This window comes from Brachionichthys hirsutus, unplaced genomic scaffold (assembly GCF_040956055.1).
Source record: "Brachionichthys hirsutus isolate HB-005 unplaced genomic scaffold, CSIRO-AGI_Bhir_v1 contig_353, whole genome shotgun sequence".
Taxonomy (NCBI): Eukaryota; Metazoa; Chordata; class Actinopteri; order Lophiiformes; family Brachionichthyidae; genus Brachionichthys; species Brachionichthys hirsutus.
Window position 1 is genome coordinate 1 of NW_027180644.1, and position 57057 is coordinate 57057.

The window sequence follows — 57057 nt, forward strand, 5'->3', positions numbered from 1 at the left end:
ACAAGTAGCAGCTCTTATATGTGCTGTGGAGCTCTCCTGATTAATGGCTGCTGTGTCACCCTGCGCTGACTCCTGCTCCAGGCGCCTATCCTGAGATCTCAGCATGGGTGTGTTTCTAAACCCCAGTTAGGATCTGCTCGATAGATTCCTGTTTTGAGGAGAGGCAATTTAGGACCCTGCAAAGTTTAGAGATTTTGGCAAGATCTGATATCCCACCGTTGCTGGAATAAAAAAAGAAAAGAAAAGGGATTTCAAACCCGGCTGGTCTTAAAACCGTGTCGCGTAATGACGGAATCTTGAATCACATTCTTTAAGGAGATTTCTGATGAGCGGTGCCATGACTCCGGTTGGAGGTAGTCTCTTCACGGTTACCTCAACCCCCTGTAACATCAAAGTGTTCCTACTAACATTCTCCATGTCTTTGTCGTAGAACTTCTGCAGAACATGGTGCACCCTGATGGGTTGGACATGTCCTTACAAATCAGGCCTCCGCCTCAGTCTAAAAGGAATTTGTCTCGTCTCTTTTGTCTGCCTATAACAATCTAATGACAACAATAAAGAATTAAACTCACCTTGCTGCTGAATTGCAGTGACTGTTTTCTATGCTCACTTTGGATAGAGTGGGATAAACAAATAGATCTGCTGCCCACTTTAACCGACATTTAACCCGGTCCGATCCCAGGACTTCCAGCAGCCATTTGGACGTCCAGCTGTTTCCGCTCATCAGAGGAGTCCAGATCACCCCGAACAGAACTATGGTTCCTCGCACACTCACACTCACACAGACCTCCACGCTGCCAATTGCTCTGCTGGCGTTTCACCAACACTGTGCAAGTAACAATCATTGCAAATGATGTAAGGATCACAGTAAAAGTACGGTAACAACACATCTGGTGCTCATTATAATGAAAAGATGGTACAGAACTGAAACTGGCCTCGACAAAAGCGACTCAGAGGGTACGACGAGAGAAGACGCATCTCAATACATCCAGCAGCAAACTATCAGCCAATTAATTAGAAGATCAGCAGAAAATCTATTTGTAAGAAGAACATCAACAGTCGCTTCTTCCTCAACTGCAAATATTTACTTGATATCTGGAGACATCTTGACGAGCTCTAGAAAATCCTTTTGGATATTTTCCACATCAAATAATTAATTCAAAATAAGTATTTAAAAAATAAATTCTGCATGAAGTATTTAATAAAATAAGAAATATTAATGAAAATCATGAACGCTTCACGAGGGACAATCTTCAATGCAACAGCTGCAAGTTTGGAAACAACGTGACTTCTCTAAAATGATGACTCATGTAGACACAAACATGTGAAGAGTGTGAACATAGGTGTGCTCAAATCTAAACTCATACATGACCCGAGGATGGGGGGAGGGGGGGGGGCTGCTGGAGCTGTTTGGTAATTGGGCTAATTGATGAAAACATCGGCCCCAGCAATCAGTCATCTGTGGCTGCATAATCTAATACAATATGCAGCTGGAAAGGGTAGGCCTCCATTGAGTTACGTTTTCTATATTCTTGTCGCACGCGCACACACGTGCACCCAAACACTCACACACTGTCGTGACATTTAAATATCAGTTTAAGGTTAATGCGTCTCCCTCACAGATGGATAAAAAGCCTTTAATGTCATTTTCGGATGGAGTTCTCACCACATTTAAGCTAATAATATAATAATGAACACACTAAGAGGTGTGTGCAAAAGATTAATATTTTATATTTAATGCCCTTATTTATGCAGTTTGCTGCCTTCCTCACCTCCGGACTCAGCCCGGAAGGAGACGGATGGATGGGCGGAATCACAACGCAAAGGAAACATCAGTAAACAATATTAGTCTTCAATTGAAGAAAACTTTATTAGTAATAATAATAATAATAATAATAAATGTTATTTAAAGGCGCTTTTCTTGGCACTCAAGGACACCGTACAATACATATCAAAAATAACATATCGAAAATAAGAATTTAACAGAATAGAAAATAGTAAAACCAAAACAAATTTAACGGATATAAATTAATAATTAATTAAATAAATATGTTAATAAAAAATGAAAATAAAATAAAAACAGTTGGCATCATATGGAGTGGTAGTGAAGACTTTATGGCAATTTAATGAAGTCAAATAAAATAAAAATAAAGGCATAAAAAGCAATCCTGATTGATTCAACTACACAAACGGTGAATGTGGATCTAATGGTCAACATATTGATTTTTGTCTTTGTGAAAATTAGGAATTTAAAATCTCATAGCAACTCCAGCAGTTTCTGCTGCGTTGGACCAGAACCGGATGGCTGGCGTGGATGTGTGTGTGTGGGTGTGCGTGGGTGTGCGTGGGTGTGCGTGGGTGTGTGTGGGTGTGCGTGTATGTGTGAGGGTGTGCGTGTGCGTGTATGTGCGTGGGTGTGCGTGGATGTGCGTTGGTGTGTTCCTGGCAATGGACTAAATGTTTTGTTTTTTGATCGGCCCTCATGGTTTGAGGTTTATTGTTCGGAACTTAAAACTCACTGGCGGGATAATTTGGCCTGATTCAGTCAAGCAACGCATTTTTTTTCAGCAAGAAAATATTGGGAAATATTTCGGATGTTGTTTTTGATCACATGCATTAAAAAGAAAACAGTCGTTTGCTGGAATTTAATTGGCGAATCAGGCTGTATTTGAACATTTCAAACATGTTCTGGGATCATGTGGAATGTTGGGTTGTGTGCATTCCTCAGGAGTACACGTCCAGATGATACCAGATACTACGCTCGTGTACAGTTAATATGATGGGGTGAGTGTTGAGATGAAAAGTCAATAATAGGCTTGCAATAAATGACAACAAAGGTGCAAAATACAGCCTCTGTGGTCTCCACACTCTGACATCCATTATCCCATCCATTAAAGGGATTCCCGTCTCATTCCCAGTGTTATTAATACCATTTTATCCCGTCCCTCCCGTTCTTCGTGGCCTCCACTAACTCCTGGGGGAAATATCTGTCTCCCTTATGTTCAGCGGCTAGCTGCAACCTACTGTCTGATTGCCCCTTTGTGCCGGGCAGGCAGGCGACAGTGGGTTAGTCGGACCTCGTCTGCAGAACCAGCTGCAGTAAACGAAGGCTGACTAAAAGTGATTAAAGTGAACCAAAGAGATAAGTTGGAGACCACAAAGGCAATGCAAGGAAAGACGCTGAATCAAATCGCTGTGAGAAGCTGCAGAGTTCATCGCTACGGGCAACCGCATTTACATTCCAATCTTTCTGGGAATATCAGTCCTGCTTCCTGTGTGCAGTAAAACCATGCAGCGGTTTCAAGACAGTTTCATCCTGGTAGTTATTTCCTCTCTGTTGGCATTTAGGCTTCTAACCGATGGAAGCCGACAGACAAGTGAGCGATGAATAAAAGAGCAGAGGAGAGTCGTTTAAGTATCACTGCTGAATTTTCACTAAGCCTCTTATCTCTCTAAAACAAGGATGCACAAACGTTTTCCCTCGGGGTGGGGGGGCTTGGAAACTTATGGTGGGCCGTGGGCCCGAAAAGCAAATGTATTGTTGAATTGGCATCAGGAGGCAGCTTGTCGCTCCGCATGCCATGATCTGCTTAGGAAAGACGATCATTAGAGTTCCTGCAAATTTAGAAAGCGCTTTAAGTCGCAAAAGAAGAACTGCCTGAATATTAATAATAAAAAAAAGTTGCAATTAATTCAAATGTTTATGTCAGAAAATAATAAAACAAATTAAACACTGGATCGTCAATGCATTGCAATAAGTTGTCAGGTGATCATTATGTCTTGTAAGAAGCCTCATTATAATGTAGATGGAGGTACGGAATGTCAATTTCTCAATCGCTGTTGCATAAATGATTGAAATTACTGAGGTCCAAAACCTTTAAGACTTCACCCAGTGGGATCATTGAAAGTGACTGCTGCCACTGCACATTCAGAGCTCCCACCCAAACTTGCAAATAACAGAGAGGAGAGCCTGCCAAGGATACATCTGTTCCCTTTCCCAGTCTTAAATCATTTGACGGCACTGGTGGAAGAGGTTTTTGATTACTGTTTGATGGCAAAGGCAACTTTTATTAGATGAGTTTTAAGCTCACTTTGCCTAGATGTTGTGCTGAATGGAGGCTGTTTGGGTACAGCGGTAGAATAGTTGTGCAAAACACTCTGCTTGTAGCACTTTTCCTTCAGAATATTTAATAGTTGTGCATCTTTATTTCTAGAAAGAAGTGTTTGCATCACATATAAGTGTATTTGCCAGTACATGTAAAGCATTTGAGTGACAGGCACCGTCTCAGTTCCACAGTAATGACTTAACAGCAGCTGATGTCTTTTTAAAATAGAGTTGCTGAAGGTTGCGCATCCCCTCAGGTTACTTTTGCATCATTTTCCATTTTCCTTGTCCTTCCGACCTGTCCGGCTCACTATTTCTGTCACCAGTGCATCTCTCTCGGGTCACAAATGCATGGTCGGTAACAGCGTTTTGCACCGGCCGCCCCCACAAATATCTGATTTGTTGTGTATCTGGTGAAAAATGAGCTGAACAGATTCATTGCACCACCCTGCTGTTGTTCCAGCATTCCAGTATTATCTTGGCTGTCTTGTTTATTTCCCTCTGCCATTGGCTGAGTCACTTCTTAGATTAGGTGTTGATTGATGCCACTGTCCCCTTCAGCATGTTTCCCCTCCACAGGCCACAGAAACCAATGTTGTCCATGCATTGCTAGAGGACAATGCCGTTCAGATAGAGGAAATTGGAACCAGACGTGATGGATCGGAAGTATTTCCGTTTGTTCTGAATATCATCTGACTCAGTGGAGGGAGATTATGGAAATACTCTTTGTCAACATCCTCAAAATCACATAACTGCCACGACAGTGGACTCAAGACAATATAAATCAGCATTTAAATGCAAAATAAATGTATTAGGCTCATCTTTTTAGTGGGTGCCTTTAGATGGATGCAAAGGGTCTGATCACACACGTAGAAACATGTCAGCAGAAGGGGTGCAATACCGTTTTACTGCTGGATTTATGTATTTATTCAATTATTGGGAAGTGAAATGCTCAACGCATTCCCATTATTCCCATCCCATTAACTCTTGTGTACTTTTGGTTTTCAAGTTTGCCAATTGGAACGTTGTGAAATAAATTTTGCATCATGTGAGAAAATGTTTGGCCACTAAAATTCAAATGTAAAAATGTAATATCATTATCTATCAACACTGTGGCTAAAACTAAAAACTAATTAAAAAAAACTTAAACTAAACAAATATTCAGTTTCATTTCATGTACAAAATACTAAATCAAAGGGAATGGAAACATAAAAACACTAAAACACTAGATAAAAATTCTGAGCAGAATGGGAAGTGTGCAGAATAATTAGCAATGGAACAAGATGAATACAAATAACAAAATGATGCACTACACCCCAAATATGCATGACCTTAAAGGCCACGCACTCACACACACACACACGCACACACACCTACACACACACACACACACACTCTGTTTAATGCCATGTAATTAAACTCTGGGGGCAGAGAGGGAAGCATCAGGGAAGAGGGACTGAAGAGGGAATGGATAGTTTCATCAAGGAGCAAACATTCAAGGCACCAAAAGGAAGCAAAGTATGCTTGTAAATACAGATTAAGATGGGGTGACCTGGGATTTTAAATGGTGCAATTACATAAAATGCTGCCTTGGAATAGAAGCTATCCCATAACATTCTCTCCAGAAAATAAATAAATACATAATAATAAGATGATTTGTTTGGAGGAAAGTGTTTGAGTAAAGGAAACACGAAAAACCTAAAAAGATATGACAACGTTTCATCTTATCTCCTGAGCAGGCAAGTCCTAGTTGTTGAACTCCCATAAAGGTCTGTGTGACAAAGAAATAAAGAATATATTATCTTCAAACACTTTGAAAAAGCGCAGGAGAAATACCTCCCCATCCTCTGAAGCTGAAATTAAACCATAAAAAAGTACATGAATGAAAGCTGGTAGAAGTAAGATTCTTTTTTTTTCCAAGTGCTTTTAAAGAAGAAAGTCCTACATTGAGGACTGCGTGTGGGCAGCGCCGACGGTAAATATAAAAATAGATGTCTCTACGCAGCTTGATTGATGTGTGATCCTTTGTAGATTGTAGTTTAGAATGGAAGAAGTAGACAGAATACAAAACTCTGTGGATTTATATCAGCTGAAATTTGGAGAAATATGATTCCGGCATTAACGGTGGAGCAGAAGTTGAGGGCATTATCTTGTGTGGCGTCTGCTTATATGTCACAGGTGAGTTTCCATTCCGCTGTGTGTGTGAGAGTTGTGACAGATTTAGCATATTAAGATCGGCTTGCAGGAAGGTGTCAAGTCTCTGTGAGGTGGTTCCCTCTGTGGTTATCCGTTTTTTCCTTCAGCTTTAACTGCACAGTCTCTTTGATGGATTGTCTCTATTCTCTCATTTAGTACCTCTGTGTACTCCTGACTGCGTACTTCAGAGAATAATTGAAAATGTCCATTTTTATTTCTTTTTTTTAAATTCTTTCAGGAATTTTTCTTCTGTTTCCACTTCCTTGCATCTAAGTTTCTAGATACTAAAACGTTTCACCTGATTTCTTTTTTATATATATATACAGCTTCTGCCTGCAACTTAGAAGAACATTACATGTCTTGAAATAAATATACAGTTTGTTCATTTACAGAGATTATACTGGTCACAAATCTATCAGTAAAACAACTGAATTTACATGATGTTAAAAACCTTTTAGTTTACAAGGATAATTAAATTAATGTTGGTGCAGATAAAGTTTAAACCATTCTACGAATCATTTTTGGTAATATTTTATGTTTTTCTGATAGTAATATATATATAAAATATATATAAACTTGTAATGTTAAAAACATCATCTTCAATTGGCGGTAAAAGGTCTAGTGGCCACACAATAAAATCGTGTTCAAAAGACGAGGGTGCTCCTTTTGATAAAGACGCTGCTTTCATTTTCGCAAAGCGAACAGGAAGCTCAAAGGCGTCTCATTCACAGGATTGTTGAAATTGTCTGTGAAGAGCAAAGACGTCCTCGGAAAGAGACTTGTCGTTTGTCTTCATTCGTCTTGCTCTGACTCATGTTAGCGCTCAATTATCCCTCCACAGTTTGTCTTCATTGTAGCGACGCTGATTAAAGTTAGGAGAGGAAGAGAGAGGGCGAGAGAGAGAGAGAGAGAGAGATGGCGATGTTAATGACGGGACATAGTCAAATGGGAAACAAAGAGTCGTGAAACAAATTGGTTGTCCTGTGAGGATGGGGGAAGAGAGAGACATCAGGTTTTCAAAAAGCATCTAAGACGTAAAGTTTGGGGTGAAATAATAAATAAATAATAATAATAAAAAATGACAACAGGTTTGAGATTAGAGACCGCCGATCATTCTGGTATGATCTTAGTTGCATTTAAGGCAAAAAAAACCTAATCTAAATTCCGTTTCCTGATGTGTTCTTGACCCATCCATTCACCCCGACCACCTCCTCGTGATTTTCCAAGGTCACCTGACTGAGTGAATAAATAATGTGCCACTAAAATGGACACGCATCAGAGGGCAGTCTCCATTTCTAATAACAACAACAACAACAAGAGGCCTCTGCAACATTCATGCTTAACCAAAATCAAATCAATTAAACAAATGTTTCTGCTTCTAATGGCAGCAGGGGGGGGGGGGGGGGGGGTCAGTTGTTGCGGCATACTTGAGTTACCCGTCTGCAGTGTATAACAAAAAGAATGCAAAAAGATGGCATCTCCCTGAGGCACGCCTGCCTTCGACAGGCACTGTTTCAGTCAGATCAGCAGATCGGGACCTGATCACTTTACATAGGGCTGTGTTCTAACTACTGTAAATACACACACACACACACATGCATACGCTCTCACACACACACACCTATATCTCGATTCGAGTCAGAAGCAGATATGCTGGCGTCTGTTGCCCATCATAGCTGCATCGATTTCCTTTCTCCTGCATCAGGCTGCCTTGTCAACAGACTCCTCCAAGCATGCAAGATGAATTATTCACAGGACAGCTTTGCAGGCACCTGTAAATAAATACTTAACTAATATTGGTGGCCACAACCCGCAGGTCTCAGCTTTCTGCAAGGAAGGAAATAGGAGAGAACCAAAGGAAATCTCTGCTAAATACATTCTGTTACTTACACATTTTGGAGTTTGTTATTTGTTTGCATTTACATTTTTTCTCCGATTAAGCGCCAGCCAATCTTGATTTGTGTTCACGCCATTCAAGACTGACTTGCATAGTATATCAATGCCATGTATTTTAATGTTTATTTTTAGTATTAGAAATGTGCACCTTATCTGTCTCACCGTGCGAGAGCGGGAAACGTCCTCTCAATTCTTCGTATGTCTTGACACGTGAAGGAATTGACAGTAAAGCTACTTTGACTTTGACACATTTTCCATGCAATCAACTTATCAGCTAAGTAAAGCAATCAGTTTTGTTCAGCGATCAAGGGCGAGTTGTTCAGGGCCATCATTTGGACGTCACACACCATTTGCCTTTGTCTTTGTGTTGCTTTCACTGCCTGTCTGGACTAAAAGGAGTAAATGTGCCGCATGTCAATATATAATTACACATTAAATCTCACTTGCGCAGGAAGTATTACAATTATGCCCCGCGTAGAGCCGAGGAAATTACGGACCCACTGCAGTGATTTCATGAAGCTCGGTCCAACCAGGAAGCAGAACCAAAACTGGTGTTCAACCTTTAATGGAGCTGTCCAACAGGGGGGAGCCTGAACACGGGGTCTTTGTGGACAAAAGACTCAGTATTTTTTGTTGGAAGATTGACACATACCTATTGACTAAAACTCAAGTTACAGGTCCCTAAAAACTACACTCGGTTTGAAGTCTGAAGTAAAACTACATTATATTTCATCTGCAAACAAAACAGAGATTTACATAAAAAAAAAATTAGAAACTAATTCAGTGACGGATTCATATCAGGCCTCAAGCAAAAAAGAGGAAACCTGATTTCCATATAAATGCCACTGCTATCCGCTGCGTAGATTTATTCCTTTTCAAGTCCGTCTTTGATGTCGGTCAAACTGTCCATTTCTTCGCTGAACAATAACAGCAAACGAGGAGACTCAGAGGGCGAGAGGGTTGGAGTGCAGTAATTGCTCCTGGGGATTGGATCCACGTTCGGTCACCGCCCGGGGAGATTGGTGACATCCACCATATTGATCAGCGCTGTTAACATCCACACACACACACAACCTGATCTCACAGCTACACACATCGTCTCGAACCTGGTTCACCTCTAATGTTACCTCCTCCAAAGACTGGAACATTCACAGACGCCCCCCCCCCCCCGATTAAACCAAAACTGAAGAGGAATTCAATCATCCAACCTCATCCTGCTGGAATAAAGTCAGCAGTTGTCGTCAGATGTTTGACTCATCGATTGATTGACGGGTCATTTAAGCTGTGTCCGGATTATTGGACAGACATGTTGACATAAGAGGTCAGGCCTAGTCGCTAATGTCATCCTGGTTCCCTCTCTACACACGGATGTCGTCACACCTGCAGGATTCCGGCTGGGTGAAAATGATGAGTCACCAAAGCGCCGAGCATCTCTCGAAAACCACATAATTATTATTGTAATCATCACACCTGATATTCACCGATGTGGTCGTGGGTTTATACGAACGGCGAGAATCTGTAATGCGAGTAAGTAAGGACGGGGGCGATGCCGCGTGAATCGTATTGACTGAGCTGTCAGAGTCATCCAAAGCTCTCACACATTTAAGATGCAGATGTCGGAGTCCACGCCGGCTGCACGCCGCTCTGTTCCCTCTCTGGTCCGGCGGAGCCTTCTCGTGTATTAATGGCTCGTCCGTGAGGATCTCTCCTGTTACACCCACACCCATCTTTAACCTTGGATGCTGATCTCTGTGTGCGTCTGTCCTCAGTCAAAAGCTCTTCTATTATTTACCATGCATCGCTGTCTGGGGTGGGCTTGTGTGAGAGGCCGGCAATCGCCTCAAAGGTAAACAACCCCCCCGGCCAATGACACAAATGACACACGCACACACACACATACGAGCCATCCTATTCTCCTCCGATCACATCTAATTTCCGATCAATATGTTTTAGTAGAGGCGGCATCCACCCCAAAACAGACTTTGTCTGCTCCAGGCGTTGTGTGTTTTATTTTCCAGGGGAAACCTTAGACTTTTATTTGATAAAATATACCTTCATCTTTTTAGGCATTCAACACATTTTTCCTCACAGAAACGCGACTCAAATATCTTGTCTAATTTGAATCATTCGTAAAGTTCTGTTTTGGCTAAATCAAAATTGCACCCGGTGGGGAAAAACAAGAAGCAAAATAAAATAAAAAATAAATAAGTGAGTAGTCATTATTTCATTGTTATTAAACAAACACAAATTATATTTTTACCTTGAACTAACTTTAAAAACAATCAATCAAAGGGAATAATATCAAACTGCAGGAATCTCCATCCATCCATTCGTTTTCTTGTCAATGAGACAATTGTCTATAAACAAACATAAAAATAAATAAAATCACAGACGTAAGATGTAAAAGTCTAAAGCATATTTATTCAGCAGGATATTTTTAATTTAAGGTTTTTGTTATTCTCCCCGAATAATGAAAATTCCCACCATCAGATGAAAACAAAGAAATAAATAGACTTTCAAACATCTCCGGTTCTCTGAGTGTTTTGTTAAACTTTCTTACGTTTCAACGAGATAAGGAGTCGCAGACGTCATCGACAGTCAGAGGAATTTCATTTCATGTGGTTTAGCAATAAAAAACCACACCTAAACAGACAAACTGTTCCAAGGTGACGACTGAACCGTGAGCCCAAAATAAAAAAAACGCTAGTCTGATTAACACAAACTACAAGACCAAGACAAAAGTCATGAGCTGAGATACCTTACAGAGAGATCACAAAGGAAACACAGGCGAGAACAGGCTGGAACATTCACATAATGAGAGACACTGAAACGTGGCGATAACGAGAGACGACGGGAGACAGGCGGTAAAGGGGGGATGCTGAGATTCAGGTGGAGACGATCAGATGAACGGCGTGGAGGACAGGTGTGGACAAGAACTGAGACGCACAAGCATAAACGGAGCAAACAACTAAAAGGCGGAACCCAAAGAAAAGCGACGACAGGAGGTGTTAAGAAAAACGCGGGGAAATGATCAACTTTCAAAATAAAACAGGAAATGAACTTGTCCCACAACACGAAATATGCAATATGAACAATTCAGCATGCGGGGATAGCAAATGAACCGGAGCTAAAGCTTTGAAAGATAATAACATTTCTCTAAAAAAAACCATTCATCTATGGAGGAGGTGCCAGTTTCACCACTCAGGAGAGGCTAATTGTCTATTTTGGCTCGACAACACAGTCGAACCTGAGGTGATGGACGAGTGCAGTTACAGCCAGGGTCACGTTCAATCAGATTGTCCTCCTAATCCACTGCTAGCGTAGCGCACCGCTGTGCGGCACGAGTGGAATCCATTTGTATCTGGTTTTTTTTTGGGGGGGGCTTAAAGACATTGGATTTATTGTCTGACATGACGCGCGACAAGATGTGCATGTTCGCATGCTTGACTGCGAGTCTTTGCAATGTGTTTATGCGAGGTGATGCGTTTGAGGTATGCCGGAGACTTAATGCGCGAATGTCAATATAAATTGTGTCTGGGTGTCCTCCCAGGAACGTGTCGGCGAGCAAATGTCAGACGAGAGCGACAAATGTGCGAGGCATTATTTATACCCGGGGAGACGGCCCGCCAGTGTCTGTCACCCTGAGAAAGTTTCTCAAAGATATTGCTGTTCTTCCCGACTCTTGCATAGCGATGCCGTATTCATTATATCCACACAGCTGAGCCGTGCTGCTTTTATTACGGATGGCGCCGACACCTTCTGCCTGCGCTCTGTTGGGTTTTAGGGGTCCTGATGCCGATTTAATAATGACCTCCGGAGACCCGGCTTTAGCCTAATACCTACTTGAAAGCTATCCTTCCTCTTGTTTAATCCTTTGCTGGAGACGGGCGAGACAAGTGGCGGCATAACACTCTCTCTCTCTCACACACACACACACACACCTGGATTAATGCAGCAGGATTTGAGTGTGTGTTCACAATATACTGGAACTGGGTAATGGCACGAACCTGCAGAAAGGAAAAAATAGGATATAACCTTTTGAAACCAGGACTTCACTGCCCTTCCAGGATGATTTTTTTATCCCCTTCTATATTTTTTTCCTTGAACACTGGAAGTTCTCCATCGTAATTTTGTAATTTGGATCAACATTGCTGAGCTTTCCTTTCAAGGTCAAATAATCTGTGACCTCAGTCACTTACATGCAATGAGAGAAATGTCAGTTCAGGGGTTCATCATAATCTCATTTTGTTTCCCTGGATGAGTCGGTGTATTTTTGGAGTCTTAGATGAAATACGGGGATGTCCTGCATCATTTTGATTAGAAAGTCAAGCTGCTTTTCAATCAGCACCAGGTTCGCTTTTGACCTTCGGCGATGATCGTTAAATTATCCCAGCCCCTCGCTAATTTTTTCCCCGCAGAGTTTCCATCCATATCAAACGGTCTTCATTAACAGTTTAATTTTTATGGAGATGGATATGATGACAGGAGAGCGGATTTATCCGGAGCCCCTCATCAAAATCATCTCCCCGCGTTGACGATGACTGTGAAGCTGTGATGTGCTTGAAAGCTGCAAGGGGATAAATCGAATTGGGATAAATGTACCAAATCCTCATCCGTGTTGTATGAAAGGAGAGAAGCTTCGCACTCCGCTTGAAAAGGGTGGATTAGACCCCGGAGGTCTTCAACACACAAATGGGTGCGGCAAGTTGGCGTAGAGGTCAGAGCAGTAACCTCACAGCAGCGAGAAGGGTGGGTTCAAATCCTATCTGTGTGGAGTTTCTATGTTCTCCCAGTTTCCTTCCACCTCCAAAAACATGCAATTTGGTGAATTGATTACTCTAAAATTGTCCTTAGTGTGTGTGTGTGTGTGTGTGTGAGTGGTTGTCGGTCTCTGTGTGGTGCCGGTGACATATCCAGGGTGTGTCTCGTCTCTCGCCCGTAGCAAGCTAGGATAGGCTCCAGCAACTCCTGTGACGCGGAAGAAAATGGATGGATGCTTGTCTTCTCTGCTTCTAATTAAAATCATGGATGTTCCTACTGTCGGACTTTACTACTGGATGTACAACAATATCCGAGAGAGAGAGAGAGAGAGAGAGAGAGACTGTGTTCAACAGATGGTGTCATGGTTACGAGACAACCTCTGACAAATCCTAATTTGCACCTTTTTGTTGAGGTAGTTCAGACACGTTCGCCGACATCTGTTCACTTTGTTAGCGTGTTTAATTGCACCATCAAACACAGAAGAGATCACATCCTGCTCATCAAAGGATCCAGACTGGGCCGCAGCCTCGCGTTCCTGCGCGTGTCTTTGTAATGGGGTGTAATCGAGGGTGGCTCCAACAGGCCAGTAGTTGGCGGATGATGGCTTGATGTGTTCTTAAATGCAACCGGATGTTGATTTAGAAAATGACGGTCTCGTTAGAGTAAATGGTGCAATGATGGCGTGGCTGCCGATTGTTTGTCGAGTCTCTGCCACTTTTTATTCTCACACACTCGGTTAGATCCAGTAACAGGTCTATTTATATGGATGTCTTGTATAAGGCCGGGAAGAAGTAAGATAAAGCAGGTGTTTGTTTAAATGGAGTTAATCAGAAGAACATCTGAGGCTGCGTTCACACTCCAGGACTTAATGCTCAATGTGGCGTGTATGTGATCTCCTGTGTGAACTGCGTACGACCCAAAAGTGTCCTGCATGCGTCCTCACGCAGTGTGTGGGACTCTCAGTGTATGTGGAAGTAAATAAGGACGGTAACGGTGGCGATTTTAAATCTGCTGTCCAACGGGAGGCAGCACATTTGCAACTTAATGTTTTTAAGAAGAAGATTAGAAAAGGAAGAGAGCCAGGTTTTTAGCCATGGCGTTCTGTGATGGCGGTACCACAAAGAAATGCATGGGGTGCGGAGTCGTGTATCATTGACGTGCAGGTCGGATGAATACGACCCAGAATGAAGTCACCTTGCAAAAGATCTGATACGTATCGGATTTAGGAGAACATACCCAAGTGCATGGCCTGGGTCGCATTTGAAAAAGAAATCAGATCTGTGTCGTTCAGACTGTCACCAAGAACATGTTTTAAAAAAATGTCTGACAAATTCACAACCGCTGTCAGGTCTGGTAAAATAACATCCAGCTCTGGAAGCTCACCTTTGCTTTACTGGGCCATCAGTTCAAATCTCTCGAAAATAAGGAAACATGGAGCAAACCAAACATTTGAAAGGGTTTTCAGGATTGGGCTTTGCTAGTTGTTTTCACACAGTGGATTTGGCATTCAAGGATTTGAGTTTGTCTGCAGTAGAATCTTTAGCTCCGAGCTTAAATTCTCGCTTATATAAATAAATATATATATATATATATATATTCACTGCTAAAAAAAAATCAATACAGGAAAAATATATTTTCATGTGGAATCAGGATTTTGCTGGTCTTACAAGAGAAGAGTTGCTCTCTTTGATTGTGGAACATCAGAGTTCAGCCAACAACAATCTGGAGCTGCTTTGGCAGCCTTTGAACCCGACAACACAAAGTTACCAGCACAGATAGTGCTTTTGGTGTCCTTCCAAAATTGCAATGTTTACATGGCTCTTTGTCTTTTCTTGTTCTTTCTTTCACAAGTTCATAAATCCCCCCCCCCCCCCCCCCCCACTCCCCACCCCCACCCACAGAAGCTCTTCTGGTGACGACGTCGGAGTCAGAGATCCTTTCTCAGAAATACAGAGAGCTGAAATGAGGCATGAGGCACGGAGAATGGATTCTCAACGCAGCCTCGCAAGCCCACTGCCTGCTCCTCAGGATTTTGATATACAGCTTGCACACACACGCGCACACACACACACACACTAAAGCACTACCTCATCATTACCACAGAGCATGGAAGATGAAAAACCTATGAGTGTACGCATTTTGATTCTTAAATCAACAGCGTTTTGATTTTGGTTTTGCTACAGCAGAGCGTGAAGCAGCTTATTATCTGCTTCATTATTGACAGAAGGCCAGAGTTGTGTGTGTGTGTGTGTGTGTGAGAGAGAGAGTGAGTGTGTACGTGTGCTTTCTATACACGTGTGTGAGTATATTTAACCAAGCCGATCCCACTATCCTTTTTTTCACTTTTCCATTCGGGAACATCAGGCCATGTGATTTTCTAGCATTGCGAGAGTCGGGGGCATCAGCGTCATTATATTTACACCAATTGCTTTATCATCTATAGACGGTATGAAAGAGAATTGTCTCTGTTATGCCCAACCGGAGTCCAGCTTCATTTCCAATGAGTGCCGCCCATCCTTGCCTTTGATCTCCCCGGTCAGAGAGAATCGTTCCCTGCATGAACGCTTCCCCAGGTGAGCTCTTGGATATATTTCATGCGTGCAGTAACATCAGGACATTTACGCAGTAGAACTAAAAGCTCGAGCTCAGGATGGACGAGGAGGACGGCTGATTTACCCAAAACAATTTCCCTCGTTCGGTGTGTATTATTTTACTCACCGCCATCCCATCAGCTATTAATCAGAATGATGATTTTATGACCCAGCCAGATTGATCCGTGGGCTACGATCCAGCACATTATTACATACAGCAGGGCTACTCCTCCTCCTCCTCAGTTGCATATCGGTGCATTATCTCCTACGCAGTGAGTTGGAGTTGTTCATATGGATTAGGAGACAGAGGAGTGAGACGCTTCAAGGATCACTACCTTCAGCTGTCTAAAAAAAAGATATGTTCTTCCTCAAAAGTGTTTTTGTGCCGTTTTTAAATCACCTAAATGGCAAAGAGAAAGTGATCAAATATATTTGGAGTTAGATTTCAGAGAAATGCTGGACGTGTCTCAAGTATCTGAATGAAAGGGATGAAACCTTTGTCGGTAGTGGTGTAAACTTCAAGTCTGTTGGACCGCGCGTGTGTGTGTGTGTGTGTGTGTGTGTGTGTGTGCGTGCACCACATGACTTCACTAAGAGGTTTCCTTTCTGAACTTGAGTGCTCAGAGGTCTGCTGTGGCTGATAGGAGGGCTGCCTTTGTTCACATTACAACCCTAATTAGGCAGAGCATTGTGTGTCAGAAATATGAGAGGGTTTCTCAGTGTGTGTACAAGAGTGCATACTGTGTGTGTGTGCATGTCTGGGATATTGAGAGTGACAGCTGAGTGTTGGCACCAGCAGGATTTGCATGTCTCCTTGTTTCAGTCCAGAGCAGCCGCTGAGTTTCGGACTTTCACTGATTGTGTTGTTTTCTTAAACTAACCTAAATCTAAATGTCTGACATTAATCCTTAATCCGTGCCTCCCCTTAAGTGCCATTGAGCAAGCCTTAAATGAAGGGAGGACCTCCAAAAAAGGTGCCAATTTTGACATTTCACTGCCACAGCGTTTGATACAGATGTTTGTCTTGAAACCTATGCATGGGTTTTAAATAAAATAACAATGGGAGAACTGGCTCAGGAGTCGATGCGCAGATATTTATTTCGGTTTTCCGCTGTGTTTACAGAGAGCGCTCCTCTCTCCGTCTGGCCCAGCTCAACCCCGTCACTGCTGAAGCCGGAGGCAGCAAGGAAGCAGGTCACCCACCACCATCGTGTGTGTGTGTGTGGTGGTGGTGCCGCTGTCGGAAGAGCAAGGCTCTTCCCCCTAGTGAACGGAGTCTGCCGGCAAAGTCTGTGGCGCCGACGCACCGAAAAATACATTTATACATAACTCAAAGGCAAACTGCTTTTAACATTACAGCCCCAAAGGGCGGGATCATGTTATTTTTGATGTTTTATTCAACACGATCTTTAAATACTTTAGCATGTAGACAGCTGTGCTTCTGTTAGCTCGAAGCTAAAACTCAGTGACGCTGTTTGGTGGAGGTAACAGACGTCTGGATGAAATAAATACATGCATTTTGGCTTTTCACCCCGCTGGTTCTTGTCATTGCTCCACTTCAATCAATGATAATTCTCCATGAAATGTAATTTGGCATTGCTCACCCACTTTTTGTGGTGATGCCGTCATATTTAAGTACATTTTTGGATCCACGTGCAGATGCACGGGGAAGCATACAGTGCAGATAGCAGCAAACAAAATCAGAAGTCTAGCAATTCAGGGAAATTATTAAAAGGAAAAAAACGGAATACGGGCAAAGGAGACTGCAAATCTAGAATGTAACGGAAGAGGGAAAGGAATAAATACACAGAGGAAGATAAACCTTAAACTAAAGTAATTTACAACAAAGATGGGCTGAAAACATGCAGTAATTCTGAAACACGTCACTAAGTTTGAATACTTTTTTTGTGAGAAAGTGCCATTTACATTCTGTAAATGTGTTCAGTTTAACTACCCCACAGAGGGCAGTTATTGCCCTGTCTGTGTCCGGTATTGAAGTCATGAAGTTATGAAGTCAAAGCAATAAATCCCTGCCGCATAGGCGTAAGCAAGTAGCTGCTGTGGCAGCTCCAACAACGCCGGCACATTTATGCGAAAAGTGAAAAATGTGATCATAAAGAACTCGGAGCTCCTTTTGGGTCGACGGCCAAAGTGGGCGTCGTCTATGTCTATAGGGCAAATGGGCTGGGGTCGGGTGAAGAGGTTGGAGTAAAGCTGCTGGATCTTAAACCATATTAAGATTTAATAAAGTGGCTTGACAAATTTACAGCCGTTTCCAGGCTCTCTCTGCCATTGCTGATGGTTGATTAATTTTTTTTTTATACCCCCCTCTCATAATGCTGTGAAATAATTTGCTGAATTAAAAAGTGATTGACTGGGTTCAAGCACATATTGGTAATTAGTTTTTGACTGACAGAGGTTGAACCTCTCAGATTGATTTACAGTACCACTTCCTTTTGTAGAGGGTGAAATACTAAGGATTATCTATGAGGAAATAGAGCAGAAAACCAAGAACCAAGGTTTTTTTGTTGACAAAATATTTTTGTTCTTGTTGGATTTTCTGTCTTATACGTAGTATCGGCCACGAAATTCAACCTTAACTAATAAGGTCAGTAAGATCAATTCGATCACAAATCCCAGAGCAGATTCATCAATTGTAGTTTTTCCATAATCATCAGCCACCACCACCTGTTTCTGGGCTCCAACTTGATTAACTCATTCCATTTGTGTTTAAAATGTATATTTGATGAAGTCAGACATATCTTTCAAGTTTTACCTGTGTGTGATTCATTGCATTTAATGCAACGTGAATCAAATCTACTTTCTTGTTTTCTTCAAATATAATTTTCTGTGTTGAGATGACGGGCTTATCGGAGAGGATTGTTACACAGTTTGTGCTTTCACCAGGGAAGTTGTGTAGCATTATTCATAGTAGATTTGCAACAGCAGTCGCACATCTATTAGGTTTAATGTTATCACGGATTTTGAAATAAATATTCAGATGACATCACTGAAGTACATCATAATTTGCTCTCACTCATTTGTTTTAACATTTTCTCTTTGGTGAGCCTGATTATAAACCTAACCTATGTGTGGGATTATAGAATTTTGTTCTTTGGTCGCCCGTAGTGGTCGTATTATACAAAATGTCAAGCTGTTAGCAAGACTCAGCAGAGTGAATGGGCTTAGAGCAGAACCCAGTCTGCACCAGAGCACGGATTTGGGAACAGCAGTGAGGAATACTGTGGCGTTTGGATGTAGTCACTGATGTCTCTCCATTAGAAATGGCTGCGTGGGGATTAAAATGACAGAGGCTGGCATGTCCTCAACACCAATCAGAGCATACCTGGGAGATGTCTCATTCCTGAAGCTGTAGGACACATCCAGACGAATCAGAAGCCGTGTGAAGCTGCAGGGAACGCCTAATTATTTTCCAATTTCTAACATTTTATATTGATCTACATAACAGTCAGGATTAATCAACTCCCTGGCAGCCGCTAACGTTAGCATGTGAAATGGGTACTCGGAGCTGTGTGTGCAGAGACGGAACACACACACACACACACTCTCTCGCCCGAGGAGACAGCTTGCAAACAGGATGATTTAGGAGGTAGTACACTGACAAACAGAAGTGTTTAAGGGAGAAGGAAAAAAGGAGGGGAAAAAAGGAGGAATGGAGGACAAGACAACTGCTCCCATCAATTTCCAGGTTAAATGAACAAGAAGCTGCAGCAGAACACAATCAATGGAGACGCAGTGTAGGGCAGGCAGCAAATTAACACCGGAGCAATTAATGTGATCCAGAATGAACCTTCCACCCTAAAGGAAAAAGAAGATCGCCATTCCTCACGTCGGCCTGACGCCACTGGTGATCGTTTATTCGGGGTTTTGTCATGATGGCCGAGCGTAACAGTGAAGTGTAAACGGCAGATTTTTGAAACACATTTGTGAAGGCGGAACCTTTGAGCGCTAAAGCCACCGATAGCGTTATGTGGCTGAAGCAGAGACGGCCGGACGTCCATTTAATCACGCTGCTGGTGAATCAGCACCTGGTGCCAAAGTGACATTGAGAAAGATGCCGGACCTCGGACCCGTGCGAGTTTGTACAGGTGAATTACAAGCAAAAGTGCTTCAGATAAAAAGGCAACAGAAGCACTGCTGCAGAAAATCTCTATTTAACCGAGTAATATTATGATCGCAGGTCTGGCTGCAAATCTCCACACATGATAATAAGGGTAATTATGTTGTTGTTGTTTTTGAATAAAATACAGCAAAAAATGTGATGGAGATGACCTTTTTTTATTTTTTTGTATCCTCATTTTTCAGCATCTTTGTTTAAAAAAAAATTCTAAATCAGTGAGAACCATGGCAACAGCAGCTGCCAGGACGGGTAATCATTGCGGCTAGCTTTTCTCACTCTGTTGAATTAGACCAGGAGGAGGTCAGTACCAAGGCAGAATGAAGCAAATGTGCGAGATTTATTTCTTGTCATGGTTTATCGCAAACACATGCAAAAACCGGGATCGAGATAATAAAACTTTGACAAACATGAATTGAATTGAAAGAAGAAAGTCTCCTGTTTCAATTTTAGAGTTCCTCACATCTTTTACAGAAAGAGCCAGAAATGTAAAGAACGTCTGAGATGATGTCATGTGCCATGGCCCGACAGGAAGTGAAACATGATCGGATCATGTGAACAAACCTCTACAGATAATCTGGCAAACAACCAGACAGCAGAAACGACCGTTTGAAGTGACGATCCCCTTTCCAGTATGTCAAATATCACACCGTCGGCTTTTCTGAGCATTTAAATGTATCTTTATTTAATGAAAGCCTTCTCCATAGTACAGCAAATATACGGACAGGACCTCTAGTATCTCAAAGGACGTGACTCACACACTGAAGTTTAGTAAGGGATGAAGTGTTTGGACTTTCGCGTATTAACTCAGAGCTTCTTGAACAGAGAACTCATCGTGGCCTTCATCATCACATGTTCTTCTACACATTCATGCTCACACCACAGACACATGAACATGAACATAGCACCAGGCCTCTTCATTAACACACGTCTCTCGGAAAGAAATCGGAGCAGTGAAAGTTACGGGCTTTTATTGTGTGACGTGTTAAAAGAGACGGGGAAACAGAGCGACTGTTTGGGAGAACTAACTTCAATTATGTATAACCCAAGTTCAATTAAGCATTTGAGCAGAAAAATCAATATGGAAACTGATAACATCCAGGGCTTGTCATTCCTCACTACGGAACTGGTCTATCTGGAGGCGAGACACACACTCACACATTCTGTCGACCGAGTATAAATCACTCTGCATCCAATGAGAGCCTTCAAACTCGTGTTTCTGATCAATTGGTAATAAGTAATTATCATTGTGCAGAGAAATGGATGAAAAGGGCGAGCGAGCGGTTTTGTTTGGCTCCGTCAGTCCTGAATGATCCACAGGCAGCTGTGACGAGTGTTACGACATGAATGTGTGACAGACGCGTGTTTGTTTTTGAATTAGAAGTTTGGCCCTTGCAATTTTAGAGGTGACATGAAACAGATAGGGTCCGAACCAGGTACCGACTTGATGTGAGGTGACAGCGCTAACCATTACGCCACTGTGCCGCCTGTAACTATGGTTTGTATTTTCCTATTTAACGTGTCTCATAAAGCAGAAAGAAAGACAGAGAAGAAGGAATGTAGCTGGTGTGTTAACACGCGCGCACACACACACACACACACACACACAGGCCCATCATCCTCCATCCTTGCCCTGTGAAACCTGTAGAGAAGGTGATAATGGTACCTCACAGCTTCCACACATCCACACACTACTTCAAGATGTGTGTCTGTGTGTGTGTGTGTGTGGGGGGGGGGGACTTGTTTTGTGATGAAGAAAAAACAAAACGTTTGGATTCCAATGCAAGACAAGGAAATAACCAGCTCATCTTCCACATTCTGCCTGCCTACTCCATTAAAGTGCCTTCCCTACTCGCATATCTGATAAACACACACAGAGAGAGAGAGAGAGAGAGAGAGAGCCTCACACAACCCCCACAGAACAAACACACAGTGACGGTCTTATTCTGTGATTTTAAAATGTCAACCCGTCACCTGCTGATCTTTGTGGCCCCACGCAGCTGGCGACGCGTCCGAGGTGTTACCCCGCCTCTCGCCCATAGCAAGCTGGGATCGGCTCCAGCAGCTCCTGTGAGGCGGAAAAAGCGGAAGTGGATGGATGGATGGATAGTTACCCGTTTAGCCTCCTCCAATGGAACTCCCTCAAGAGCCTTTCCTCTCCCAATTTGTGAAGCAAAACATTATTCCAGAATTTTTGTTCCATTTGTATGTGTGGGTGTGTGTGTGTGTGTGCTTGTGTGTGCGTGACTGCATTTGTTAGCATGCATGCATTAATATTCTGATCCAGACCAGTCGACAACATTAAGCTTTAATCCCAGCCTAGAGACCCATGTTTCAAATCAGCCGTAGAAAGAAACACACACACACACACACACACACACACACACACACAGACACGCACGCACAGACACACAGATAGATATGGAAATGTAGTTGCATCTCAAAGACACGCAGACGTCACAATGAACATGCAAATCATTCTCCCCACCACATGCTCTGGGAGCTGAGGTGTTCCTGTGAACTTGTGCCATCTGTCTTGTGGTATTTTGATGCAGCCTTATGGGAGCAGACCTTTATGATAACAAGGCTGCTTTTCCTTCAGAGTGGATTTGGTGCGTCATCTGGGACTCCTTGGCTCCCCGACCTCACAAATATCTGGAGCCACAGTTATTTGAATACAAGGTAAAAAAAACATCCAACCAGAACTTGCTTCCAACTATTCCCGCTGCGTTGTTACACTGAGGACACACACACACACACACGTGTTTGAGTGTTTTCACTCTGGATTTGTTTGTGCGAGGACACAACAAAGTTGGATTTCCCCTCCTCCTGAACCCACTCGGATATTTAAACGATGCTATTGATACTTGACCCTTACTACTTACAAGCACATGTGTCAGCAGTGCAAGCGTTAATGCGCAAAGGAACAAACAAGACACTTTACTTAGAACTTGTTGAAAAGCTCGTCTGAACAAAAGCCACGTTAGTACAACATGGCATGTACATACTTAATGCAATAATGCAATATTAAATACAACGTTAATGCCTAACTGTGTATCGTTTATATTCTCCTTATGTACTTCCCTTGCCTGTCACTAAACCCGTTAAAGTCAAGCAGCTTGAATTTTAAGCCAAACATCCATTCATTCAGTCCTTCATCAACACGACTACAGCTGCTGCTACTTTACTAAAGTAAAAGACGAGCCGCACCCGCAGGACAACGTTTCCGTTGAGTCTGAGATCAATCAGGACTCGAAGCAGTCTCAGTTTCTATTCTTTCATACTGGAGGGACATTTACTGTGCATGTCCTCCCACAGATACACAAAAGCCCCTCAGCTGCTCCACATCTCGTCCCGCCGAGAGGGGGGCCTCTGGTTGTAGCTTCCATTCTGGAACACATATGTCTTTTAAAGGAAAGTTTAGGAATTCAACGGAGGAGACGCAGCAAATGTGACTCGACTATGTGTCGCCTCAATGCTCAGACACACTGCAGCAAAAATCTTATTTTCATTTATTTTATTAGATTTACTATACTAAATGTATTGATCACTCATTGATATGTCATTTGAGAAATCATCTTCCACTTTTGGCTCATTATGAATTATTATTTATTATTCTAAAGTTTTTCGAATTTATTTTTCTCCCTCCTGCTATTCGAAGGGAAAGATTTCCCTCAACAGGATTCAGGGTTTTTATTTATTTATTTATTTATGTACATTGTCTTAAAAATTGCGCAACAGAGCAACTTTTAGCCACGTTTCCTCTTTAATCAACAAAGGTTGTTGTTCTATCCAAGGACATCCATACGTGTCTCCAATGCATAATTAACCAGTCCACACAATTACACCAAGAGGGACTGCTACTTATTGTGCCTGTGTGTGTGTGTGTGGTTTATTTATCTATAATTACTGGAGATGTCATTCATACTTTATATAGTACACTGTTGCATTCATAATGATAAATGTTAGGAGACGTACAGTTAGATTCGTGTCCTCCTTGCAGCCTCATAATAAGACTGAATGTTTTTTTCCTGCACCATTACTTAAGCAATGCCGCTTAGCTGATTATTCAATAGCTTCTGTTTCCTGCAAAACCTTGAAAAACTCTGAACAATATAGAGATCAAGTACTCCGTGAAGTATTGCAGTTTTAAATGCTGTCTTCCAAATAAAAACAAAAAAAATAAGTAAGATGCGAGGTCTCAGAGAAGCTCAGAGAAGACTTTTACTTTCTATCGAACGACACTATTTCATTTGTTTCTCCGCTAAAAATCATTTTTGACTGATTATCTGTGGCATGGATTGATTGCATTCGTCTTAAAAGTAGCTTTGATCGCAGCTTTCCGTGTCTCAGCTTCCCCATCTGGAGGACTTCACCATGCTATTGTGATTGGGATGCGTGTGGGTGCAGTTTGCTGAAGGGCTTTGTCAACATTTTTGTCATGGACAAGTCTCATCATGGCAGCAGCAGACAGAAGGACGTCCAGCTTGTCCAAGAATGAAGGACACAATAATAGCTTAAGTTTGTGCATTTATTTTTAAAGCTGAGATGGATTCCCCGTTAGCGCTCTGCATTGTTCATTGGCCTTGTTATTTTCCGCCTTCGGCCCAGCATCATCATCATCATCATCATCGCCGGCGCTTATGTGCAGAGGCCCTTTGGGAGGTCTGCAGTCTAGAGTCAGGGACACAGGCTGCAGGCAAAGATAGCTCTGCTTTACTCAAAGATGAAGATGATGTCACCGAACATAAGATCACGCAAGAATTGAATCAAGGTCGCACAACCAGCACGAAATGACCGCGCGTGCTTTGAAGTGAGATTTAATCTTGAGCAAACCATTTGTTTGCTGTTCGGCCCAAATAACCATATTTTTTTATGTGACAAGCTGTCTCTGTCTGAGCAGATCCGTCTCAGTCGCTGCCGGCGTGACCTTGTCTCGGGGCGACAAACTGGACACCTGACGTCTTATTTTGTTCTTCTCTTCTGTCACACACACACACACAGGTGCCCTGTGCTGCAGTTGTGGGGACAGTTGATCCCCAGACAGATTAGGCTGCAATCTGAAATCTCCTCAGGCTAGCCCTGAAATCATGTGCACACACACACACACACAACCCATCAGAGGTTTAAAGGCACAGACAGACTTTGGCCAGAAGTATTGGAAATTGGAAAAAACTCCCAAAGTTTTCGGGGACAGAAAAAGTCCAGCCAATCCTAAAGTCCATCTTTTGAAATGACGTCACGTTTGTACAGACATTTCTAATTAGCCCACATAAAGCCTTGCCGCTAACGGGAAATGTTCATTGAAATGACTGTCAGGTTCCAAGCCTCCAGGTTTAGCCTAGCAGCCTCTGGAGGATGTGCTGCTGTTCGTATCCTTGGTAACTCCAACTGAGTCAGTGGCCAAACACCTGACAGTGATGCCAACATTCAGTGGACTCTGTTCTATGTGTCGCCGTCTGTAACGGTGACTAAAACACCTTCAGAGAGCAGATCATGAGCAGCTGACAGTTTGCCTTCTCCAGCCGTTTTAATGTGCCAGAGCTGTCTGATGAAGACAGCCGTCTGGACGGGTGCAGAAATCCACATCTTATTTCTTATCTCATCTTCTCTTATTTGTCTCCTTGTATTTGTTTCTGTGCATCTGACCCATCCCTGCTGTGTGAGGTTCAGTATCCTCCTCAAGCTTACTTTGACATGCAGAACACAGGGAATGAAGATCGAACAGCCAAGCTTCCGATAGATAAATAGATGATACCATTCTACCAATATTGGACGAAGGGAGCGCTTGATACTTTAAATTGGTTTCGCAGTGGGTCCTGAGCTAGCGTAATTTAGGAGGGGCTTAACGTACGCTGAAACCCGAGACAGTCCTGCCTGAAGAGGCTTCTAACTTACACTTTAGAATTTAATCTGAAAATGATTAGCATTGGCTAAAATGCGGTTTGCAGGCCGACATCTAGATCCTGCTCAGGAACATTATTGGATCGGTCAGCTTTCCCCAGCTGGGAGAAATCTCCAATTAGGGTAACCCAGAAGGTCGGATTCTTTCCTAATATAACTTGATGAGATGAGATAAATTCAGAGTCACCGGTGTTCGATGATGTAAAAGAGGTGGATTAGGTATATCCAACTCCATGTTGGACTGCCAGCTGTGCAGAGACCATCTTAAATATGTGCTTAAGCTTCTCTTGATTGTCCTTTGAAATGCGTGTGTGAATACTTGACCACACACCAACATGGAGAAGGACTCAGGGCTCAGTTCCCTCACCAGTGCTCTGGGAAGCTTTATTATCATCTGTGCTGTCATCTCTACATCTTTCTCTTTTTTTCTGTCAAATAAACAGTTATGGTTTTTTTAATACTGTCCCGTTTCATCCACCATGAAAGTTTGACACTTTTCTTCCTCTTCTTCTTCTACTTGCAGTTCCATCCTTCTGTCATCTTCTAATCAGATTGTCTTTTCTTTTTGTTTTTGTGCAAAGGTTCGACTATCAGGAGCTCCTGCATAACTCCAGCTTCTGCCTGGTGCCCCGGGGCCGACGCCTGGGATCATTTCGCTTTCTGGAGGCCCTGCAGGTGTGTGTGTGTGTGTGTGTGTGTGTGTGTGTGTGTGTGTGTGTGTGTGATGCATGCATTGATTGTGTTTTATCCACACCTGTGAAATTGTGTGCACACCACACAGACGGAGGCACACAAAAATCACAACACAAAGTGCGTAAATGTAAGTTCATCATCGAAAGACGGTCAACAAGAAAACCGGTGACATAAAAATTGTGTCTGTTGTCTCACATTCCAACTGTTCATTAAAGTCACACCACCAAGGAAAGTATTTTTTATTTTTTTTTGGACGGAAAGTGGCTCGTTATGCCGTGGCTCGTTATGCCGTTGCCGTCTCTGCGATTCAAAGCTAAAGCCAGCAGGAAATCTGAACGTGGACCTCCTGCTGGGTTCAAGAGATCCTCTCATCCTCTCACCCTGGCTGTCTCTGATCTTGTGTTGACATCAAGCATCTCGTCGCGTCCTGCCTCTGCTGTCGGCCGCCGGCTTCTGTAACACGCTCTAATCTGACGGCGACAGACCTCGATTCCTCTTATAAAGGGGCTAAATGAAGAGTAAATTAAGTTGTTGCAGTGTGATCAGGTGACTCTTTAGGAAAAATGGGCCTTGGAACTCCTGCCATAGGCCGACGCATCGTCTAAAGCCAGTGTCCAGCCGATGTGAGGATAAAGGGAGGCCTCTGAGAGGATGCCAGCGGTGAAGAAGATGAGGAAAGTAAAGAGAAAGCCAGTCTAATCAAAGCAGTGAGATTCCGTGCAGACAGGTCACGGAACGATGCGCCCGGCATTTGGTGAATCTCTCTTAATCTCTCGGCCTCAGTTGATTGAAAATCCAGTCGAACTTCAAGTTTAAATGAAAATAGCAGACAATATGTCATCAAAATGAGCTCCTAACCTTTCTGACTCAACCTGGAAGGAAACCTACATCCTTTATTTTGGAGCAATTCAATATAGTCATTTAAAAGCAGGATATTAAAATTGATTTACTCTTACTCTTGAGTAATGATGGCAGCAGTGGACAAAATACACAATGCTAGTACTTCAGTCAAATTCTACTTGATCAAATAGATGTCGCTGACAGCTTCTTGTTTGCGTTCCATTTTACATACATTTATTTTAAACCTCCTTTCCAAAAAAAAAAACATAATTCATTCAATATCCGGTATAGAATTTCGTCTAATTGTATAATGCTAGAACATCGCGGGCTCAAGGGCGAGGCACAAATGCATAATGTGAAATGCATTACCCGTCTTTTCCCTGTGAACACTGTTTAACGGTGGAGCGAAGGGAAGAATCGAGTCTGATCCATTCACAATAAATGATGGATGGTTTCAACAGCCTCATCAGAAATGCATTTACAGCGACCCAGAAAGCTCCCGTAGGAACTGGAAACCGCTCCCGCTCAATTACGCCACATTAATGAAGCCTCTAAATATTTATGTACGCTGGGAACATAAAGAATGACATTTTTCTGTAATCTTTTTTTTTTTTTGGCAACCATTTGTTTCAGTAAAACTCTTAGCTTGAACACTGTGAAGGATAAACCTTTCAGTGGAGGGAGAAATAGATCCTTAGACTTTTATTGCCTGCTGCTGCTTGGATTTATTATAGTTCATGTAAAAGTAATAATGGTGCTTGGTTGAAAACTTAACAAAATAAACCTGACAAAAATGATTTCACCAGGTTAAATTCATCTTGTTAAACAATGAGAATAATTAATTTAAAGTAATCGTGCCACATAAAAACTTTATTTATCATGTCCATCGTTAACGCAGTTACAATAAGCAGTGGGTGGGGCCTAATTCTCAAGTAAATTATGTTATTGACTAGAAGAAGATAATGTAAAAAGATTCTGATGTAAAAAAACAACAACAAACACCACAAACTCAGATAAACAAGAAAGAATATTTATTCATATTAACGTTTTTTTCTCGCGCTTGTGTTTTTCAGGCGGCTTGTATCCCGGTCATCCTGAGTAACGGTTGGGAGCTTCCCTTCTCCGAAGTGATTAACTGGAGGAAAGCCGCCATCATTGGAGATGAGAGACTCCTATTACAGGTACAAAAAAAAAAAAAAAAAGATCTAAGGATGGATGAGCTTAGAGATCCAACCTACAAATAATCCTGTGGGGGAACAAACCACCTGAAGAGTTTCTCTTGATGTTGAGATCCGCAGCCAATCACAATCCTCCATACAAACCCCCAAACTACACACACCAATACAAAACATTTTGGCACACTCATAATGTTTTACATCCAAAAAGCTTCACAAACTTTGAGGACCTTGAAGCAATTCCTGCCCTGCAGCAATTTAACAGAAATGATTGGGGCAGTCAATAAAAAAACACCAAAACACTTTGCGATGATTTTGTCCAAATGATGGGTTTGTGCGTCGTGTGATAGAAGAGCAGTCGTAAACTAAATCGTGTCAGATTTGGAATCCGATTCTGGATCCTTGCCCGCTTTCTCTCACACTAAACCTCGGCGTGCGACACATCCGACGCGCCAAACACCTGCTGCGAGAGTTGAATCTCATTACGTTCAATTACATCACTGAGAACTGCAACGCACGCCTGTTTAATAACTAGATTCTGCCCCCCCCCCCCCCCCCCGTGGAAGCACAAACACCATCAAGAGGAAGAAAATTGATCTGGATTTTGATTGGTGCTGTTCGCATCCCGCCGCAGAGAACCGAGCAATTCCATTTTGGCTGATCCCGACCGTGACTCTATCAGCACGAGAGGCAAGCGAGAGGTTTTTGGTTTATTTGAACCGTGTTCACAAACAAACTGCTAAATGGGATAATTAATTCAACTCAACTAAATTTGGGGGTGGAGTTAAAAGCATTTTTGTTGTTTTATGTCATCTCTTTCATATAATATCCGATTTAAGTGGATGTTCTAGAATCAGAACTTTAGGAGTGGTTTATGTTTATGGTATGTAAAATTCTGCTGCTATTGATTTTTTTTTGTTTTTTTACTCATTGAAATAGTTGTAGGCCCAATCCTTCCCCTTCAGCTCTATCCCAGAATCCTTTGTGAACAGAGGCAGCCTAAATGAGGGTTTTAAAAAACTGGCTCTTCCCGGCTCTCCCGATCTCCATCCTCCCTCCACTACGACCTACAAATACATATTTGATGCAGCAAGAAAATTAAAGATGATGCAAATAATTGCAAGCATGTTTATATCACATTCTAATGTGAAAGCGGTATGTGGTCTGTCCATTCTCCCTCTCTCTCTCCCTCTCTCTCTCTCTCCATTCTCTCCCTCTTTGGGCCGTCATTTTAAATCTAAGCAGTTTCTGCTGTGAAGCCAATGGGAGATGGAGCCAAACCGCTTAGTGCCCTTTGATACACAGTCTCCAACCTTCCTCTGGATCGCGACCAGCATCCATTTAATCTCTGTTGTTCCCGGCAAACAAATATCAGCACTATATCAGTCACTGTCTCTCTTCCGAACGCCAGTGGCTTTAAAGTGGCCATGCCTGATGGCTTGGTTCTGCGACTTTCAGTGAAGAGACACCACAGGGTCCAAAATGCACCACCACTTTTTGGGTCTTCCAGGCGTCCTGGCTGCTTATTGCCCCTTTTAGCTTTCGTTTCAGTCCTCGCTGTGAAGCCAACGGGACGCCTGGCCTCCTTAAAGACGCCGTTTGTTTTACCCCCATGGTGAGCGTCTTCAAGGAGCGTCAAGATATTTTGCTCCGCGGTCATCTTCCTTGATTTTTTACCTCCTCTGCCTCTCCCAGATGAGTGTTGATGTTCTAAAGCAGTGATGCAGGAACATCTGACACCCAGCAGCAGCACATTAGACAGCTCAAAAGTCTATTTGGTGAAAGGAGAGTTAAATTAGACTGCTGGAATAAAATGTTTTAAATGTTAACCCTCTGGCCCTCTGTGTGACGTGAAACAGAAAGAAGGAGGATGAGGATGTGGGAGGAGAAGAGTCTCCAGGCAGCCTCCTCTGAGCCACACTGCATGTCCAGAAGCATCACTTGCGCTACCTCCACCTGTCTCCCCGGTTTATGTTTCATTTTCTTTTCTCTTGTCATTACTTTTTTTGTTTTTCCTCCTCCAGGTTCCCTCCATCGCCCGGTCCGTGGGCCATGACAGGATCCTGGGTCTCCGCCAGCAGACTCAGTTCCTCTGGGATGCCTACTTCTCATCTGTAGCCAAAATCGTCTTAACTACTCTGGAGGTAAGAACAAGAGATCTTTGCTTGGACGTATTTTCTGTCAGGAGAGGCTTGTTAAATAAAATATCTGCTGCGCCAGGTCCTCGCCGCCCGAAGTCTCACTCCAGTTGTCAATTATTATCTATTTTGTCACCCAGAACTAGGTTGTCTGAATGACCACGCTGTCTTTTCCCACTTGTGCTGCTATATTCACACGGGCTTTAGAAGAGAGCTTGCTCAAGAGCGCTTAAGAGGCGGTTTTTGACGTTGCCTTTCAACGCCGGGAGAGCACGCTTCATGTTGAATTGATCACCTAATAATGTAAAAACAAACTTGCAGGGCAATTAATTAATTCCTCGTCATTTAACGAAGACACAAAATATTATACTCACACAAGGACGGCCGGAGGAAGCCCGATAAACTCCGACGAAGAAAAGTTACGTCGGGTTTGATAAAAAAGATGGAAAAGCAACACGAGCAAGAGAAAGTGTGAAGAGTCAAATGTGAAGGAGGCTTCTGCTGTCTGGCAGCCCTCGGGTTGGAGCGACGGCAAAATGTGTGTGTGTGTGTGTGTGTGTGTGTGGGTGGGTGGGTGTAAATGGCTGGCTGGAGAGCTGGAGGCTGGTTCATTAAATGACCTCTCCCCCGACCGGGCTGGGAGAAGATGAACTTGTCTCGTTGGCATATAAGAATCTTCCTCCTCCTCTTGTTGTCGTTGTTTTATCCTGCGTTGTGTTAACTTTTTCACAGACTCGATTCAGACCTGATGGACCGCTTGTTCTCCGTAGCGTCTCTGAAAACGCACCGAAACTTTCCTATCCTATTTTATTACCTCCATCAGTTGCAGCTAACTTCAGTACGGTCACAGAGATTTTGCCTTGCATTATGTCATTTATTTATTTTTGTCTGGCGTGGAACTCAAAAACGAATCGATATTTCTTCGTGAAACTTGGCTCATACATCGACCGTACGCTGGAGTGTTGCCATATTTTTATTTTGTACATATTCATCTTTTTTTCAGCAAATAGTTCCCATTGAAAATGTTGAAAATGTTCCAAGCACGATCGATTTTCAGCCAGAAACTCCATTCAAACGTTAAAATCCTCACAGAAGTTTGACTCTAATCAATTTGATTAAACGGGATTCACCTTGAATAATTATTTTTTTTTACATATCATTCATGAGTTTTAATCAAAAGGATGTTTAAAACTCATGAAAACTCCAGGAACGGTCCTGATTAATCATCGTCACGACTGGAAGATGTTCTAGAAACGCTTTTCTCTGGAGCCTCATTTGAGCCTGTTATTGCACGTCGATGCTTAAGTTCACATAAGACACGACAAATCTTCCCTTTGATTTTAAGGAATAAGGATTTGCTTTACGTGAAAGCGTTACAATCCAGGCCACCTTCTTCCTGCTGTTCAACCGTTTCTGGAATAGAATTCTTGGAGTGGAAATAAAACCGCCAAAGGCCCGGCGCTAGCAGGGTATGAGATTAGACAGGAGACCACTGACAGGTATATACAGCTGGCCAGATGTGCTAAAAACTCGAGGCCAGCATGGCACCAGGTTAAATGGAGGAAATGGGGCGTTTCTGATTCCTGTAGTCCCCCACATACTGCGAGCCTGACAGTTGGTGTCAGGAGGTGCATGTGGGTGTGTGTGTGTGGGAGGTGCATGTGTGTGTGTGTGTGTGTGTGAGTGTGTGTGTGCTGGCTATAAGGCCAAAATATTTTTGCTGTAGATTTTTAAAAAGAATGTCTCTTCAACAACAGGAAATCCGGAGGCCAAACATCTCGTGTTGACTCTATAAAGATACCCTGATTGTGTAAAAATGATTCCTCATCACACTGTAAATAAAACCGGCACAGCTTTGGTAAGTCTGCTGGGATTTATCAAACGGAGAATTCATGTGTGTGTGTGTGTGTGTGTTTGAAGGGGGGAGAAGAATAAATGAGAGAGGAAAAATGAATAAAACACAACTGGTGGTTGTGAGATTCTCTCATGAGGAAGATATTTTTTTGGATTTCTTTTTTTTTTCCTGCTCAAGAGTTTGTCATTCAGGATCCGGTGAGGCTTCCATGATTATCCCTCAGCCGGTGCCACTCACCGGTTTTCTTCCACGATAATGGAATATAAATGCCTTCTGAGCGCGCCCGTCTTTCTGTCCTGCCGTGACACGAGAACGATGCCAGGGGGGAGAACACGCGAATTCGGATTGGGATTGAATTTGCGTGATGCTTTCTAATTCCTGCTACGTCACATAATTAACGAATCACCTCTGAGTGCTTGTCTTAGCGCTTCTTGACCTTAGATCATGGCTGTCAGTCTGCCGCCGGCCTTCCTCTCGGCAGCCTAACACGACCTTTGGTCGCTCGCCGTATGGACAGCGTTAGTTGAGGAGCTAATGGACTTCTCGTGTTGGGAGCGATCTGGCGCCCCCGGGTGAAGCAGGTCAAGCGTCTCAGGTCTGGTCTCCGGAGTCCGGGGCCCCTTTAAGAGAGTTCCCTGCCCGTAAATAATAGATCAATCAGTGGAGAAAGTTTCCTTTACGACAAGAAGTGTGTTTTCGTTCTGCTGCCTCCATCTCTTTTATTCCAGATCATCCAGGACCGCGTGGAGGCCCACGTGTCCAGAAACCAGTTGTTGTGGAATTCCCTACCTGGTGGTCTCTATGCACTCCCCCAGTATTCCAGCGACCCCGCCCAGTTCCCTTTTTACTACGCCAGTCTGGGTAAGCGTCGATGTCAAAGTGAGCGTTTGGATGTTCGGCGTGATTCTCTCAACAAAACCGAGGCAAAGTCGGGATATTTTAAAATCCACCCAGTTTCATCGGATTTCAAATAATCTTAAATAAAGAACAGATATTATACTTTAATATCCCATTTGGCTCAAATAAATGTTCAGGATTCCCATTTAGAAATCATAACATGAATCGCAGCGTATAAATAGCTGTAAGGCTGGAGTTTGCCTGACAGTCCACACATTTGTGGACATCGCTGTAAACACAAACTGCCAGCGGCTAATGTGCTGCACATTTAATGCTGCCAATTTCTATTTTCTTTTGAAATAAATGCAAACCAAACCACACGGGGCTCACGTTGTGCCCCAGGGCTAACAAGCTGATCCCATGGCATCGTCATGACACTTATCTTTCACCAAACTCACCCAAACTGTATTGTAAAACTTAAAGACTGGGGTGAGTGGCGCGATGCTATAGAGACGCTATACGGCTAAACTACATTATGATCGTTTCGCCAGTCACCCAGTATGAGACGGCGGCGTAAGGGGACGGAGTCCATCCTAATAGCAGAGCAACCTCGGGGCGTTTTTAGATGGTGTGACCGTGAAATTGGGCCTGCTTGTCGTCATAGAAATAAATGATGGGCTGCTTTTTACGGCAGCGTTGCAATATGTGCTCTTAATTTTGACGCTTATTTAAGCGCTGCTAGCTCGCCGCTCCAGGCTCAGCCTTCAGTGATCCCGTTTTCTGCTCAATGCAACCAATCAGAGGGCTGCAGGACAATGAGGCGGGGCAAAGAGCCTGCAGGCAGGGCGAGGCAGACCCAAAGAACTAAATACTACGTATTGAAAGCAACAAGTAATTTGTGTGTCTGATTTCACTGAACAGTTATGTTTTGGGGCATAAAGCCAGTTCTATCTATCAATCTATCTACCCATCCTCCCATCCATCCATCCATCCATCGTATGGATGCAGGGCTTGACCGGAATGATTCCCTGCAGACTAAGGCTGTAATTTAGATTGATGTTTGTCTTTTTCTGAGGCTTTGTGGACACAAGGGTCAAACAGAGGAAAGAAGGGAAGGATAGGAGGCGCATTCAATTCCTGTCCCCGCAGTAAATCCCCGTTTTAGCCGCCGCCGCCGCCTCCTGAGCTGCAGGTCAGACGGTAACTTGTCAACACCATGAATTTGATGGTTTCAATTCCCTATTTTTCCAAAACGCCTGCCTGAGAGTTCGGAACGCTTGACTCCATGCTCAAAATACGGCGGCATTCGTCGCCGTGAGAAGATCCTGATTTGATTGCCGCAGCCACGTCTGGTTGGTGGAACGTTGTCACTGTGTGGGCAGCGCTGCCCCTCGTAGTTGTGCACGTGTTTGCTCATCTTCACTTGCATTAGCGTGACATTTCAGTGAAACGGGTCTGATTTCAAAGCAACAAAATCTCATTTAAAGTATCTGCTTTGACTTTTATTTCAGATTTAAGGCAGTCATTTCAGAAGGGTTGTGGGTATTTTGTTGTATCTTTGGTTCACGGTCAGTTTTATGCTTTTTAAAAAAAAAAAAAAAACTTTAAGAGAATTTCTCCGGTTGTATTAAAGTCGAAAATCAGAGTTGTACTTTTGAATATTTAAATGTAATGAAACTTTCTTCAATTATTAACTATAGGTATCCGAGACAATGAATGAAATCAGCCAGTTCTTAATATGCTTTTGCTTCTGGGAGTGTTTTTCAGCTGCTCCATCAACATTTATATATTACAACAAGACCACGTTGTTCTAATCAGGAGAGCAATTTGTCTGCAAAAAGTATAGTGGGAAAAAAAAAAACACAATTTAATTAGCATATCGCCATCTCAAGAAAGCACTAATGAAGCAGAAAGACTGAGCTATTCTCGAGACCCCCCCCTCCCACAAGAGAGGACCTCATGCCTCCATAAATACCACTAGGCCCACCTGAGATGTCTGGTTGGGGGCCGCGGTGTCAGGGAGATGGATGGAGCGACATTAAAGAGCACTCTAGCTCCACTTACCATGAGGATGTGAATTCCCTTATTCCCATAACCACCAAACACTTGGTATCGTACATCCCTGCAGTCCTGGCCTACTGAACTTGGTGTGAAAATTGTGTGTGTGTGTGTGTGTTTGTGTATTACTGTATCTGCCCCCCCCCCCCAGGTTATTTGAGGGCAGATTTGAGTCTTAAGGAATTGCAACATTGGACTTCCGTTCATCTGTCCTTCATTTGTCTATAGACTGATCACTATGGCAACATGATAGTGAATGCTTTACTTTATCTGATTAAAATGTTTACTGTGCATGTAAACTGAAAGATGAAGGCTTAGAAACGCATGAGATTCTTTTGTAGATAGTGAATTCATTCATATATTATGGGATGGGAAATTGTGATCATAAAATAAACTCTAACCCTAGAAGCCAGTGCTTTGTAATAGTTTTATATTTCTTTGGCGGAGGCTGACACAAGGACAATCGATTTCCTCAACCCTCCCCCCCATTGTTCCGTATGTCGGGGATCGTTTATCAAAAGGAAGCCGTTTCAGGTTTGTTTCCGCTTCCTAATTTCTTCCTTTGTGCTTTTTGTTTCATTTGTTGTCCTCAAAAAAAGAAAAAAAAGGAAAAGTAACGGACAACAGCTGTTTTATTGTGCGGTGTACAGGAATCAATTTCAGTATCATTCAGTTTCACACAAAAAAATGGCGCTCAAATACGGTTCACTCCTGCTTTGGTCGGACTTTCCTCGTGCTCAACCGTGGGGCCCAGGAGCGTGTATCTCTGCTGTCGGAAGGGTCCACTGCGTCCGGATCACCGTTACGGAGCGGCGCGGCGAGCTCCATCCACGCAAATCGGTGTTGGATGCGGTTCAACCGTGACGACTGAATCTGGCCGTCGTATTTTGTGTGCAGGTAAAACCCCCTCCCTGCAGTTCACAGCCGTGATCCATGCGGTGACGCCTCTACAGTCCCAGATGTCCCCTGTGGTCAAGCTCATCATCGCCGTAGCCAAGTCTAAGTTCTGTGCACAGGTGAGCGCTTTGCATCATCATTATTATTAATGATATATATACTGTATAATCCACCCTTATCCAACATTATCCTTATCCTTTTACATTATCCTTTTTTTTGTCTACCTTCTTACGCCGCGCTGCTGAAATTGGGTTTTTTGGAAAGACATTGATTGGTCTCTTGTGCAGGAAAGTACAAACGAACAAAAAACATTTTTTTTAGCATTCTTTCCCCAATTACTTCATTTAACGATGAATAATGTGGCCCAAAGTTTTACTTCTTCTTAAAGAAGTCCACTCACAAACCGACAATGTGACCAAACCTTGGAGGTGAGAAGCCGTAATAAAAAGTCATGCAGCAGCGTCTAACATGCGCTGGTGTTGGTGGTTAGGGGACAAGAGTCACCTGCACGTGCTTCTCCTCAACAGATTGTGGTTTTGTGGAACTGCAACACGCCTTTACCGCCGAGGAACAAATGGCCCTCAACCAGCGTGCCTCTCACTGTCATTGAAGGACAGACTAAGGTAACAGCTGCTGTTTGTTTGCATCCATTACCCATTAAAGGACACTTTGCTTATTTGCAGTGAAGACATTTGTCTCATCTGGATAAAAGACATTTACTCAAAGATTCTTTGATTGTAGTTTCTCCAGGCATTTGTTTATCCGTCTGTATGTCTGTTAGCAGCATAACTCCAAAAGATACAGACGGATTTTGATGAAACTTTCAGGAATGTTTGGGAATGGTACCAGGAACAGATGATGAAATTTTGGTGATTGTCCTGAAGCGATCATAGATTCTGGATCCTGGGTTCTGAATTCTGAATTTCATCCAAATGGGATCCAGATATTGTCGAGATTTTTCCAATCAAAACGATCAGAAATTCCAAATGGTAAATTCCCTGCACTATAAATCGTGCTTGTTTTCTGACAAGACTTCAGAATTAAAACCTTTAATGGAGGAATCTTTGTTGCTTGATCATGAATCGTACACCAAAAAACATTCATACAAGCTTACATATATCTCGAGCACATTAATATCACTCTAATATAACAGGCTGATCCCTTCCAGGCTTTAGCTTCAAGATGACAACACTCAAAATGTCCTTCAGAACCTCTCAGGTGTATTTGCAGAGTTATTTCTCTTCAGACAAAACAGAAAATTATTTTTCTTCCCCCTCCTTTTTTTTTTTTTTAAAAAAAGCATAATTTAACCATAAGATCAATTCAAAAAGATCAAACATAGCTAAAATGATCCTGTCGTGCGCATAAAAGCATTTTGAAATGACTCCCAGGAGGAATTGTGCACCATTCAGAGCTTCGCTTCATGATGAATGATTCCGTAAATTAAGCAAATACCCTTGCGGATGGCAGATGTTCAGACTCTCGTGTGGTTAAAACCCAAAGAAAAACAAGAGTGGATCCTTGCTCAGGCTCATTGATGCTGAAATGTATCAGTTTCCAGCTTTGAACTGTCACTTTAAATTAGCCTTAACCTCCTTGTTAGTGGCCAGTCTGCTGCGCATGCCTGATTGTTTGCTCATAAATACTTGCTGCATGATGACAAATGAGTAAGGAGAACGGAGCGCCTGATAGGAAGGCCTCCCCCTTTTCTGGAATTTCATTCTGGAATGTGGGCATTTTTGAAATCTTGTAGGAATTGTTGGAAGTTGACGATCATTATTCAACCTGGATGAAGATCACGATGTCAAAGGTGCAGGGCAAACCATGAACGTGAAGGTCGTCACTGCTGAAATCCATCGAGTGTCCTTAAGCTGACTGAACACGGTCAATGTGACCGGAAAACCGGATGAATCACATTCCTCACACTCAGGCCTCACTATTAGTGTTTGTTTAGCATTTGTGACCCACAAATCAATATTATTAAAAGCATGACCTTTACTCTCCTCAATATGACTGTTCATATTTCGACTACGGTATATCTCGCCTTCATCAATCACGTTTCCCCCCCACACCGATAAGTTCATCTCCAAAATTGGTATGCATTTAAATTATAGTGAAAGAGCACAAAAGTGAAGAGTTGAAAGGTCAGGCAGGCTCTCATGCGGAAACCTGAAAGAAGGTTGTGTTGACCTCAATGTATACCTTTTCGTTTGTTGTTTCATTTGACCGAAAAGACTTCACCCATCCGGTCATTGGCAGTATATCACAACAAAATGTATTTTTTTAATTAACAGTAAGTAATTTTGACAGTGACGAGTTTCATATTATTTTCTGAACAATGAGGAATTAGATGTCCAGTGTGATGAAGTGGATCCTGAACATCCGTGACTTCATCACATACATCCTGACTGAACCCATCACCTCCCTGCCGATAACAGGCCCGTCTATTCAAAGCAAATTCACTTTAAGCACTGACTTAATTGAGTTTTTTCCTCTGTGACACTCTAAAATGTGGAATTCAGGAGATTTGTCTTTATATTCATTAAACGTGATGCTTAATTTCTTGATGAATTTGCACTGACTCATTAGGCTGGGCAGAAGTAGAAATTAACCTTGAAGATATTTGTGCTCTTACTTAAAATAAGCCTCTTTAATGTTTCCCCTGAGGCTGTAAATTATTTCTGCTTTATGCCAGTGACTCCGTGCTAAACGTCACTGCGGCGACGGTACTCGACACGGATATTTCTGCTCAGTTATATAAAAACGTAATCGACAAAGTAAAATAAATATATTCCCGCTCACATCAGGGACTGATTTTGTCCCTTGCCTGTATGTTTTCAGGAGACGGGTTATTCCCAAACTTTATTTACTCACTAGTTAAATAATTTACATTTTAATCATGAGCCAATAACATCATCAGCAGCTCTCTTTGGGCCACTGGATCATTGTCTACAGCATTTTCTATTAGGTAGCATATTGATAAAGAGTCAGACAGAACGTATTAAGTCAGGAGTTTGATCGATAGACACAGCTGGGTCTGAAACAAGAGCAGCTCCACCGCCTGTATACTGTGTATACTATTATACTGTGTCGTAAATAATGCCTCAGTTCTCTCTACTTTTCTCGACAGACAATGAGCAGTCGTTTCCTCCCCCATGACGTCATCATCACCGACGCCGTTCTCAGTCTGGATGAAGACTCGGTTCTCTCAACCAATGAGGTGAGCCTGATTTGTAAACCTTTCTGAACCCAGTTAAAAAAAACACACACACAATTGGGTAACTTCTAATAAGTCGTGGGAAACAAACTTTCCACATCCGAAGACGTCTGAACTGAAATCTGGCCTCTGCAAATGTTTTCAAAACCAACTTTACACTTCATGGCTTTATGTCAGCTGGCGGCAAAAGGTGGCGGCGTCTTAGCACGGTATTGATCCTTACTTAAATGAGGCAGTCAGCCCACGTCCGGACAGGAATACCATTGATTACAAATGAATTGCCCCGTTCTGCCGAACATTGGAATACCTTCTGAACTGGAAGAGGAAAATGTGCTTTGCCTCTAAAGGATTCCGAATGCATCAGGAGAAAATCGGCATAGGTTTAAAACGGCAAAGAAAAACTTTTGATTAGAGACAGCCATGTCGTAGATTTACCTCTTTGCCAGCGCTGATTCAATGTTTTTTTTTAAGTTAGCATAGCAAATGTTACAAAAGTTAAACGGAACACATCGTGTTTATTGCTGAGTGAATTCCATGCAGGAGGAAAAAAGATGCGATCCATAATGGACTGCGACTCAATGAGCCCCGGAGGACCGGCACATCTTTAAAACTCCGAGATGCTTTATTGATGGGAGCGAGTCCATGCTCACCTTTCCTGCTCTGATGGGATCACAATTACACTTTTACGCCATTTACAATTTGTGCCGCTTGCACTGCGAGTTTGCTCAAGTCAAGTTTTATGGGCCCGCGGCTTGTTTTATGAAACGGGGGGGAAGGAAAAGTTGTCGGCGAGTAAATTGCTGGTGTGCTCGCTAGCCCGTTGCTCTAATTGCCCTTTTAATACAGTGAGGCGATTTATTGAAAGGAGCTGAAATATGTCAAGTGAGTGGAAATGTGCAATAAAGAACATTAGATTTTTAATAGGACTGTTCATATTATAATACCTCAGTGAAAGAGTGGCTGTGCCAATTTCCTAATTGCATTGTTTCAGCTCATTAGATGTATGATTATTCCATGAAGAGAGATTAGCTAACAGAATATGACTGGGGGGGGGGGGCAATTGACAGAGGTTTTGCCTCATTGGGCAAGTATGCTGCTCCGTTATGCCCTTTGAAAGACATTTTCAATGTGGTGGATGTAGAAATGCTTCTTTAGACAATCATTCACGCACACACTCAAACACCGCGGTTCATTTGAAGCAACAAATGCATCTAAAATGCATGTTTTTTTGGGGGGTGGGAGAAACCCGGAGAACCTGGAGAAACCCCCACGCGGACACGGCGAGCACATATAAACGCTGCACAGCACTAACCGCTGCGCCATACAGTGATTCCAAGATATTCTGGCACTGCAAAAGCCTTACTCTGACACAAATTAGAATGCGGCGTTCCGATATGCTTTGGGTCAGGCATCGCTGGAAACCCGTTTAGCAACAATTCCTTTTTAAACGCCTAAATGTGAGAGCGCTACGGAGAACAGAGGAACAACACGCCACAGAGAGTGCCTGGCGTGAATTCCACAGGCGTTTCAAACAACAACCCGGCTGCAACCCCCCCCCCCCCCCCCCCCCCCCGGTGGCCTCGGTGTGGCCCTCACACCCCAGCAGGTTGTTGGGATCACACTGAGACTGCTGCTGCACTGTCAAAGCCGCAGCGCTCTGAAACCGCTGGATGCGAGGTCAGGTTCAGACACATTTTGGCCGCCTTTATTCCTCTGAAATCACGGCTTGAAACACCTGAGACTGGGAGAGGACGGCTCTAGAATGCGATGCGACTCCTCTTCATCTCATAACATGTGGACATGCTAAACCCAAATGTCTCCAGAGATTAGTGACGGATCTATTGCTGGATTGACCCTCTGCTCCTTGGATCAATATGAGCCTTGTAGAATTTATTCGTTTTCAACACACACAAACACACCAACTTTGATTCCTGCCTTGAATTCCTCAGCCATGTCGAGCCTCTCTTTTAAACCATAATCAAGAAAGACAGATTATGACTACAGAATCTGGGTTCTGTCACTCTAACACACATTCTTCACACACACACACACACACACACATGCCATTTCACATTACCGGTATATACAGCCTTTTAATCTCTGAAGGCAAAATTAAATTTGCGTGATATCATTAATCCTTCTGGCTCAGCCGTGGAGACGTCACACACACTCGTGCACACACACGCACACACACACACATTCTGTTCTTCAGAGGCTACGCTGAGAACGGCAGCTCCAACCTTTCTCTCAGTTTAGCGCCAGTGTTTTACAATAGTTGCTCATGCGATTCACGACAGAGGCCGCAAGGTATTGCTAAAGAACATCCTCCCCCCCCCTCACCCTCCATCCATCCGTGTCTCTCTACCTTTCCTCTCATTCTGGTAATTAATTTTCTCCCTTGTCTCCTGAGGTGTGTGTTACCAAGTATTTCATTATGAGCTGATCCTTATTCTCTGGTGCGTCTGTCCGCATGTCTCACCGGTGTTTTTAAATTAAAACAGACACTTTTCCGTGTCGCTCAGGCTCCATCAAGGACACCAGGTGCTCCAGATGACTCCAGATGAGATTCCTTCTGTTAGGGAACGATCTAGAAGAGCATTCAGACACTCTGAAGAACTGCTGGTGCACGCATTTAAAGCCGTCTACATCATGCCTGAGTAAATTAGTGGATTTTTTTTTTTGTGTGTCTTCCCTCCGGGTCCATTGAGGTTCAGTGTGAGAGTGAAAGTTCAGACTTTAAATTCAAGTGAAGCTGAAGTGATGTAGATACGACGGTGACATTTGATTTAATGGGAAGAGTTTCAGGTGGGAGACAAAGTGCTCCCATGCTGGAACGCCACTTTAAATGCCATTTCTGAGACTGTGAAGAAGTTCAGGCCGCTGTTGTGATGATTGGCTTCCTGGTCAGGCAGGCAAAATGCCATCTACTGCAAATAAGTTGTTTATATCTGTATCTGGAAGCCCCGTCCGCTGCCGCCTGAATTTCTAATGATTTGTTTTGTCCATTCCTCTGTTCCCACAAGTACTGTGTTTTATTTGTTCGTGTTTATTCACCTCTTATTTTTATTTCTATTTCCCTCCTCCACCTTTCCTGAGCCTCTGGTCTGTTTCTTGATTTTCTGTCTCCCTCAGGTGGATTTTGCCTTTATCGTGTGGCAAAGTTTTCCAGAGCGCATCGTTGGTTATCCGGCGAGGAGCCACTATTGGGATAACTCCAGATCCCGATGGGGCTATACCTCCAAATGGACCAATAATTACTCTATGGTCCTGACGGGTGCAGCGTTCTACCACAGGTACAAAGACCACAGTCACAGTACATGTCGACTGCAGCTGAGGACACTTACCTTTCATTTTAATTAATCCGATTGAAACTAGAAAAGCACTGAGAGAGCGCAGAACTCCGCCAAGCTCCTCAGTCCCATTGTAATTTACAGCAAAAAATATTTTCCTACATTTGTTTTATCTCTATTTTTAGATTCCTTAACCATGAAAACAAACCTTTAGAAATTGAATTCACCTTGATATCATTATTAGTTTAGAAATAAACACAACCGCTTTGGCGGTGGTAGTAAATTAAACACATCATCTGGAAGCCATTTGTTTTGTATAATTGTACACTGATTGAACCTCTGTCACAAACGTGCAATCACTTTTTAAAAATAAATATTCAAATGCATGTAAAGCAGCGTAATGGCAAGGTCATTCTCAGCAGCATCTCTCACAATTCCAATTAGAAGGGGAATGTAAGAAAAGAAACCGAGGCGAAACGGTTTCCCCTCCACCTCGCTTATCTCGTAAACTGAAGCACACAGCAAGAACTGAAAGACAATAAGGTTACCAGAACTATTAGGCAGGGGTGCAAATGAAAGAAGAGTGGAAGAGTGTTGTTCTGAGGGGATTTCAAGCACCTTCACGCAGACAAACAGTGCTCTCCTCGTTCTATTGTTAGAACACAATGCGGCGCTTTAGTCCTTTTGTTTTTTCAAATCTCAAATGCCAACTCGGGACAGGAAAATGAGTCAGCAAGAAGAAAAGGTGACAATGATCTAGTGCTCCCGTGCTGCTGATATTGCGATACAGCAAACATACAAAGAAGAATAAAAGTGCACTTTTTTTTTTTTTTATAAAGAAATGCATGACTAATGTCTTTCTTCTGTCCCTTTGGGCGCGTCCGCATTCAGGTACTACCACTTCCTGTTCACCCACTACGTCCCGACCACGCTGCTGAGCACGGTGGACCGCGTGGCCAACTGCGAAGACATCCTGATGAACTTCCTTGTGTCCGCCGTTACCAAGCAACCGCCGATCAAAGTCACACAGAAGAAGCAGTACAAGGAGACCCTGATGACCCAGGTGGAGCCTGATCATTAGCGTTTAAAATTGAATCAAAGCTGAAGGATCCGCATCAGAAATAAATTATTTGATCAAAACACTGCTCTATAGCACGACCAGCGTTTGACAATGGTTTATAGGTCATTCGTTTTGCAGAGAACGAGTTCTTTAGCCTGTTTTATACGTAGAAAAGAAGATTCAAAGAGGCGGAACACTTTGCCTTGAATGAGCAATGGTGGAGAAGCTTCGGGCTGAATTCATTCTTGACCTTCTCTTTGGGAGATCTCATTTTTTGCATGTTGTGCGTGTGAAGGTGTGTGTGTGTGTGTGTGTAGGTGTGTGTGTGTTTTGTACAACCAGCCCTGTGTCAAACTCTGATTGATGGCGTGACCAGGGGCAGGAACGATGACTCGGCAGTATGGACTCAGTGATTAATGTCTTAATTGTGAAAGCAGCACAGCAAGTCTTGATTTTCTCTCTCCTTCTTCAGTGTCTCTCGATCACTTCCTGCCCCCCCCCCCTCACTCATATAGCTATAGTTTGTAAAAACATACAGTTATTTACTCGAGTGCAAAGCAAGGGTCTTTGAGGACGTCGCCTTTTTGTTTCTGCTTTCATTGAAAGCGCAAAGCCGTTTCTTTCACTTGATTTCTTGAATTGTGACCAAACGGAAACCTGCAGACACAAGACAGCGAATGCGGGTCAAAGTCTCACCGGTGTGTGTTTGCATGTGCATTTCAACTTGCTAGCAACTAGCATCATGTCAGGTTTTATTTTGACCTCGTCTGAGCTGCAAAACAAAATACATGTGGTTCCACAACTGTGGGGTGTACGCAGCTATTGGCAGTTAGCAGCTAACAGCACATGCAGATTATTGTTACAGGGTCACTTTCTGATGCTAACAGAGTTCCTTATTCCCAATTTACATTTTTCTTCCGATTATTTTTTTTTTGCTGTAATTTGTTCAATATTCGCATCATAGACTTTATGAGCTGATTTTTTGATTTGATATTGATTTATTCAAATTTACCTTCTCCCTTTCTCTGCTTATTTTCCTCAAACGTAGGGCTCGAAGGCGTCGCGTTGGGCTGACCCGGATCACTTCGCCCAGCGACAGACTTGCATGAATGTCTTCACTCATTGGCTGGGCTTCATGCCCCTGGTGCATTCTCAGATGAGACTGGACCCTGTGCTGTTCAGGGACCAGGTTTCCATCCTGAGGAAGAAATACAGGGACATTGAGAAGCTGTGAATGCAAAAGGAGAGACACCAAAATCCCTGACAGAGACAGAGAGGAAGACATTGGTCATGTGCTTGTGTGTGTGTGTGTGTTCTTGTGTTTCCTGCCAACGGGACGTGACAAGACAACACACACATGAACGTTTTACTAGGCTACAAAATGCACCGGGTGCAAAAATGACCAAAACAAAAAAGGCGCACATAAGGAAATGAACTGTGTATTTCTCTGGGGAAAGCAAAATGCTGATTCTATGTGTGTGGTAAATAAAGGTAAGTGGCTGTGTATACCTGCCATATGCGACAAAACTGTACACATTAATATTAATGCATGGATACACATGCAGCAAATACCTGAACAGTCAAGGCAAAACTTGACCTCACACATACAGTGCATGGTATGATCAACCGACAGGGTAAAAAAAAAAAAGGATAATGTGTTTAAATACAAGAAACGACCCAAGAGTAATCTTTATTGTGAAATCAAATGCCACCGTCTCCATATGTACAGTAAAGACATAACGTGGACTCAAGGGATGCGCAGGATCACGTGACGGCTGCTAACCAATGGCGACATGCCTCTTGTGTACTAGTGTAGATTTTCAGCAGCAGATTCTGTCTGAGGAAAATAAAATAAAGAGATATTATGTCAAAAAGGCACGACCCAGGTCTCAACAACATTTATTCCTTCCTCCCTTCCTTATTTATACTCAGATCAACGGTCAGAAATGCAACCTGGCTTGTGTTCATTTTCCAGCATGATGACAAGGTAATTGTCATTCCATTGCCATAGTAACACATAATCACACACGTCCAATAACAACACAGAATTCCTTTGTATTGCTCAGACCACTTGCTTTTTAACAAAAAAATACTTCAATTTTAGATATCATGGTCAGGAAGGAACTGTGGGAAGGTTTTGGTTCTGAACAAGAGGCGACGCCTTTCCGGCCTCCCACTCGCTTCCCCTTGCACAAGCTCAAGAGTGTGCACAACAAAGCTTTGAAAAATATTGATCGCCACCTGGTCCTCATAATGTCAAATGCCTTTCTGATCACCAAGCAGGCCGCCGCCTGCTGCCTGTCGAACCTTGCAGCAACGGCACGTCTAATTGGACGCTCCCTGTGGATTCCCAGCAAGGTGGAGAGAGATATCTATCGGCTCCTAAAATAGAACAGCCCATAGGTGGTATGTGAAATCATGAACTGAGCCAGACTAACCAGGATATCCGTCCAGAACATGACAGTTTGACCAGCACAGCGTGCATTTGAACAGAATGGCACAATTTCCCACAGATGTGACAAGAGCCGATGCTGCCCACAAAGCCAGCGAAAGATGCTGATCCGGCTTGACCTTCAAAGCCCGTACCACTTATTTGATGTCCAACAGGAGGCGGAAAACAGAGGATCTTGTTTCTGAGTCTCATTATTTGTCCCTCGGACATCATGCACTGGAAACTCTCTTGAGATTGTACATCCCAGTCCAAGCGGGAGCACCGTGACCCCCCCCAGTCAAATGCAAGTGCAGACGCAGACCCGGTCAGATGAGCTTTAAAGGATGCTTCAAATCAGAGACGTGGCGGAAAAGTGCAAACTACTGAGCATATTGTTCCTGTGGATAAAGAAAACTGATAATGGTGTCATTTCATGAATGAAGATTGCCGACTTTGTGTGTATCTGGGCAAACTGTCGCTGTTTCTCTGCAGCTGACCTTCTCAACCAGCGAGCTGTAGCAGCGTGTAGCGCCGTCTTGTTATTTGGGGTGACGTGAAAACAATATTCAAAGAATTCATTAGAATGGTTTCAAGTGGCACTGTTCAAATGCTGCCACCTTTCTCAATGGTGCTTTTGCACGAGTGCCCATGTGGCTGCCTTTGCATCCAGAATGGAGCAGCTGTGGGCATCGGTCCACCAATTACATTCAGTTCAGCCGATTCGACTCTGATCAATGAAAGTTTATCATTTTACAGTCAAATATGCAACCACGTCCCCTTTTTTTCTGATTGGTTGTTACCACGACCACGAAGGAGCCAATCATCCCTGTTTCAACGGAGCGCCCTCATCCCATCTGTCACTCCTCATCTCTTTCTCTATATCTGTCTTTCGCAGATTTGTTTTTTCCTCCCTTGTCTCCGAGACTGATTATAATCCCATCCTCCTTCATCTAACCACCTCCTTTATTCTCCTCCCTTGTTTCCTCTCTCCGAGCCAACACCCTGAAGCTTTTTCTCTCGCCATTAATCTCATTATTATTGTCATAAAAGTGACCTGTAATATGTTTGTTAAATGTCACATGTGCTCTGAATGCAGCAGGTATAAAGAGAACACCTCAAACAACCCACTGACCTGTGACAGACGATCTTTCCAGGCAATTAGCTTTCAGCCCTGGCTCTAAATATAAATGTGACAACTTGCTCTTCCTCTTCCCCTTCTTCAGAGGTGTGTTTGTATTCATAAACTCTGGTCGTGCTCATAAATGACACCGTTAAGTTTTGATTCATGAGTATTTCTATGACAATTCCGCTTAAACTGAAGTTACATGATTGCGGTTGCCCAGGTAACAACATGAGGCGTGGTCTCTAAATAGCACCTTCTAAGTAATCTTGTGTCTTGACACACACACACACACCGAGGTCAGTAAGAGCCTTGTTTCCACTGATCAATACAGGTCAGTGTTCGTCATTGGGGGTGATCATCCGTGGGTTCCCTCAGGGAACCATACAACTTCACTTCTTTCCATTTATGCTCATTGGAGAGTGAAAAGGGATCGTTGCTCATGCTGATGTCAGAAGAAATTGTGCAGCACAAAAAAAAAAACATGAAGAAATACAGATGACAGCGGGATCATAAAAGCACAGAAGGATTTTAAAGGACGAAAAGCTGTGAGATCAGACATCCCTGCGGAACCGTCTGTGGATGAAACCTAAGCCGTGTGTCACCACTGGGTAAATGATGTCAGAGGGAACCTTGGTTGTGCTGACTTTAAAATCTCAGAAGACGTATAAAATACAAAACAAGCATTTAAAAGCAATATGTTTTTTTTTTTTTGGCAAAACTGGGTAAAGTACCTATATTGGGGTTTTTATGAGGGTTGCTGTGGTGACCTTTGCTGCCGGTTGATTTCTGCCCCTGCACAGCTGCGGAGGCATCGTTGAGCTGAACGAGACGCACCTGTTGCACATCTCAGCTAATCAGCTCTCTGGGTAATTCTTCTCCAGAATATCCTCTATCCTCTCCTCTTTTTTTGCCTTTTCATATTTAGGTTTTGTGTTATGTTTTATTTTTTGAGGCGCCTTCCGGTCAAGCTGTGTCTTTCAGTCTGTGTATAAAGCGTTTTTGAGAAAACTATTCTCAAGTGTGGATGCTCTGCATTCTGGGGGTAACAATCTACGCTCACCTCTTAACAGTTTTGTCATTCACTAAGTAGACATTTTGGCAATACGGCGTGTTTTTCACACTTGGAGACTCCAGCTACTTGTTTAAAGAGTAAAAGACACGAAGGACATTTTCAGACAAAGCTAAACATGTCTCTAAATGTACATGTCTGACATTAACATGTAAAAAAGAAAAAAAAAAGTGACTCTTTGCAGCTCCATCACACGGATGGAAAGAGAAAACTGTAACATCCTTTCATTCGTCTCTTCCTTCCATCAGTCCATTTGGCGCAATCAATCCTGACAGCCGGCCTCTCCTTCGCTTTCATCTCTCACTCTCTCTCTCTTTTTTTTTGTAAGCCGTCAGACTCTCTCATTCGTTACGGTTCTATTATGCAGTTGCTGCTTTAATAAAATAAATAAATGAAAAAAAATGGATGAATAAATCATGAGCTTGGATAATTATTCAATTTTTCATGAGAGCGAACTCATTGATTTGGTGTGACCCTGAAGAGTTTCCAAGGTTATGGGATGGGAAATTGATCGGCAGCAAGCAATGATGGAAAGACGAATGATGCTGCAGAATATACAAATATTCAAATCTCTCTCCTACTTTTCTCTCTCTCTCCATATTTGCTCTCGCTCCTCATATGTGCATGACCAAATGGACTTATAATTGGAAGTCGGGAGGCTCAGGAATACTCCTCACCTGCTTTCTAACTCTTCCAGACATTATTTCGGGTGATCTGATCTTTATTCCCTCCGCCAAGGAGGTTATGTTTTGTGTGTTTGTCTGTCTGTCTGTTTGGAGCATAACACAAAAAGTTACAGACGGATCTTGATGAAGTTTTTAGGACATTTTGGGATTGTTACCAGGAACAGATTATTAAATTTGGTGATGATCCAGAAGAGACCATGGATTCTGGATCAATTTGAAATTTTCATTAGCATTGCAGTCAACAGAGCTTCAAAATTTGTTCCTCAATATCGTGGTTGATTATTGAACAATGGTTATGGAATTTGACACAGTCATGTAGGGTGGGGGCCTCTATCCCGCTCCCGAATTTCCTCTGGATTGGATCCAGATTGTGGATAGTATTGAGTTTTAGAATTAGTAGTGGACACAATAAAGATAAAATAAATGTAGGATAATATTTCTTTGTGTAAATCACAATATAGGGGGGACTGAGGTGCTTGGAGGAGGTCTGCGCTCTCCGAGTGCTTTTCTATTTTTGTCTATTTGTCAGGGACGATGCAAAACAACATTGTAAGAGTTCACTATGATATTATAAGCATAAGTTAATTTGACTCTGTTTTGAAATTTCTACTTAAACCTTTTATTTATTTTAGGGTTCAGGTTCATTGACCTGCTGAACTATCAGAACAAACATATATCCTTATATATATATATATATATATATTAATGTGGTCCTCCTGTCAGTCCTTCTGGAAATAAATTGCAATATCCAAATACACACACACACACAGTTTCCAGGCATCTAAGTATCAGGAAATGAGATCTGGATTGTCAAGGAAGTTGAATTCTAAAATGAGAAGAACAAATCATCACCACTGAAACAATTTGTTGTGTTTCTGTGTGTGTGTTGTTGTTGTATTTGTGTGAGTGAGAAACACTTGTATCTATAATTATTTGCATTCTTTGTGATTGCTTTCCCAGCAGGTTTTACTTATCTCATGATTGAGAGTGACCCTAAACTCACAGAACGCAGGAGGAATTTCAGTTTGATATACAAACACATTCTTGGAAACGTTCTTCCTTCACCACATCATTGATGGAAGTTTTGGCGGGAGGCAAGCTTGAACATTGTCTAGACAAATACCTGCTTGTCAAGGATGAGTCATTCACTCATCCTTCCATTGAATTCACTTTCATTGTTCCCCTGTAGATGCTGGACAGATGAAGCTGTTGTTCAGTATTTTTCATTGGCATTCAAAACAAGGCAGCAGAAACTCTTTCTTAATTAAATGTACGGCTACCAGACACACACACACACACACACACACACACACAGAGGACAAGGAGGATGGCAACAGGGGAATGAAATCAGTGTTTAAACTGAAAGGAATTGGACTGTCAACACTTTATAATTTGGTTTGTAAACCGTACCAATACCACAAGGTGTGTGTGTGTGTGTGTGTGTGTGTGTGTGTGCGTGCGCTCGAGACTCTGATGAGGCAGGACGTTCCGTACTGTTTTCGTGCACGTTTTCAATTTGACGGTCATTTGTTTGCATTATCCACCGTATGACAGGAGAGAACGCCGCCATTGTATTTGACTCTAATTATATAGCAGATGTAAAACGCTTGTCGCTGCCGCTCCTGTTAGCCTCTTCCTCATTTGTCTGCCTCCGTTCCTCGTCACACCTGTACCGGTACTTGCTGTTGGCAGCTCTAAAGGACAAATCCAACAAATTAAGGACGTGCGTTCACCTGGAACTCTGAACTAACCTTACTTGATAGAATTTCACCTCATAAAGTTACAGAAGAGAGTCCGAACCTTGTGCTGGAAACATATGGGAGGGGGTTTTCAGATGCCGTTTGAAAAGTATAAGACACGGCACTCCCTTTGAAACTCACCGGCTCCTTAACCCTCTGAGACAGGATGTAGAGATCGGTCAACGAGGAACACCTTGGACTTGAGCCGCCTCTTTGACAGGAACCATTTTGAGCTACTTCTCCTGTGGATGTATTCCACATGCATCCACCTGGGGAAGATCCCGATCGTACTTGAAGGATTATAAATATACATCCCATGCGGTCTGGGAAGACCTTGGGATTTTAGTTGGATAGCTTGAGGACTGAGCAGAGTCGAGGTCGGCCACCTTGTTGGAGACAAAGCGACACCCGGGACAGGCTTGGGTACGGACACCACCTCTCTCCGTCTCACCGTCGCTGTCTCTCTCGTTCCTCGCTTTCAGAAATTAATCAGGCGACGTGTACTTGTGAAATGAGGTGACATTTTCCCATAATGAGAGCGATGGGTGGAAGGGAAGGAATCACTACGTTTCCAGCGCCTGCCATCGACAGAGATTGACATTTTCCATTAAGGAGTCAGAATGTACATGAGTTGCTCCGCGCGCGTGTGTGTGTGTGTGTGTGTGTGTGTGTGTGTGTGTGTGTGTGGCAGCAGACGACAAGGAGGTCGTCTTTGTTACAGCCATATGCCAAACTCCATGGTGTGTGTGTGTGAATATTTGTGTGCTTGTGGTGCATGTGTGTTGTACATGTCTTTTTTTGCTGCAAAATGTGTGTGTGTGTGTGTGTGTGTGTGTGTGTGTGTGTGTGTGTGTGTGTAGGTGTGGTGTTCTGGTGAAAAAGCATGATTTATGAAAGGTAGTCGTGCTGGAAGGCTCTGGGTACAGCGATGCCTGTAAATCTTGATAAAAAACCTGGATAGAAGCAATTTAATGCCATCAATCTTCCTACCTAAGGGCTGTGACATATTGGCAGGTAGAAAGCCGTGCGTAGGTGTGTGTGTGTGTGTGTGTGTCGGAATTTCAGAGGTAAGCAAAATGCATGCCTCAGGCACTCCATCCTGCTGTTAACCACCTTTCCAAATCAAATTTAAACTTTTTGTCTCCTTTGTGGTTTTTACATTTCGCAATATACCAACTTTTCAATCTGAGAAAAAGTCAGAAGACATTTTTCTCATTTTTATTTAAGCCGTTAAAAGTTTGATGGGGACATAATGATTGACTCACAATCAGGTTACTTCAAACTCCGTCTCATCATCTGGAATCTCTGGAAAATGCTATTAATGATGATGATGATGATGAAGATTTTTTTTTGTAGTAATGTATTGTAGGAAGCGAAGAGAATCACCCCATATAAAAGCAGCGCTCGGCGTGTTCCGGGCTCCTCTGAGGCCGGTGGGACTTTCCCTTCGCCGGTGAACGAGAGTGTGATTTATAGCACGCCAGCATTCCATCCATCTAAACGTCTCCAAACCTGGCTTCGCTGTTCGCCACCAAACCTCCAGAAAAACGCTGCACGTTTGCTGTTTTCAGCGCACGTTGGCTCAGAACGTGATCATACAGACGGTAAAGGATGACGCTAAATTAAATCTATTCTGCCCGTCATCATGAAGTCGGCTCTCAGCCTGTTTCTCAACACATTTCAGATCAATCCGGTGGGGAGGGGTCTCTCCATCCCTTCTGCTTCTTCAACAAGAACAGCCACGCTAGCAACATACACCGGAAAGTTGCTCTAACCCTGAACTGGTTGCTAATGCTAGTTGCCGGTTATCATTTAGCACCAGAATTCAAATCCAGCATGACCTTGAGAAATGATTTAATTTACACCTGCAGGCATTCATCGCATCATGAACACACATCCACCAAGACATACCTGCAGCCGTCACGCAAACAAGCGCACAGACCAACACCTCACGTAAACACGTGAATTATGCGATGCATGAAGCCAGGTGCCGCTGATTGGTACGGTTTATAACGGATGTCGCCGCCTGAGAATGACATGAAGCCCAATCAAAGCCAATCTGCTCAGCAAGGCTCGACTGTCCTGCCGTCTACGAGAGGGAGCGCTCTCCAAACGGCCGGCAAATCTCCTAAAACCTCGCGTTTCCGTCGCTTTGCTGCGGGAATTCCAAAGGATCAGCCATCGATAAAGATCGTTTGAAGAGCCCAACTATAAGATATGGCATTACTAGATTTGAATCTCATCGTTCTTTGAAAAGATTGGCGTGAATTGCCTGGATTTTTTGCAGTTAGATCGCCTTTGCCGTGTGGCGTTAGTGACTTTAATTATATTCTGCTTGCCGTGACGGGGGGGGGGGGGGGGGGTTGTGGACAAGCATCTTGCTTGCAGCGTTGGGAAGGCTCTCCTCTCCTCTCCTCTCTCCTCTGGAGTAGGGGGGGCAGGCAGCTTTGTGATAACCTTGCCCTGTCATTGCGTTCTTAGAACAAATCTGCTCTTATCAGTGTAGTAGTAGCTATAGCGGACTACGTGTCCCATAATGCTTTGCATCTACGGGTCGCAGGGGACTTCCGGGTCATCTGATAAAGTCGTTACCAACGAGAGTCCACCGTGTCCCGTGTCCTCATTATACATGGTGTCAGAAGTTGCGAACTGTAAGTCTCCACGGCATTATACGATGCAATACAGTGTGGTTAACTAGCGGAAGAAGTTTTCGTGTAGTTTAGAACGGAAATGAAAAAGTGAAAAAGACGAAGTCAGATCGTTCCGGTGTTAGCGGCTAACTAGCTAGCATGCTAGACGGCGCATCCAGCAGCAGTGTCCGAAGGTGAAAGAGAAACCAGGAATTTGGCGAAAGGATGGCGACCACAGTACAGCTAACTCCCCCAGAGACATTTGACTTTTCATGCCCAGCAGACTGGCCAAAGTGGATCAGAAGGTTTGAACGGTTTCGAATGGCGACAGCTTTGGACAGTAAAGCAGAGGAATATCAGGTGAATTCACTCTTGTATGCAATGGGAGATGCTGCTGATGATGTTTTATCAGTTTTGCCATTAACTGCTGAAGACAAGAAGAAATATGAAGCAGTCAAAGCAGCATTTGAACAGCATTATGTGGGAAAACATAACGTCATTTTTGAAAGAGCACAATTTAATTCAAGACGTCAACAGGACGGTGAGAATGCAGAATCATTCATCACAGCTGTGCATAAACTTGCAGAACACTGTGGATTTGGAGTGCTTAAAGAGGAACTGATTCGGGACAGAATTGTAGTTGGAATTAGGGACAAAAGACTGTCAGAACAGCTACAAATGGACTCAGAGTTAACCCTTTCTAGAGCCATACAGAAAGTCAGACAGAGTGAAACTGTGAAGAAGCAACAAACTATACTACATAGCAGCTCTGCAGAAGAAAAGACACTGAACATGGACTCAATCAAAGAAAGTATGAAGAAAGGAAAATTTCAGACATGGCAACAGTCAAAGAAGGGACAAAAGCTTGTTAAGCAGGTCGAAATGGAGTGTGGCCGCTGTGGTCGAAAGAATAAACACGCATGGAAAGATTGTCCAGCCAGAGACGTACAGTGCAGAAAATGTCAGAAAAAAGGGCATTTTGCTGTAGTTTGTCGCAGTAGTGACGCAGCAGGTGTAAGAGAAGTCACAGAAAACCATATTGACACAGGAAGTGAGGGTTGTGTGTTCTTGGGAGAAATCGGCACAGAGAGGTCAGAGCCCTGGGTTGAAAAGGTCAAGCTAAATGGGGAAAATGTCCAGTTTAAACTTGACACAGGGGCGGATGTTACATCTATTCCAGAGGGATTGTACAAATCTGTCAGAGACGGTAGGCTGCAGGCACCGAAGAAGAGACTTTTAGGGCCAGGCAGTTACCCTCTCAAGGTGAAAGCTGTTTTGAGGCACAGTTGGCAGTGAAAGGACGCTGTACATCACAAAATGTCTACGTGGTGTCAGATTTGGTTCAGCCACTGTTAAGCAGACCAGCTTGTGAGGCACTGGGGTTAGTGTATAGAGTGGACACAGTTAGAGAATCTGTTACAGATTACAGAGCAGTGTATCCAGACGTGTTTCGAGGCTTAGGCAAGCTGAAAGAACCATATCACATAGAGTTAGAACAGGGAGCCATACCTGTAGCTCTTTCTGCCCCACGGCGCCTCCCACTCCCTCTCAGAGATGCAGTGAAGGTAGAGTTGAAAAGAATGGAAGACATGGGAGTTATTTCAAAAGTCACTGAGCCTACAGAGTGGTGTTCAGGCATTGTTGTTATTCCCAGACCAGCCAAGAAGCCTCCCAGGATATGTGTCGACCTCACACCTCTGAACACAGCAGTGAAAAGAGAACGACATATTCTCCCAGCAGTGGATCAAACACTCGCTATGATGAAAGATGCTAAAGTGTTCACAAAATTGGACGCTCGTTCTGGATTTTGGCAAATCCCCATCACACCAGAGTCGCGGCCCCTCACAACCTTCATCACGCCTTTTGGAAGGTATCAATTCAATCGCCTTCCTTTTGGCATAGCATCAGCGCCAGAGCACTTCCAAAGGAGAATGTCGCAGATGCTGGAGGATTTTGATGGAGTAATCTGTCATGCTGATGATGTGCTTGTGTACGGCAGAGACAGACAGGAGCACGATCAGAGACTGCATCGTGTGCTTCAAAAGTTCCAAAAAGAGGGCCTCACTCTTAATGAAAAGTGTGAGTTTGCTAGGAAGGAGCTCATTTTTGTTGGACACAAAGTTTCAGCAAAAGGCATTGAAGCTGACCCAAACAAGGTAAAGGCCATTCAGCAGATGCCACAGCCCAAGTGTGTGGAAGATGTGCGGCGTCTCATGGGCATGGCTAACTATCTTGCCAAATTCACGCCACAGCTAGCCACAATAACCACACCGCTTAAGGAGCTGCAAAAGGAGAGAAACGAGTGGATATGGGCGGAGCCACAGGAAACAGCGTTCCAGAAACTAAAAGAAATACTAAGCTCTTCTGAAGTGCTCTCTCAGTACTCTAACTCTGCAGACACAAGAGTTGCTGCAGATGCATCGCCATATGGTATCGGAGCCGTACTCACACAGAAGCAGTCGGACGGCGTGTGGCGGCCAGTAACCTACATTTCCAGAGGATTAACTGACACTGAGAGGCGCTATGCTCAAATAGAAAAGGAGGCACTCGCGGTGACGTGGGCGTGTGAGAGGCTCTCATCATATCTCATGGGCCTACAGTTCATTCTGATCACAGACCACAAACCACTGGTCCCTCTTCTGAGCACGAGAGGCTTGGATGACCTTCCTCCACGCATCCTAAGGTTCAGACTTAGGCTGCTACGGTTCTCATTTAACATTATCCATGTTCCAGGAAAAAACCTCGTCACAGCCGATGCCCTGTCACGCGCTCCGGTTGGGGGGCCGCCCTCTGCAGGTGATCTTCAGCTGGAGAAAGAGGTAGAGGTTTTTGTGGACACTGTTGTTGCTTGTCTTCCTGCCACAGAAAAAAGGCTGGAGCAGATCAAATCAGCACAAGAAAGAGATAAGATGTGTAGAGAAGTGAAGAACTACTGTCTTACTGGTTGGCCAGAGAAATGCAAGCTAGAGACGGACGTCAAAGCATGCTGGCAACACAGAATGGACTTCAATGTGGGTCACGGATTTCTCATGAGAGGAGAAAGACTGGTGATCCCCCCACCTCTGAGAGCAGAAATTTTGCAACGTTTGCATGAAGGCCATCAAGGGATTTCCAAATGTAGGGCCAGAGCTAAGGACTCAGTCTGGTGGCCTGGCATCTCTGCGCAGATAGGCCAAATGGTAGCCGATTGTGACATATGTCAGAAATACAGACTACAAAGTCGCGAACCATTGCTATCTACTCCACTTCCAGACCGCCCGTGGCAGAAAGTTGGAATGGATCTGTTCGAGTGGTCAAAGAAACAATATATTTTGGTGACTGACTTTTTCTCTAGATATATTGAAGTGGCGCAGCTCAAACACACGTCAGCAGAGGTCACCATCGAGGCTGTCAAAGAAGCCTTTGCTAGACATGGAACTCCAGAGACTGTGGTATCCGATAATGGGCCCCAGTTTGCATCAGAACTTTTCAAACAGTTTGCAACGGAGTACCAGTTCACGCATGTCACGAGCAGCCCCAGATACCCCCAGGCTAACGGGGAGGCAGAACGTGCTGTTCGCACCATCAAGGACCTGTGGAAGAAGGACAATGACTTCACCAGAGCGCTACTGGCGTACAGAGCCACCCCATTGGAACACGGGTTCTCGCCAGCACAGTTGCTTATGGGAAGGAACCTCCGCACCACCCTACCCCAACTCACGGCTAAACTGAATCCTAAGTGGCCGGAT

The 57057-nt window shown here is 43.3% G+C and overlaps 1 protein-coding gene and 1 non-coding gene across 2 annotated transcripts; both read left to right on the forward strand.

Moving 5' to 3' along the window:
- The first annotated feature begins 12812 nt into the window (after positions 1 to 12812).
- On the forward strand, positions 12813 to 12932 carry LOC137916315 (U6atac minor spliceosomal RNA). The gene has a single exon (XR_011106483.1). It is a non-coding gene; the product is annotated as a U6atac minor spliceosomal RNA (small nuclear RNA).
- Positions 12933 to 22838: 9906 nt separating this feature from the next.
- LOC137916314 (exostosin-1-like) lies at positions 22839 to 44885 on the forward strand (the record flags this gene model as incomplete). Its single annotated transcript, XM_068759358.1, has 11 exons — positions 22839 to 22953; positions 26173 to 26266; positions 28198 to 28305; positions 30324 to 30443; positions 33021 to 33153; positions 36085 to 36203; positions 36612 to 36707; positions 39215 to 39304; positions 42434 to 42594; positions 43483 to 43654; positions 44700 to 44885. Coding segments are annotated over 11 exons (1394 nt in total), but the record flags the coding sequence as incomplete, so codon positions are not given.
- Positions 44886 to 57057: the final 12172 nt, after the last annotated feature.